General features: G+C 36.2%; 4 protein-coding genes across 5 annotated transcripts; all 4 read right to left on the bottom strand.

Moving 5' to 3' along the window:
- Positions 1-19,625: 19,625 nt before the first annotated feature.
- LOC132171401 (uncharacterized) lies at positions 19,626-24,397 on the bottom strand. The gene is made up of 6 exons (XM_088518450.1): positions 24,230-24,397; positions 23,613-23,797; positions 21,937-22,419; positions 21,641-21,793; positions 20,355-20,794; positions 19,626-20,269 (listed from the first exon to the last, which is right to left on the bottom strand). The coding sequence occupies exons 2-6, from the start codon at positions 23,773-23,775 to the stop codon at positions 19,655-19,657; spliced, it is 1,854 nt and encodes a 617-aa protein (XP_088374576.1). The 5' UTR covers positions 23,776-23,797; positions 24,230-24,397; the 3' UTR covers positions 19,626-19,654.
- A 5,587-nt stretch (positions 24,398-29,984) lies between these two features.
- On the bottom strand, positions 29,985-33,854 carry LOC132169296 (uncharacterized). The gene is made up of 5 exons (XM_088517657.1): positions 33,719-33,854; positions 32,348-32,830; positions 31,801-31,971; positions 30,672-31,111; positions 29,985-30,599 (listed from the first exon to the last, which is right to left on the bottom strand). Exons 1-5 carry the CDS (start codon positions 33,765-33,767, stop codon positions 29,985-29,987), a joined length of 1,758 nt encoding a protein of 585 aa, XP_088373783.1. The 5' UTR covers positions 33,768-33,854.
- Positions 33,855-47,346: 13,492 nt separating this feature from the next.
- LOC132169283 (uncharacterized) lies at positions 47,347-50,332 on the bottom strand. Of its 2 annotated transcripts, none has more exons than XM_088517660.1 (4): positions 49,873-50,332; positions 49,460-49,636; positions 48,060-48,490; positions 47,347-47,976 (listed from the first exon to the last, which is right to left on the bottom strand). In XM_088517660.1, the coding sequence occupies exons 3-4, from the start codon at positions 48,468-48,470 to the stop codon at positions 47,347-47,349; spliced, it is 1,041 nt and encodes a 346-aa protein (XP_088373786.1). In that variant the 5' UTR covers positions 48,471-48,490; positions 49,460-49,636; positions 49,873-50,332. The 2 variants fall into 2 exon arrangements, with proteins under 2 accessions (XP_088373786.1, XP_088373789.1); XM_088517663.1 differs by having other exon boundaries at positions 49,469-49,636; positions 49,873-50,227.
- On the bottom strand, positions 49,479-51,575 carry LOC148588011 (uncharacterized). The gene is made up of 3 exons (XM_088513805.1): positions 51,503-51,575; positions 49,873-50,352; positions 49,479-49,636 (listed from the first exon to the last, which is right to left on the bottom strand). Exons 1-3 carry the CDS (start codon positions 51,573-51,575, stop codon positions 49,479-49,481), a joined length of 711 nt encoding a protein of 236 aa, XP_088369931.1.
- Positions 51,576-72,089: the final 20,514 nt, after the last annotated feature.

Raw genomic sequence — 72,089 nt, 5'->3', positions numbered from 1 at the left:
ATTTACATATTGGAAAGATTTGGAAACCTCATAATTTTGTGCTAATTCACTTTACACTGTTTTCAAACTTGTGATATTTTAGCATGTCCTTTGTAAGTAATTGCACTTTGAGATTCCAATTTATTGTGAAGATGGAGTTCATCTTTTTAAGCTTGCTAATAAATAAAAAAATCATGATCTTGAAGTGATACTTTAATTTTTGGGATGACATGAACGGTGCATGATGTTTGTGGGTAATATTTCAGGAAAATCCTCACGAAACTTCACTCGTCCACTAGGGAATTCCTAATGGTTTAAAAGGCTTGTTGCATATGTTAAATGCAATCGTACATCCCACAAAAGGTGGATTTATCTTTTGTTTTCTGTTTTTTCATTCCTTGTTTTTGTTTTGTATTGCTAAGGGACTAGCAATATATAAGTTTGAGGGTATGATAAGTGCTAAAATATTCATATTTTCAGCCCTTATCTTTCATGTTTTAATCCTTTGGTTTTGGTTAATTAGGCAATTTTACTTCCTTTTTGTGTTTTTGATGTTTTTACAGGCTTTTGGAAGAAAGTGAAGTAAAACTGGCTGATTTAAACTCAAAAAGAGAATATAGAAAAATTGGAGCTCCTTGGTACTGCGATCAATTGAAGGGTACCTGCGATAGAGCGCAATACCAGAGGAGATGCTGCATGAGCCAGGCCAGGAGCGATCGAGCGCAGGCAAAAGAAGGATCGATCGCAGACTTGCGATCGAGTGTACACGGGCTGCAATCGAGCGCACCCATGCGCAGGAGGCAGTCTAGGTGGCGGCTACAATGTCCCTATTTCCATATTAGGGTTTTTCAAACTCCAAATTGTAATAGGTCTGAAACCCTGTGAAAACCCTAGGATTTACTACTTTTTCAAGGACTTCTAAAGCCTATAAATAGACTCCTAAGCCTTTAGAATAGGGAGGCTTGGAGAAGGGAGAAGAATAGGAGCTCTCAAGTTCAAGTCTCGGGTTTATTCTTTCTTTTCTTTATTTTCTTTTATGAAGATGTTTAACATCAACTCTATGTGCAGCCAATTTACTTAGTAGGGCTAGATTGAAGCCCTAGTTATGTTAAATTAATATTTCAATATTGGCGCCTTGTGATGATTATGATGTGCTATTTAACTTGATTAATACATGCTTGCATGAATTCCTCATATATGTATGCCTGATCAACATGTGCATGTGGTATGGACTTGTTAGTTAGATCAATTTGGATGGCCGAGTCTTGGGTTTAACATAAGTAACAAAAGATATCCATGCCGGATTCTTAGGTTAATCAACATGGGGAACCGGGAGTAGACATGTCCTAGGTCCTGTGTGTTTGTCGATTTCCATAGAACATATGCTTTTCTAAAGAACAACTTAGTATATACCATGCTAAATCCTTTAGGAAAGAAAAGAGTTAGAGTATGTACTCATGCCTAACTCGTTACTTAGGAAAATCAATAGCTTAAGGCGTTAGAGTTTAACCCTTAGGTTGGCAAACATTAAATATACATAACTTGATCAAAGCATTGGCATATTGAAATACTAGTTTAATATAATTAGTGGTGGATATCAAAGCCCTACCCTTTGTTATCATCACATCAGCAATTAATCTTTATTTTGCTTTTGCTTAAGGAATTTATTTTTAAACATAAATTCAGCAATCCTCGTGGAAATGATCTTGTACTTGCACCCTATACTACCATGTTCACCTTATGCACTTGCAGGTAAAACGTACAATTATTTACCTATTAATTTAGGTAGATTTTTGCACAACAGGAGTAAGGAGATCGAGACGACATTGTTGGAGGATCCGAGTTATTCTGAGTGATTGTCATCTTTTGTGGAGAGTCTGGCTGAAGACTTTAAACTTAGCGCTTGTGGGAGATAACCCTACTTCTTTCCCTTACCATTTTATCTTGTTTGTTTGTTTCTGTTGTGTTTTTCAAGGCAAGTGTCTGCCATTCAAGTTTGGGGGAGCGTTTTCCTACGTTACACCCGACTTGCGCTGCTCATCTGGTATTGTATCTCTGGACCCATTGGGGACAATGTGTCATTTTAGTTTGGGGGTGGGGTAGACATTTCTCTATCTTTTTCTTTGATTATTTGTGTTGTTTTGTTAAAAAAAAAAAAAAAAAAAAAAAAAAAAAAAAAAAAAAAAATTGCTATGTTATTGATTAAGCAAGGGTAACACCTATTCTGTGGTTTGCATGTCATTGGTCTGTTTAGCATTTTGAACACAACATAAAATTAGGAATCTGAGTCTTTTGACTCATTGTTGGATTAGAGAGATTTCACATGTTTGAATTTATCACCACGAGCACACTAGCATAGAATCGGTGAGGTATAAGATTCGACTTGATTAGGGTGTATTTCGAGATTGGTAGGATGAAGTGTGATGAAACCTTGGCTTGAAAATAAAAAAAAATTAAAAAAAAATAAATAAAAAAAATCAGTTTGAGCTTCTCATTGAGTAACCGGACCTCATGCCTCACAAAGCATTAAGTGTTCACGTAAAAAGATGAGAAACCTAACATGGTCAGTTGTATGGCCAGTTTGGCTTCGTAGCCTAGTTGACTTGAATAATTAAGCCCTTAGGGATGTTTCTAAATCTAGTGCCCTAAAACTATTTGGTTTGGGAGTCTCTGGCCCAACACTCGTTACATAGGTCAATTAGAAAGCTTAAGGAAGCTAAGCATTGCACATCCTACACAAAAAAAAAGAAAAAAAAAAATTAAGCCTTGGTTATTTCATTTGAGCGAATTCCTATCACTTCTAAGGTACACCCAAGTTTGAGAATAAATTGAAGCCTCATGATTATATGTTAGTCTCACATTGCACTTATTGGAACATGTGTTGTCTCAAATTTCCATCTTTGAGTTGAATGATTTGTGGTTGTCTTGATGATGTGATTGTAGTGTTCATTGTGATAAACCTGCTCATGATATTAAAAACCATGTGTTTGTGTGGAAGTCCTTGTTTGTCAAGTAACATAGTGCATAAATGTTTGTGGGTATCATTCCTGTTAAACCCTCACGAGACTTCACTCGTCCTCTAGGGATACCTATGGGTTTAAAAGGCTTGTTGCATATGCTAAATGCAATCGTCTCTCCCATGATAGCGGACTTATGTTTCTTGCTTTCAATTTATTTTTCATTTTGTTTTGTTAAGGGACTAGCAAAATGTAAGTTTAGGGGTATTTGATGAGTGCCAAATATGCAATATTTGGACCCCTTAATTTGCATTTGCTAAGCCTTTAGCTTTAGTATTTTCTGATTTTTTTTGTTAGTTTTGGTGTTTTGATGTGTTGCAGGTCATTAAGAGAAAACTGTGGTTTGAGGGTGGAAATAAGCAAAATAATTGAAGATCCCTGGAAGTGCGATCGAGCGCACAAAGCGACGATCGAGCACACCTGCGCTAGAGCGCAAGCACGACACGCTCAAGCGCACAACCATGTTAGCCCTAGTACATATCGCTTAAGTGCAGCGCCGCAGGAGCCTTGAAAGAAAAACCGAGTGCGCTTGAGCGCACCTTGGGTGCGATCGAGCGCACTCACCCTATGGATCGACCTTGCACTTGCACACACACTTTACTGCACACGACTCGTGCGCTTGCGAGTACAATTAAATTTGTACATCACCTGGGGTTGCGTGGCTTGTTAACTAGGTGAGGTGTTCTGAGCAGTCATGGCTTTCTTTCCACAATAGCCATTTGATTTGGAGGTCCACCACTCAGGTTCACTTCATACATGCCCTTGCTCTTTACTCCTTGCCTTCCTTTGGATGAGAATTGTTGGGAGTGTTCACTCAATGTCTCAAAGAGCTCTATGGCTTCCTCACTGCTCTTTTCCATCAGCACACCTCCACAAGCTGAATCAACAATACCCTTGTTAATATCATTTAGACCTTCATAAAAAGCTTGTACCTGATCATCTTGAAGCATGTTGTGATGTGGACACTTAAGAAATAGCGTATTGAAGTGGTCCCACGCTTCAAAGAAAAGATCTCCATCTCCTTGTTGAAACGATTGAAGCTCCCTTCTAAGCTGTCTTGTCTTTTGAGTGGGGACGAACTTCTTTAGGAACTTGCTGGACAACTCTTCCCAAGTATGAATGGATTCTGTAGGCAAAGAATTATGCCACAACTTAGTATTGTCTTTCAAGGAAAAGGGGAATCAGACTAACCTGAGTCTCTCTGGAGTTAGGCCTTGAACATACTGAAGCTTACAGAGATCAAAGAACTCCCTAAGGTGCATGTAACATCCCCAACCCGTTAAGGCTGAGTTTGCCACTTTTCTTCTTTTACAACAAAAGTTCTTGCAAAGATCTATAAGGTCTATCAGAGTACTTGATTTTAAAGGATACGATAAATGTATAAAACATTATTCAAGAGATTTTATTACAAGCGAAATTAGAAAACATTAAACTTTAGTTGCGGAATATCATATTATTACAATAATTAATATGAAAAGACTTTGAAAGTTAATAGTTATTCCCACCCCCATTTCGGCCTTCTATTCTAGCGTCCTTTCTACCTGAAAACAAGAAATAAAACTAAATGAGCCCAAAGGGGGCCCAGCAAGTAAAATCCACAACCATAAATAGTTTTGCTCATTGTTCTCAGTTTTGATAATTGTTTTTACAAATAAATATACATCCAACCATAATAATAATACATGTATGTACGGTTGCATCTTCCGTAGCATATACGTACTATTACATCTATTATTAGATCATCGTCATAAATCATCTTTATGAATCATCATCATAATGCATTGCTATAAATCTTCATTGTAAATCATCATAGTATATCATCGTTGAAAATCATCATAGTATATCATCGTTGAAATTATATTATAATTTTCTCATATTAGGGCCCATGTACACTATTACCCCTGTGTACGAGGGTTGCGGGTCCTTGTGACCATGGCACTGAACTGTGGCCTCAGCCATGCCCGACCGTCAATTAACTCTTTTCTTGGTGCACTCAACGGTCATGTAAATGGAATACTACCTTCTGGCATAGCCTCCTTCAGTGGTTTCGCCTCCATCCGAGTATCGGTACCGAACTCCTCTCATCTTTACTTATCTTGGGGCCAAAAATACTCTCCTCCATACATGTGCCCTCATTTCATAAACATTTATCTCATCTTTTGTACTTTTTTTTTACTTCTTTTGATGCATCTTAGGGCAACATGTAGGAGGGTTTATCATCATTTTTCTTTCTTATAATCATCATCATTTCTCAACTTTCTTTTCTCAAAATGGAAACCTTTTCAAATATAAACTTGTTGTACTTAGAAAGCGTTTAAAGAAATAGAAAATTTCTAGATAATTCTTTTAGAAATGCTTCATGCATGCAACATATATCCATGACAGGTAAATAAAATAATCATTTACAGTTTGATACAAGAATAAATAAATAGCATGACATGAAGTAATTTTAGAAGGGGTAGTGAATTTACTTACATCTAGACTGAAGCTAAAAAGTGGTCTGAATGATCTAATTGCTCCAATCTGACTAACACCACTAGTATATCTTTCAAACTAATTTCTCAAGTCCGTTCTCTCTCGTGTTCTTTCTTTCTTGCAATGCTTTGTCTCGCCCTTTCTCTCTCTGTTTCATATAAACACTTTTAGAAAGAAGAAAGACCGAGTAGAAAACGGAAGAAGGAAGAATATGTGGAAGAAAGGATATGAGTGGTGAAAATTGTGAAGGGGAAGAGCTTTATTTATAGGAAAAAAACCAAATACTATTCCGCCTTTCATTTACAATTCTACCCTTCATTTACTATTTCACCTACCAAATACTATTATACCTACCATTTACTATTCTACCTACCAATCTCCAGTTACCATTCATACAATATCATAAATTCCTCAAGAATTAACATCATCGCCTAATATGAATATTAATATAATCATAGCATCAAATTAATATCTCTAAAATAAGACTTTCAAAATCTGAGGTGCTATAGTGCAAGTTTGGATCCTCCGTTGATGTGCCTCTGAAGTGAGTCAAGGCATTGAGTATTTGCGGGGATATATAGTAATGGTCTTCTACCTCCAGTTGATAGGCTATGCATGATGGCTAGTTGAGGTTTCTGGGGATGAAAGACTGCTTCATGGGCCTTTGCATTGGCTGCAGGTTTTCTAGCAGCTCTTCCATCGTATGCTTAACTTCTATTTCTTCTTATGTGTCAGAGTTGTCTTTATGCCCTTGTCCAATGGTCTGCTCAATTTTTGGATCAAGTGGAAAGATGGTTGAGGCTTGAGATTGACGATCTCGCAAAAGAACATTTTTCCCTTGTAGTCACAACAACTTTAGTACTGCTATTCGGATGTACTCTGGAAATGCACTCAATCGCAGGTTAGTACGCTCGATCACACTTGGTCTCTACTCGATCATAGGCCTATTTATAGGCCTTTAGAAGTCCTTGTTACATTAGTAAACCTAGAAAATTCGTAGGGTTTAGTCCTATTACAAGTAGGACTTGGAATACCCTAATATGGAAGGAAAGGGCATTCTGGCCGTAGCTCATTGTTCTCCAACGCACTCGTGCACTCGATCGTAGCTTGGGTGAGCTCGATCACAAGACTGCGATCAATCTCTAATGTTGGGCGCTCGATCGTAGGTACGATCGAAGATGTTGCTTGTGCGCACGAGCACATGCCTTGCACTTGTCTGATCCATTTTGCTTATAGTGTGCTCAATCACAGGTCTCCTGTGATCGATCGCACTACCAGAGCCTTCAGCTTTTCCCAAATTTGCTCTTTAAGCCCAATACTTCTAGATTTTCTTCCTTTTCTGCTAAAGGCCTACAAAGACACAGAAAATACAAAAAAAAAAAAAAATGAATAAAATGGCATAAACTAACAACACTAAGGAATTAACACATACAAGTTTAAGGGCTAAAATATGAATATTTTGGCACTTAACATGGGCTGCAGTGAAGAACAATATAAGCAGTGGATAAATACTTCTAGATCTTGATTCTATCAAAGGATCTAAGAAATTTTCTTGAAAAACTAGATACTCTCTAGGTTTTGAAGGAAAATAAAGAAGAAACTCAACTCTGAGTAATTCTTATTAAGCAAACTCATATATAATCCAAATCTGCATTTCTGGAGGCTATAAGCATGTATTTATAGACCTCCAAACCCTAATCCTAATAAAAATACGAATTAAAGTTGGAATTATAAATCTAAGAAGGGTGTCCGGATGGGACATACCCTCTATCCAAACAGGTAAACAAATGCAAGCGTAAAATAATGTAAAGGCAGGCGTGTCCGGACATGAAGAAGTCATGTCCGGACATGACTTCCAAGGAGCTCTTTGCAGCCCATTTTGACCTATTAAACATCAGTATTTTCCAAATCTCATGAAACATGAATGTGTAGATCTTTTGATTAGCTTTCTAACACCACCAAGCTTGCTCCAGTCTAAGCTCTGAAACTCAAGATACGGTCTTTTTAGTAGGACTCATCAGGTGCGAATCGTTGCTCTATTTCATGAAATCCCAAACATCCCAATGTACATTATCCTCCCCAGGTTGGAGAGAATTCATCTTCGAATTGCGAATTCGGACTGTCCTTTCCACGGTCCTTCGGGTGCCCTATCAACTCGTTTCATTCTCCCTTCTTCAATATCAAGACAAGGCAACACCCACAACAAACGTAATGCTCTTAATCATCGGTAGATTATGATGGTTATTTTGCAGGCCCCATAATTCACCAAGCAATACTTCGGGCTTGCTGTGTTTCCCTCATGCCTTTTTGCTTCCACATGCCATGAAGATACTCAAGAATGGGTCAGTCGTTGCATCCCTTGCGAACATGTAATTCTCCTCATTCGCATAAAACTCATCACAATCATTGTTATGAGAATCTGACAAGATATCGTCTACACCAAGAAAATCGACATAACCTAATTCTTCATCATTAAAATTAGGCACTTCACCTGGAAGGTCTTCATCAACCTCTTCATAATCTATGATGTAATTCGTGGGTTCTTCCTCTTCCAATGGGTCATCTTTTTCGGGGTAGAGGCTGCCAAACATGGGAGAAGGCTCATCTTCTTTGTATTCTTCCTCTAGGTTGGATGGCAAAGTTCTTTCATTTAGATCTACCTCACTGACATCGTCATCATAGGTTGATGGAGAATTCCAATCCACGAATCCTTATGAAGGATCTTCATGCTTGAACTCTTCATTAAGGAACTCATATTCCTGTGACTCCACATCAATGGGTTCACCTTCCCCCTCCACATAGAGATTGGGTAGATGGAGTTGAGGTTGGCGAGTAAGGGTCAAATTGGCCTGTTGCGAAATCTCCTCCTCAATCCATGCCTTCCTCCTTGGAGTTAGTTACTGGCGACAAATGTTAGGACCACCCATTTTGGCTAATTGGTTAGTGAGATTGTCTATTTGTCCCTATAGGGTCTCCATCCGATCTTCCATACTGCGTCGCCAATGGATCTCCGTTTGAGTCCTACTTTTTGTTGACTCTCTAGGCCCCCTTCTTTTTGTCAGCATTTTTTACCTTTTCTTTTTAGGAGTCGAGCTTGACACCTACATCCCGTGATACAGCATGGGCTTGTGCCATTGGAAATTCCTTCCGCAATTCGCTCCTCACATAAGGATTGACAGGTTCACTCTTCACGAAAAATTTGTCTCTCGCCCCCATGTACCGCGGTCTTGGTTGATGACGACGAAGGCATGGACTATCCATGTCAGCCAAGTGATTGGTAGGGACCCTGTGTTGGGTGTGCACACTCTTCTTCTTCCGCACGATTATACCAACAAACCTCTCCTCCATGTGCCGAAAATGAATCGCTGGTTGCTTCTTACGTGCTACCTCCGTGCACACGTACACTTCGTTCATGTCTGCCAGATGGTTGCCCCTCCCCATTCATGGAAAGTAACCTGGGCTCTGATACCAACTGATGCAGCTTGACTTAGTGAGTTGCAGCGAAGAACAACATAAGCAGCGGATAAATACTTCTAAATCTTGATTCTATCAAAGGATCTAAGAAATCCTCTTGAAATAATAGATACTCTCTAGGTTTTGAAGGACAATAAAGAAGAAACTCAACTATGAGGAATTCTTATTAAACAAACTCATATATAATCCAAATTTGCATTTCTGGAGGCTATAAGCATGTATTTATAGCCCCCCAAACCCTAAACCTAATAAAAATATGAATTAAAGTTGAAATTATAAATCTACGAAGGGTGTCCAGACGAAACACACCCCCTGTCTCGATAGGTAAACAAAAGCCAGCGTAAAATAACATAGAGGAAGGCGTGTCTGGACATGAAGAAGTCCTATCCAGACATGACTTTCAAAGAGCTTTTGCATCTCGTTTTCACCTAGTAAACATTGGAATCAGCCAGGCCTCATGAAACATAACTTTATAGATCTTTGAATTAGCTTTTCAACGCCACCAAGTTTGCTCCAATTTGAGCTCCGAAACTTGATATATGGTCTTTTTAGTAGGACTCGTCATGTGCAAATCATCACTTTATTTCATGAAATCTCGAGCCTTCTGATCTACATCACATGGACACCACATCACACCATGTCTTATCTCTTTACTTGTTTCCAATGAAACAATACCTAACCCAGGGAGTCACCAGCAACTAAAGGCAGCCATAGTTCTTAGAGGTCCTATTCCTGTACTACCAATGGCACTTGAGCCAAATTCTGTAGAGCTCAAATGCAGCTCTTCACACTAGAAACATTACAGTCACAAGTAGACGTGTTTGAGCAGTCCAGAAACTCAAGCGCATCTACTCAAAACAGTGGTACTAAGGCCACTGAAGGCGGTACATTTTTTTTCCCATCTTGTTTTCTTCATATTACTTTCTTTACTTTACATGTGTCTCACTTATCCTGTGTGTTTTTTTTTTTATTGTTGTCCATAATGCATTTAAAAAAAAAAAAAAAAAAAAGTTTTGACATTCTGTTATTGCAATTGATCACAACAAGTATGCGATCGAGCCCAGTAACCAAATGATGGCCTTAAACATTCTGTTAGTGCGATCGAATGAACCTTGGGTCCGATCGAGCACATGTCAACCATACACGCACATCCTTGGCCGAATGCGATCGAGCGCACCATGTGTGCGATTGAGCGCACTTGGACAACACATCACGTGATCTACTTTAGGTCATTCTCCCCCTTACCCCACATCTTTCTCTTCCCAGTGCCATACAAGCTTTTCACACACCCACCTCTGGCAACCTCTTACTCCGTCCATTTTTCTATTGTTTTTCACCAATTCCACCACACAACCACCACACGGGTCACCTCTCCGGCCACCGTACCACCACTTTTCCACCACATTTCCCCACAACCCCTTCACCATTCCCATTAACACCCTATCTTCGAACACTCACCCAACCTCCAATTCTCTCTTATTTTCTTCCAACTGTGGGTGTTCATCCACCCACATTGCCTCTGTGTTGGATATTTTTTGTATTTGCAGGGGTTTTGGGCATCTTTTGCTGTATTTTGCTACTGTGGTCATCAGAAGTGCGCTCCACCTATTCGACAAAAGTCGCTAATCAAGCTCAACATGCCTAGAACCCGTGCTTCATTCTCCCGGGGGTCCGATACTCAAGCTATTTCTTCCCCACCCACTTTTGAGGAGCGGGAGCTGCTGTTTGAGACAACGTTTGCCATGCGAGAGGATTTTCAAAACCTTGAAGCAACTCAATGGGCGGTTGTCGAATTCAAGCATCGGGGGCTCAAATAGCTTTTCAAGTCGGTCACCACCACGGCCTACCGAAAGCTGGTGATCGAATTTTATGCCAACCTCTCCTATGACTGCAACGATTTGGCCCCTCTCTCTTCAAGGGTGCAAGGCCAATCTATTGATGTCACTAGGGCCGACATTGCCGCAGACCTTCAATGCAATAATGAACATCCTCCAAACGCCGTGCATCTTGCCGAGCAACCGCCCCGTTTCTACGTGGCGAAAATCATTGAGGATATGTGTCAAGGGCAATATGCCGATTACCACCATAATGCCGGCAACTGATCCAAACTACTTCAAAGGCTTTGGTTTGTTGACTCAATACTACACCGCAATGCCTTCCCCTTGGGTCACAAAACTCAAAGGCGTGATCAATTTCTCCATACTCTCTACGCCTTCCACAAGGATGCTTGGTACTCCATTCCCGACATCATTTGGAACCAAATCTATAAATTTTGGAATGGAGTGCACATTGGGGGAGTAGAGTCCACATACTCATAGGGGTTGCCTTTCCCATACTTGATCACCTACATTCTTCGAAAAAAGGGCATTAAGGGCACTGCAGCTGACAAGCCGGTCACTACTACTCCTATATTTGGCATTCGCCAATGGAACAAGAGCTACGCACATATGCCTCGGGTACTTCCAGCACCGACAGCTGGTGAAGATGAAAATGAGGCCAAGCCAATGGCCGAACATGAACCGGCAGCTAAGCCGGCAATAGTAGAGGAGGAGGAGGAGGCCCCGATCATTTTTTTAGCCACACAATACCGCTCCCTTAGTGAAGAGATGGCGGGCCTTCGGAGAGAGCTAGCTGATCAAAGAAGGGAGGCTCGGGAAGATAAAGCATTGATGGATCAACGATTAGCTGTCTTAGAAGAATTGATGCAATCCATCCTTAGCCGTTTGCCACTACCATCTGGAGCATCAACTTCTGGACAACACTGAGATGGGCCACCGTCTAGCTGAAGATGTAACTTAGCGCTCATGGGAGGCACTCCATAGTTTATCCTTTTATTTTGTTTTGTTTAAATATGTTTTCAGTTCATCTTTTCATCCTTAGTTTTGTTTTTTTTTTTTTTTTTTAACTAGTTTTTGTGATTTCTTATTTTGCAGGGACAAGTGTGCTTCAATTCAAGTTTGGGGGTGTGCTATGAGCCATGCTTTCCAAAATGATGTCATCCTCTTCCCAGGTACATTCTTTCCTTTACTTAGACACATTGGGGACAAAGTGTCATTTAAGTTTGGGGGTATGGGCACACATGATTGTCCCAAGTTCATATTAGTTGTTGTTTGGTGTGTTTGTTTATTCAAAAAATTAAAAAAAATAAATAAAAATAAAAATTGTACATGTTCATGTTTGCTTTAAAATTTTAAGTTGATCTAGAAATAATTGTGGTTTGACTTCATCAGTGAACTTAAAATTTTGAACACATGATCTGATGAGTGAATCTGTTAGTTTGTTTACTTGTTGAGGACAGTTGAAAAATCATATGTTTGATCTGATTACACAAGCACATTAGCACATAATTTGTGAGGTATGACATGAGGTTTGATATGTGTGTTTCTGTATCTTGGATGAAATTGGATGACATATTAGATGGACACTCTGGCATATATATATATATATGAAAAAAAAATTAATAGAAAAAAAAAAACAGAGATAAAAATAAAAGATCATTGATAAGCTTTTCACTAAGTAATTGGACATCTTGCCTCAAAGCAATGAGTGTTCATGTCAAAAGGTGAAAAATTTGGATTTGATTAATATCAGGGTTAGTTTGGTTTTGTAGCCTTTTTTACTCGAGTTAGTACGTCCTTTGGGGTGTCTCTACACCTAATGCCCTAAAACCATCTGGTTTTGGAGTCATTGACTTAACACTCGCTACAAGGGTTAATTAGAAAGATTAAGGGAACCAAACATTGCACAACCTGACAAACAAAAAAAATATGCCATGGCTGTTCATTCAAATAGGGATTTCAATAAATTTTGAGATCTGGAGACATTACACATTGGAATGAATTGGAACCCTCATAATTTTGTGTTAGTTCACTTTACACTGTTTTCAAACTTGTAATGTTTTAGCATGTCCTTTATAAGTAATTGCACTTTGAGATTCCAATTCATTGTGAAGATGGAGTTCATCTTTTTAAGCTTGCTAATAAATGAAAATCATGATCTTGAAATGATGCTTTGCTTTTTGGATAGCATGAACTGTGCATGATGTTTGTGGGTAACATCTCTGGAAAACCCTCACGAGACTTCACTCGTCCTCTAGGGAATCCCTAGAGGTTTAAAAGGCTTATTGCATATGCTAAATGCAATCGTACATCCCACGAAAGATGGATTTATCTTTTTGTTTTCTGTTTTTCCATTCTTGTTTTTAGTTTTGTATTGCTAAGGGACTAGCAATATGTAAGTTTGGGGGTGTGTTAAATGCTAAAATATTCATTTTTTTAGCCCTTAACTTACATGTTTTAATCCTTTAGTTTTAGTTAATTTATGTCATTTTATCTCTTTTATGTGTTTTCCTTGCTTTTGTAGGCTTTTGGAAGAAAATGAAGTAAATCTGGAAGATTTGGGTTCAAAGAGAGAATTTTGAAAAAATTGGAGTTTCTTGTAGTGTGATCGATCGTAGGAGACTTGGGATCGATCCTACTGTGATCGATCGCACCTGTGCGCTGGAGAATTCTAGAAGCTGGGGACAAACTCCCTTTCCTTCCATATTAGGGTTTTCTAACTCCCAATTGTAATAGGATTAAAACCCTACGAAATTCCTAGGTTCACTAGTTTGTCAAGGACTTCTAAAGCCTATAAATAGACCTCTAAACCTTAAGAATAATCATCCTTAGAAGAGGCACAACTTGGGGAGAGGAATTTGGAGGCTACTTCTAGGAGCAGTTTTCGGTTCTTTCTTTCCCTTCTCTTTTCTTTTTATTTTAATTATGTGTAACTAACTCTTAAGGAGGACTAGATTGAAGCCCTAATTATGCTTATTTAATATTTCAATATTAGCGCATTTGTGATGATCAAGTTATGATATTTAACTTGATTAATTCCTATTTTTATGAATTCCTCATATGTATGTGACTGGCTATTATATGCATATGGTATAAACTAGTTAGTTAAATCAATTTGGATGACCAAGTCATGGGTTTAACATAAGTAACAAAAGTAATCCACATCGGGTTCTTAGGTTAATCAACATGGGGAACCGGGAGTATAAATCAATTTGGATGACCAAGTCATGGGTTTAACATAATTATTAAAAGTAATCCACACCAGGTTCTTAGGTTAATCAACATGGGGAACCGGGAGTATACACTTGCCCTGGGCCTCATGCGTTTGTCGATTTTCATAGAATATATGCTTCCCTAAATAACAACTTAGTATACACCTATGCTAAATCCTTTAGGAAAGAAAAGAGTTATAGTATACACCCATGCCTAACTCGTTGCTTAGGAAAATCTATAGGTTAAGGAGTATACACTCATGCCCTTAGGTTGACAAACATTAGATATACATAACATGATCAAAACATTGGCATATTGGCATATTATCTAAATATAATTAATGGTGGATATCAAAGCCCTGCCTTTACCTTTACTTTATCTTTATATCTTTTTATTTTTCTTAATATCAAATCTGTGACAATTTGATATTTTAATTAATTCTAAACAAAATCACAATCTCCATGGGTTCAACTTCGTACTTGCTGCACTAAACTATTGTTTTGATCTTGTGCACATGCGACTTAAAATGCACTAAATATTATCTATTAATTTAGGTAGTATTTGGCACAACAAGACCTTATCTGGACGACATTTCTCGAAACTCCGAGATCACATCCTTATCCAGCTAGCTAGAGGCCTTGTCTGGACGCCAACTCCAAAAACTCTAAGATCGCCACCTTGTTCGGACACCAATTCCAGAAACTCGGAATTACTCCCCGTGTTCGGACATGGATGTCATGTCTGGATCTTGTGATCGTGTTTTGACTCTTTAGGGTCCCTTCACACTCATATCTGCCCTAGTCTTCCTCATAAAGTCCCAAGCACTCTGATCTGCATCACTATCCTTCCATCAATTTGTGACAAAGAAGGGGGAATGGATTAAAACTACTTATACTAGCTTGCTTTTGCTGCAATTGTGTTGAATATTTTATTATTTATGTTATTATATGCGTTACTTGGGTATTTTCTTATATCTGTAATATTGATTGTAAAACTTATAATAGCAGCTAGTAGCTAGCTTTATTTGATAAAAAAATTTATATGTTTTTTTTTTCAAAAAAAAAAAAAATCTGGCAGTTTTGACACGACCCGCGAACCCAACACGAACATGACACGAAGTTAACTGGTTTTGAGTTTGACCTAAACGGGTTCGAGTCATAATTGGGTCCCCCTTTATGACTCGACTATTTTTCGTGTCTAGCGAGTCAACCCGCGGGTTAAGCGGGTGACCCGCTAGACCTGTTTTAAAAAAAATATATAAAAATAAAAAATCCTAAACTAACCTGACCGGCCCTAACCCTAAAGCTCTCTCTTCACTTTCACTCTATCAGCCTTTAGTCGTGCTTCTCTCTCTCTCTCTCTCTCTCTCTCTCATCTCTGAATCTCTGTGCCTCTTTCTCCCTGAGTCCCTCTGTAACGCCCCGATACTTGAGCTTGAAAATATCGAAGGTGTGACGTTGCAATTTTAGAAAATACAATCTTACAACGGAGTATGTATATATATTTTTTTTTCTTTTTCTATGACCTAGGAATAACTTACACAACACAATTGAGCTGACTGAAATACCTCGAGGTGATATTTTATTTAATAAAAATATAAATGTGGTTTTCATTACAACAATCTACACACTAGGTGTACCGAATTTATTAAGTTCACACACATCACCATACGTAATAAAAACGATTAACATAAATGAGAATTGCTTCATAGAGTAAGCATCAATCCTACAGCAAATTGTCTATCAACCATCAAAACCAGTAAAAGGACCATCGTCCTCACTTTCTATTCCTACATCAAGGTTTGTGTAAATATGACGTTATCATATTTACATAGGCAAACAAGTGAGTAATCTATTTTCCTAGGATAAAGACTAAAAAGACTAGTTTGAACAAGTAAGATTAAAGACTAAAATATATAATAATGAATGAGTTGTGAATGCAGCATAATGACAAATTAGTTTGTGTTTTATGATAATCTTTCTTCAGACCTCTCGTCATGAGCTCTCAGCCCGCTTACGTCCGTTATGTTCCGCACACTTTAGAGGTTTACCTGTTTGGTGCTGGCAACTACACTGCCCTAGCTTAGTTATATATTAGGCCTGTTGGACGGTTATATACCCCCATCCATTTAGATACCAACAGTTCCTCACGGCAATCCACCCAGCTTATTCTTAAGGTGGCTATCTTATTAGCCCATTTTATTAGACATATTATGCAGCAGTTGTATTGCAAAATTATATTAAGAAGACAAAATAAGAATTCCTATAACAATAAAAAAAAAAAAAACTAATACTCAGTAAGTATATCCATACTTGCACTCCTTAGTATAGAATTCTACTCCACTTCTACATATAAATACATACATACAAACAATATTTACATATTAGTTCATTCTCCAATAATATTATTGTTTAAAGACCCTCATCTTTTTATATTTATTTATTGTCCGTCACTTCATCTTTACTTACTCATTTTATCATATTAATCTAAGATAGTCACTTATAGCTATCTTTATGCTTGAATTCATTTTTGGTGACAAGGCTAATGGCCAGTATCACTAAATACAAACTAGTATTATAAATAATATATATAAAGCATGACTCATATTTCGGAGATGAGACTAATGGTTTGTACCTACCAAAGTATGAATCAAAATGTAAATGACAATAAAAGAAATGATTGAATGTAGATACTGAATTCATATTTCAGGGATGAGACCAATGATCCGTACCACCAAAAATATGAATTAAAATTTAAATGACAATAAAAGAAATGACTGAATGTAAAAGCTATAAAGTAAATAATATATAGATAATATCATAAGTCCTTAATTGATTTTGTCTACTAACTCATTATTATTAATTCACTTGTATCCATTACTCTATTTTATGTCATACGCTTATTGGGTCTTAAACAATTAAATGAGAACAAGTGATACAAGTAATAAATCATGATATTTATACAAGAAACACTTACCCAATAATCCTTAGAAGTAAAACTCCACCAAATCTTCTCTAGGTAGCTAGTTTAGAAAAATAAGAACAATTGAATACTACAAGTAAGATCTAGGCTATATGGTATTTGACTTAGAACTAAGAAATAAAATGAAAGGAGGAGCAAGAAATCTTTACTTTGTTCTAAGATTGTAAATGAAAAGTTTAAGTGAAAATGAATTAACTTAGGCTTCTATTTATAAGAGAATGAATGGCTAGGATTTATTTTTACAGTTTTGATCTAAGGGTTGAGATGTATTTTACCAAAAGGATGAACCTAGTCCATATTTCATGATCTATACCAATTAGCATTTTCGTCCAAAATGGGGGCAGTATACCCTGATCCATTTTTCAATGTCCAAACTCACTCCAATTGACATGAAATTTTGAGCGTAGATAGAGGACTCTGAGACAAACATTTTATATTTTTGGTTCAACTTCATCCATGTTCGTTTGACTCTGTTTTTGGCCTATACAAAGTTTCTAATTCAATTTGGACTTTAACTACTTGCATTCTCACTTGACCACTTGCCTTATTAAATGATTATTATCATAATATTTCTCATAACCATCATTACTAGAAGACTTTAAGCTTTCTACAAAAGTGGCTAGCCTTGGTATTTTTCTTTAGCAGTTTTAATCTCATTAGACAGTATGAAAATCAAGACACTGTTTTTTAGGCTAAAAACTGAAAAAGCTTCAAATTAATTCATGACTTCACTAAACACCAATATAAATAATTTATTTACTAGATTGAGTTTAATTATGCCCATAAACATATTAGTGAAGCAAAATTTTAGAATTGAAGTAATATACAAAAGATGTCAAAAATCAATGTAATATACCTTTAACGCTAAATAGTTATTTAATATCATTAATCCAATGATATTATTTATTTATTCTTTTAATCTATTTAATATTATTTAAATGAGAGTTTTAAAATCTAGGTCGTTACACCCTCTGGTGGTCATCTTAACCCAGCAGTCATGCTTGGCCTTCTCGTCGGCGATGAAACAATTGCTGCAGAAGACACCGCCCAATCGGGCACTATAGACGGGGGTGAAATAATTGCTGCCTCATCCGAAGATTCCACTTCCTTAGGGGCTCCCTTGCATCTCCAACAGCCTCTTGTGAGCCTCCATTCTCTTCGCCTGCAATTCCTTGAGCCTAAAATGCCCTTATTGTCTCCCCATTAGCAGCGGGCAAGATCTCGTCAAGGAAAGAAAGATTCCCGGCGGAGCCGAGTTGGAGTCATCGGCGATTCCTGGCAAGGCCGAATCATAATCGTGTCGGGTCGTGTCAACTCGATATGACCCGGTTATTTTAAACGGGTCGTGTCGGATTACACAACTATTTTCCGTGACGTGTTCGTGTTTGAAAGTTCAACCTAAACGGGTTGTGTTCATGTTTAGGTTAATCGGGTTACGGGTCATAATCGTATCAACCTGCCAACCCATTTTGCCACTCCTAGTTGAAAGTGTTTTAATGTGACATAAATGAGAAACTTGTTTTAATTATTTTATAACTATTTTGTTTTTGAAGCTGTTTGTTAATATTTTTGCTTTTTAAAAAAAAAAAAAAAAACAAAAAAATGTTGTCAACGAGGCAGATATTTGACCTCTCGTATTTCAAAGAATTTATTATGTTACAGAGACCTGTGTTGATAAGTTGTTTTTAGATATGCTACTTTTATTTATTTAGTTTAACTCTAATGTAAGTTATCATTCTTTTATTAACAGTACTGTCAAAAAAATGATGTGAATCTAACAACCACTTATTCTGTTGACTCTCATTCCTGAAAGAGTGAGTCTAAATTCAAATGTAAAGTGAAAGCACTTCAATAGATTTAGAAGTATCATTGTGAGAACACAATTGCTCCAGAAAGAATCCAAATTATTTGCAACCCACCTTTTTCTCTCAATTTCTATTCTTTAGTCTTCCTCGTCACTTGGACTATAGGGCCGGCCCACACTCCATTTTCCTTTCATTTTCACGTAAGAGCAATGGGCTGTTATGGGTCTGAATTTTTGAAGCCGTTTCTCCCTCAGTTTCACGTTGCCAAGGCTGCAATGGGCTTCATTTCATTACTCCCTCATTTGTTCTTCACGCCAGCACTCTTATTTCTCATCAAATCTCTCTCCATAGCTGAGCCGTGAACCTCCATTTTCACACTCACTTCTCTTCCTCTCTTCATGTGAATCACGGGTCTAAGCAGCTGGATTTTGTGAGCCCCTCATCCTCACGCCTAGCTCATCTTCACACGAATCACACCCTCTCTTTCTCACGTGTTGGGTTTGAGCGTGGGTTTTGGATCAAAGCTTGGTCCTCCACCATTTTCAAGCTATGGGTGGTGATTGTCGACGATAGCACTTCCATTTCACCGAAAAATTTGAGGTAATTTTGTAATCCCTAGATTTTTCCTTAAACTTAATTGGTTAATTTTGAGTGTGAAGCTACATTCTTAATTTTCTATTGTTAATATTCTAGAACTTTTTGCAAAAATATTGTTAAAATTATATTACAATGAAAAAGAAGCTAGTATATATAAACTTATTTGCGATCTGATTCATTCTTTTCTTGGCCTTTCTTGTACAAAGTCTAGTGAACCTCCGACAACTTTCCTTAATTCCTATCTGTTGATCAATTCCTCAATCTGCATCTTTCACTAAAAAAGTCTATGTTTATATGGCTGAAAAATAAATCTAGACTTGTATGTCGAGAGGAATGTATCAACCCAAAGTTTAAAATGTAGCAAAACAAATGAAGTAAATGGGATACTAGCCAAAGCGACTACAACAACCCGAGCCCATGCCCTTGTGCTTGTATACACCAAAAAGAAAGTTGCACTAAAGGCTACCATCATGCCCGCCATGGAAATAAAGAGTGTGGCAAGTCCCAACATCAACTTTGTAGGTAATGACTTTAAGAAATCATCTTCTGTATAACGAGACGTGAGAATTGACAAGAAAATTATTGTTGAAGTCAAAGAGGAACACAGTGCTACAGCATCTGATATGAAGAATATCATAAACCAGTTGCTTCTCACAAGAATAGGAGTTCCTGTTTCTTGATTGTTGTCACCTGGTACAGTGAAGGCTGCAGCAAAAATCACAGTGGCAATCAATGTTGTCACAAGCATGCAATAGTTTGCTGTGTCCTTCATCCACTTTTCACCATTTTTTTGCAAATTTTTATGTGTACGTATGAATATCTCGTGAGGTGTTCGGCCTTTAAGATTCTTCTTGTTCACATACGACCGCGGCACAATCTTTTCTATCTCCTACAATTGACCAAGTATAAATTGACAGGTAACAATTGAACCATTATATATGCAACTAGAAGATAATAATAATAATATCACTCACCTTAAACCACAATAATTCCCGCTGCATTTGAAGGGCTGCTCCTGATACAATATTTAGTCGATCTGAAGGAGCTAATTTTCCAGCTAAATGCAACATGTTCTCTTTGGTTTTTGAATTAGTATAGGTTGCAAGGGTACCCTTGTCAGCGCCTATCTCATATATTAAATTGAACACACTCTCATGCCGATATAAAATAGCAGTGTGAAATATACTCATGTTATTTTCATCTAACTGCGATATAAGGTCAGGATAAGAGCGCAGAAGGATAATTAGAAATTCAACATTTCCAACTTTTGCAGCTTCAAAAATTAAAGTCATATGATTGTGAACCAAGTTTGATGAGAGCTGCTTCTCTTGAATTTCAACCATTTTCCAAATTTCTTGAACTAATTGATGGGCCAAAGTCTTCATCAAAGCTTTGTTATATATCCCTTTGAACCCTAAGATTGAGAAAAGAAACTTTTCAAAAATTAGAGATGGTTTGGTAATAAAGAAACATTAAATGTATATAATTATTTTGCCAATATCCATAACAAGAAATTATATTGAAAGCTTTATAAAATAAAAATGCTAAGATAACTAAAGCATTAGATGTGGCTACAAAAAAAAAAAAAAAAAAGGCAATTTTATGCCTTTTTTTTTTAATTTTTTTTAAATGTCATTTCACTCAAACGGCACAAAACCATAGTTTTTATGCCGTTTATTATGCAAGTGGCATAAATTTAAAATATTTTGCACTGTTTACTGTACAAACGGCATAATATTTTATGCCGTTTACCATGCAAACAGTACAAATGTCAGTAATTTATGTCATTTGTATAGTAAATGGTGTAAATATTATTGTCGTTTAATGTATTACCGGAGTAAATTAAGACAAATTTTTATTTTGTGCCGGTTGAATAATAAACGGCATAATTTTTTAATAACGTTTATTGTGCAAACGGCATAAATTACTAACTTCTTAAGATAAGTTTTGTGTTTGCATAACGTGGGCACTTTAAATCTCTTCTATCTTTTGAATTTAAGTAATACAAGAAAAAAAAAATGCTAGCTTTTGCAAACAAAAGAAAAACACTACTCCCCATGTTCTTGTGTGCGTATAAAACTAACAGTTACAAGTATTACAAAAGATTGAGACATATATATAATAGAAAATGACTTATCTCATAGAATTTTCCCATATTGCTAAGGTAATTTTGTGTAAAATTGTCATCAAGTTGTGATTAATGTAATAAAAGAACTATTTGGGAAATGCATAAATAAGTTTGGGTTGGAGACAAACTAACAGGAATACTTTAAGCGACTTTTCCAGAATGATAGCTGACTTTTGCTGCCAATTGCAAATGGTTTATTGACCAAGATTTGCAATGCTTCCCACCAGCATTCAGCGTTGGGAGTTGCTATCTTTGGCTCCGTTTCCACAATTTTCAGTGCTGTATCTGTCCATAAAAAGGCAACATTACTTAAGAAATGCTTATAATATGATTGCGAATGTTGAAATAAAAGTGATAATTCCATCCAACTTGTGTAAGTACTGCCTCAAATTCATCAAACAAAAGTTATAGTCAAATGTTGGGCTTACCATACATATCATTGTAAATAGTAAGATGAAGGAGCTCAATGCGTTTTTCATCAGTCAACTGTTGAAAAGCAGTACTACTCTGAGAGAATAGATACGAGACCATATTTGCATGTCCTAGATACGCTGCAACAATGAGTGGTATGTCTACCCTGTCACTAGGGTTCAATAGCAGTTTACTGTTTTTTCTCAACAGCTGCTTAGCAATACTAACGTTTCCTGATTGAGCAGCAGAGTGAACGGCCGTAAATCCATATTTGGTTTCCAATTCTAAGTCCTTCGGCTCCATCAATTTCAACAATTCTTCTACAAAAGTAGTGTGTTGTGCAGCCGCCGCAATGTGAAGTGCTGTTGCGTTCTCTTTATTAATGGGAGCTTGAAGACAGTCAGAGTTATTATCCTTAAGAAAAGCGTTAGCAGCCGCCCAATCACCTTTTAAGGCAGCTCGAAGGAGGGGAGCACACCATCTGAGTTCTTCTAGATTTCCTTTTTAAAAAGAAAAAAGAAACAAAACAAGAGCAAACGTATTAATTAATTACAACTTTTGGTGAAAAATCATGACGCTTGGATGCATACTAAGTTGTTGTAAGAACTAATTTATCTAATGACCTTACGTATTTGCAGCAAATGAAATTTTGTCTTCTGCTTCATTTTTCCTTTGTGTGTGAGCATTCATGTTTGCAATTGTTCTTTTGTTTCATTATTTGTTATTATGTATCATTATCGTGCACAATAATGATAAATAATACGGAATTGAAAAAAAGAGAGTAAAAGAAAATTGAGACACAAATTTATGTGATTCGATAATATGCTTGCAGACATATTTCACTATTTAATGATTTATAGTTACAAGATAACATATTGAAGAAATTTGAGGGCCTTCCTTATAAATATACCCAAAGTTTTGTCCACAAGCAATGTAAGATTATTTCTCAACACCCTCCCTCACGTGTAGGCCGGTATTTTTCTTAATCCTTGTTACGGGATAAGTAGTGTGGGTCACATTCGTCATATGGTATGCTTTGATATCATAAAGAAATTCATGGGCCTAACTCATCTTATAAAACCAGTTCAATAAGAGAGGGTTGACTAATCCTTATAAACATGCCCAAGGTCTTGTCTATAGGCAATGTAAGATTATTTCTCAACACTCTCCCTCACGTGCAAGCTGATATTTTTTCTGGTCCTTGTCAGGAAGTAAGTAGTGTGAGCCTCATTCGTCCTGTGGTAGGACCAGATACCATGAAAAAATTCGTGGGCCTAACTCATCTCATAAAACCAGTTCAATAAAAGAGGGTTGTACATTCCTTATAAACATGTCCAAATCTTGTCCACATGCAATGTGAGATTATTTCTCAACACATATATATAGGAAAATCCTAATTATACTGGTATATTTTGGAAAACTCCAAAATACCCTATACCACACCTCCACTAAGTTCACTTCACTCACGCTCCGTTCACTCCACTCCGACAACTGGCCCATTATACTAATATTACAGAGCGAATATGAGTCACTTGTTCTAACATTATGGTTTTGGCCAGCAGAAAGTGCTTAATAGAACATTCGCAATGCAGTTTTTGCAAGATAGAATATTGGAAAGGATAACTCGGTTAGCTGTGACTTAGTGACTGCATATATGCAGTCACAGACGAGAGAGAAAGAGAGAGGCACTTACTCCCACTAGTTTGATTTTGATCAGATTCTCCTTCCAATTTCCCAGAACTTGGCTCCTCAGATATGATCGAGCGACGACTAGTATCTCCGGCATCATCACCTACTTTTTCCTTTCCCTTCTGTCTTCCATTATTATGAGGCATGTTGATAGTATGTTCTGTCATTTCTGGTTTTATAAAAATAAATCTGATAGAAAATTGACATATGAAGCATTATCAGATACGTTAAAGATTTAGAGAGAGAGGGGAATGATTCAAGAGTAAATGCATTTTGTAATTTTTATTTTTTTTATTTTTTTCATTTTTCTTGCGCATTTCAAGTTTTCTTCCTTGAATTTTGGGACATAGTACTATTAATTTAAATTCAGACAAAAGTACCAAGGTTTTGATTTCCGGATTCCGAAGAAGAACCAAAAAAAAAATAAAAATAAAAAATAAAAATAAAAATAAGAAAAGAATATGATGCTTTGTTAGTGTTAGAAAATGAAACAATATAGTGATTCAAAGGTAAGAATAAAATAATCCTTTTCCTTTAGACCAAGTAAATTAACAAGGGCCACACAAAGATTAGAAACATAAATAAAAATGAACTTTGGACAAGGACATCCATGTTCCTTACCAGCTCATAAAACCAGGAAACCAAAGCAGTGAGAGTCACTCATCTGGGGAGGTTGTACTGCATGTCTATAAGCAGAAGGAAGTTCAATTTCATGCATTTAAAGGAACTCTCTGCTTTGCTTACACACCCACTGCCCCGTCTATTTTCGTTTAAAGTTCTCTCTCAATGGCTGAAAAAGCAAGATTTTGATCCACGGAGGGACCAGATACATTGGAATATACATAGTGGAGGGGACACCCCACTTTGGCATTGGTCAGAGAAAGCATTTTGTAACTTTTTCATTCTCCCTAGAACTTACACAATAACTCGATGCATTTTGGGATGACTCGCGTGGCAGTCAAATTTATTTATTGCATTTTCTTTTTACAAAGCATCGGCTAATTCAAAAGGTTAGTTTTACAGCAGCGTTATTTCAATTATATTGTAGTCGCATAGCAGTCTACTAAATCACGTTATCTAACAACAAATATGGACAAAATACTAGTAAATATTATGATTGTTAATTTTTTTTAAAAAAAAATAAGGGAAAACTTCACTTACCCCCCATGAACTTATGCACTTTTTACAAACACCCTTCCAATATTCAAAATCTCTCACTTTAGTGTATCGAACTTTCATTTCGTTCCAAATATTCCCCTACCGTTAAATATTGCAGTTAAATTAAACTGAAAAATGAGAAAAATGACTAAGGGTATTTTAGTAGCTTCACACCCCTCCGTTAGGATTTAACAGAAAATCCTAATCGAAGGAGAAAAGTGGAAGGAAATCAAAGTTCAATATACCAAAGTGAGAGATTTTGAATATTAGGAGGGTGTTTGCAAAAGACGCGTAAGTTCATGAGGGTAAGTGAAGTCTCCCCAAAAAATAAAAAGAAAGTGGTCCTTAATTATTTCTCTCACTTTGTGGTTCTTAGAAAATAATATGCACTCAGGATCAGGAGGATACCAAGAGAACACCAGCAGAGCCTAGCATTTCTCATTTCATAATGAATATAAATGTATTTTGATGAGCAAATAATAAGACGTACCTCTTACCCTAATTTAGGCAGGGTTGAATGTTTGTTTCCTTAATTTAAGTGAGGTAATACACATGTTGCCTTAATCGCTTTTTCTTAAGAAGAAGAAGATAATAAAAGATGCTAAGCACAATTGGTGCATGGAGTTAGGGAGACTCCGAATCCTACGTCCTATATCTTTATCTAATTTATAAGTTGCCTATATCTTTGCATGCTCTTTTATTGTGAAGCATCATGTACAACTGGCTCTTTGGTTGTTTTGACAATAAAACTTTGCATTTAATTGACTCTTGTTTTTCTTATAGGTCGGGTCATTTATTTGACTCATTCTTAGTAGGTTTTAGGATTGTTGTACTGATTTCCAGTTGTTTCATACTTTTGTTTGGGTTACCAACTCAATTTTTTTTTTCCATCTAATTTTCCCTTTCCACTTCCCTACTTCAAAAAAATAAATAAATAAAAATAAAAATAAAAAGTTAATTACCTATATCTTTCTACCGTAAACCTTGAACCGTGACTTCATATAACTATTTACCATTATATCTCTACTATCTTCCCAAAAAAAAAAAAAACAAAGCAACTCCATTATCTCGGACCCAAAAAAATATTCTACCATGCACCTCTACGGGATAGACCTCAACAGAAAACTGAAGAGATAAAAAGAGGATAAAAGTCCTAAATATAATATTACTGATTTATATTAATCCCTTTGAAAAAGATGATATATGATTATCTTAAAATTGTGATGACATGGTCGCGAAAATCAATTATTGGATAAATAAAAACTTATGAAAGAGAAAATCAATGACTGGTTTTTATTGGTACATCATTCAAATTATTTCACAGTTGTATAACAATCAACTAAACAACATTTCTCATTTTTTTTTAAAAAATGTCCATGTTGAAGAGCCTTAATGAGCATGATCCTCATCCAAACATGAGCTTCGCAAAATATGTAACAAGATTATCAAAGTTCCATCCCGAGTAATATATATACATTAAGTGAATTATTGTTACAAACCTTAGAATTCATCCTTAAAAATTTGGCCTACAAACCGTTTGTAATTAGTGAATCATTGTTAATTCTTTTCTTATAAATGAAAAATCGTTAAGTTTGTTTTTCTAAGGGAATCATTGCTACTCTTTTTTTTTTAATAAATAATTTTCACTTTTCAGAATGATTGTTGCCTTTGATCGATTTTTTTTTTTTTCTTTTCTAATTAGTGAATCATTGTTAATTTTTATTCTTATAAATGAAAAATCGTTACGTTTGTTTTTTCTACGGGAATCATTGCTACTTTTTTTTTAAAAAAAATAATGATAATAATAATAATTTTCACATTTCAGAATCATCAATGGCTGAAAAAGCAAGATTTTGATCAGCGGAGGGATCGACCAGATACATTGGAATATACATAGTGGAGGGGACACCCCACATTTTGCGGTTGTCAGAGAAAGCATTTTGTAACTTTTTCATTTTTCTTGCTCGTAATGCCTATCAAGTTTTCTCCCTAGAACTTACACAATAACTCAATGCATTTTGGGATGACTCGCGTGCATGGCAGTCAAATTTATTTATTGCATTTTCTTTTTACAAAGCCCCGGCTAATTCAAAGCTTAGTTTTATTGCCGCGTTATTTTAATTATATGGCAATCGCATACCAGTCTACTAAATTACGTTATCTAACAACAAATATGGACAAAACATTAGTAAATATTATGATATATTTTTTATTTAAAAAATAAAAAGAAATTGGTCCTTATTTTTCTCATTTGGTTCTTAGAAAATAATATGCACTTAGAGTCACCAAGAGAACACCAGGAGAGCCTAGCATTTCTCATTTTATAATGAATATGAATGTATTTTGATGAGCAAATAATAAGATGTACTTCTTACCCTAATTTAGGCAGGGTTGAATGTTTGTTGATTAATTTAAGTGAGGTAGAACACATGTTGCCTTAATCGCTTTTTCATGAGAAGAAGAAAGATAATAAAAGATGCTGAGTACAATTGGTGCTTGGTGTTAGGGAGACTCCGAATCCTACATCCTATGTCTTTATCTAATTTATAAGTTGCCTATATCTTTGCATGCTCTTTTGTTGTGGAGCATCACAACTGGCTCTTAATTTGGTTGTTTTGACAATAAAACTTTGCTTTTAATTACGATCTTTAGTGGTGCCTCTTGTTTTTTTAATAGGTCGGGTCATTTATTTGACTCATTCTTAGTAGTTTTTAAGATTGTTGTACTAATTTTTGGTTGTTTTGGACTTTTGTTTAGGTTACCAACTCTTTTTTTTTTTCATCTAATTTTCCCTTTCCTCGTCCCTACTTTGAATAATAATAAAAAAAAAATGTTACCTATATCTTTCTACCATATACCTTTAACCGTACCCTTTATATCTCCACATCTTCCCCCCCCTCCCCCCCCCCCCCCCCCCCAAAAAAAAAAGCAACTCCACTATCTTATACCCCCAGAAAAAGATTCTACCGTGCACCTCTACAGGATCTCCACAACCCCCCCGCCCCCCGAAAAATATTCTACCGTGCACCTCAATCGAAAACTAAAGAGATGAAAAGAAGATAAAAGTCCTAAATATAATATTTACTCATTTATATTAATTCCTTTGAAAAAGATGATATATGATTATCTTAGAATTATGATGGCATGCATGGTCGCGAAAATTAATTATTGGATGAATAAAAACTTATGAAAGAGAAAATCAATGATTGATTTTTATTGGCATATCATTCAAATTATTTTACAGTCGTATAACAATCAACTAAATAGCATTTCTCATTAAAAAAAAAAAAAAAAAATGTCGATGTTGAAAAGCTTTAATGAGCATGATCCTCATCCAAACATGAGCTTCGCAAAATATGTAACAAGGTTATCAAAGTTCCAACCCGAGTAATATACATATAAAGTGAATTATTGTTAGAAACCATAGAATTCATCCTTAAAAATTTCGCCTACAAACCGTTTGTTATTAGTGAATCATTGTTAATTTTTTTCTTACAAAGGAAAAATCGTTACGTTTGTTTTTTCTACGAGAATCATTGCTACTTTCTTTTTTTTTTTAAAAAAATAAATAAATAATTTTCACATTTCAGAATGATTGTTGCCATTGATCAATTATTTTCTTTTGTGAGCTGTCACTTTTGTCTTCCTCCTGCTTTTTGTAGCCTTCGCGTTTTGCTTTTTGCTTTTGCGGTAGTGCTTCTTGCTTTAAGACCATGACTTGCAAGCAACTTGTGTCGATTTGTTTGCTTTTTTAACGGCTTCAGTCCCAAAATAGAATAAGAGTACAAGGAAGAACTTGTGATTTAACAGCAGATTAACAAAATTACTAACAAATTAATTATGTTAGCTTACTTGAATGCACGTGTTAATCTAGTCAGCATCGTCAGTTAGGTAAGTTTGTTATTCTGTTGTTATGATGCTTAAGCTAAAAAAAATAAAAATAAAACTTGAGGTGTTATTTAACTCGTTGATTCTGAGATTTATCTTATATTTTTTCAGAAAATATTATCCGTCTATTATTGATTTGTTTATTAAATTTTAAGAATCGATTCGATCAATTTTGAACTTCAGGAATGAACAAATTCCGCTGACTTAAACAGTAATTTTCCCTTAGAATTATATTAGATTTCGTTCCCATTAGTCGCATATGTCTATACATGCAGAAACAAGAGCACTGAGATTTTGACTCCTTCGAGGGAGGAGTATTTTTGTTTATTTTTTTTGTTTTTTTTTTCTTTTGAAAAAAATGTAAAATCAGTCATTTATGGTTTACCTGATTTGTAATTCGCTCATTGTAGTATCAAAAGAAACTCAAAGGTCCTTGAGGTATGTCAAAAAAATAATAGTATCCCTACAGTCAAGTTATGTTTAATGACATATCAGATTTTGATAACGTGAAATGTTAGAACTAATAAAATTGTGACACTTGTTACATTTAAGTCAATTTGACACTTATCGCACTAGTGGACTGAAGTTGATTGTAGCAACTAAATTATTTTTTTGGCATATCTCATGAATCTTTAAGTTTATTTTGATACCACAGAGGGTTAATTGTAAATTAGGTACACTACAAAGACAAATTTTTGCATTTTTCCTTTTTTATTTTATTTAATGATGGGATGAAAGAATCTTTTTTTTTTAAAAAAAAACAAATCAAACTAACCTACTCCTAACACAAATCACAATAAAAAGACATCAACTTTTTCGGTCCGGTAGGTGAAAAATACATCTATCGTCACCGATTTAACTGATACCCAACTCAACTGTATACTATTCTTTTATTCTCATTTTATCCTCATAAATTTGATGTGGCTTTAAAAAATTATCATTAAATTTTGGATTGATCACTATTATTTGATCCAACAATAATTTTACAAGTCACATCAATTTTGAAGGAGAATAAATAGAGATGCAATGACATTACATGGGTTAAAATCCCCACAACAATCTTCCGCAAAAAGCTCATTAGCAAGTTTTTGAGGCCCACATTGCATGATAGTTCGTCGCATGACTAGAGAGCCAAGAAAAATCTCACATGATACAATTCGTAAGGGAGACTCACCCATGAGTGAAACATATTGTAAAAATTAAGCTTGACTACAGTCACACTAGACAAGTGGAAGAACTTACTAAACGAAAGTTTGACTACAATTAACAATAGTCTGGATCATTTACGAAGGAAAATAGGAAATATATATCATATTTTGTTTGACTTCCACTAGAAAGGTTTACGTCTATGTGGCCCAAAAAGAATACTTGACCAATATGTTGAGTGGATTGTATCAACCCAAATTCGAAAATGTCCCGTAACAAAAAGAGCTATTGGCAAAGTAGCCAAAGTAGTTATAACAATAGGAGCCCATGCTGTGTCGGTGTAATATACCAAAAAGCAAGTTGCACTGAATGCTGCTACCATCCCTGCTATAGAGACGAAGAGTACACCAAGTCCAAACAACAACAATAGAGGTATTATCTTGACAAAATCCTCCTCTCTATAACGTGACGTGAGAATTGACATGAACACTAGTATCGATGTTGAAGAGAAGACCATTGCTATCGCATCTGATATGAAGAATATCGTAAACCAATTACTTTTCAAAAAAATAGGTTTTCCTGTAATTTGATCGTTGCCACCTGGTACAGTGAAGGCTGCAGCAAAAACCACAGTAGCAATTAATGTTGCCACAAGAATGCAATTGTTTGCTGTTTGCTTCATCCACTTTTCACCTTTCTCTTGCAAATATTTATGTTCCCGTTCAAATATATCTAGAGGTGTTTCACCATTTGAATTCTTCATGTTCACATATGAAGGCGGCACAATCTTTTCTATTTTCTACAATAACGAAGGTATAAATGAACAAGTGAAAATAAATAAATAAATAGATTAAAGAATGTTAACACTTACGTTATACCACAACAACTCATGTTGCATTTGAACGGCTGCTATTGATAGGGTATTTAATTGATCGGAAGGACCCAATTTGGCAGCAAAGTGCAGCATGTTGTTACCATCTTTGTCAATATAGGTTGTAATATTTTCCTTCATGACACCTATCTCATATATTAGATTAAATACACTCTCTTGCCGATATGTAATGGCAATGTGAAATAGACTCCCGTAACTTTCATCTACTTGCCATAAGAGATCAGGAAAAGAGCGTACAAGTATAATAAGAAATTCAATATTTCCTACTTTCGCAGCTTCAACAAGTAAAGTCATATGATCATAAACTAGTTCTGATGAGAAAAGTTTTTGTGGCACTATATGAAACACTTTCCAGAGCTCTTCAACTAATTGATGGGCATATGTCCTCATCAAAGCATTGTTATAGATCCATTTGTGACCTAAGATTAGGAAACGAATATATTTCAAAGATCATTTTATAAAAAGAAATATTGAGATCTATACAATATTTTAACAAGAACCATAACAAGAGATGCTATTGAAAGTTTTATAAAACAAAAATGCAAACTAACGTAATGAATTTTATGTGATCATAGTCTCACGTACATGAGTGATTTTAATTTATTTGCAATAATTAATTTCAAGATCAAATATCAAAGCATAATGAGATTAACGGCTTGAAATTTAGGATTTGTTTTTATGTAATTAATTAGATGTCATGCTAATTTCATGACTAGCCTATTCTCAAATAACTAATAGAACAAAAAGAAGAATAGAAAGGTATATGCATTTGAATTTAGTAAGAAATACTGCTAGCTTCCACCAAACTATAAAAAAATTAAAAAAACGTAAAATAATTTTTTTTTTTTTAAAAAAACACACTACCCTCCAGATCGTAATTAAGTGTCTCTATAAAGGAAATATATAGTTAACAAATATCAAATAGAAAATATATGATCTTAATTATCCGAAGTTGTCATAGTTTGGGGAGTATATATATACCATCTAAAGATCTGTCGTTTTGAGTAAAATTGTCGTCAAATTATGATTAATGTGATAAAAGCAGCTACTTGGGCAATGTTGTCTATACGTATGCTGTTAAAGAAAATTGGATTGGAGGTAAACTAACACGAATTTAAGCTACTTTTCCAGAATGATAGCTGACTTTTGCTGCTAATTGCAAAAGGTTTTTTGGCCAACTGTTCCAAAGCTCGCCAACCACAAGAAGTGTCCACAGTGTGGGTAATGTCAACGGCAGTTGCTAAATTCGGATCCATTTTGAGAATGTCCAATGCTATATCTGTCCATAAAAAAAATCTCTCATCATTGCAAAAAGGAATTGGTTCGAAAATGCATAAAATATGGTCAACAATATTATTGCAATAGAAGTGGCAATGAGTAAGGCTAGAAGTCCCTCTTCTGTCATTCTTGTGTCACTCAAAAAATGAAGTAGTTTTTAAAATTACCATTGAGCTCGTTGATCATCATTGAATTTTGATCAAATTGTAATTTTAAAAACTACCTCATTTTTTAAATGACACAAGAAAAACATAAGTGAAATTTCTAGTATTAGTCAATGGTAAGAGATTAAGAATTTGATTATCTCAAACAAAGATAATGGCATGGTAAATTGATTATCTCAAACACTCAAATTGTAAAACATATATATGACATACCGTAAAAACCAGCAGAAATAATATCAAGAAGGAGATTAATGCGTTGACGAGTAGACAACTGTGGAAAAGGAGTCACAGAGAATAGATACTCGACCATCTTTCTTTTTCCTAGATGAGCTGCAATGTGAAGTGGTGTCCTTTCATGGCCATCATTGATGAATGGCAGTTTATTGTTCATTTTCATCATCTCCTTGGCAATTCTCACTGTTCCTGTTTGAGCAGCAACGTGAAGGGCCGTGACTCCATCTATTGTTGTCAATTCCAAGTCGTCTGGAGTGATCAATTTCAGCAGTTTTTCTACAAAAATGGTGCTTTTTGTAGCCGTTGCACTGTGAAGTACTGTCGCTTGCTGTTTCGTTATTGGAAGTCGAACACACTCTGGGTGTTTGTCAAGAAAAGCCTTAGCAGCAGGCCAATCACTTTTCATGGCAGCTCGAAGGAGAGGACCACAAAGAGCACGATATTCATATAATCTTCTTTTCTCTGGATTTATAATATAATTGTTTTAAAGCCAGACATATTAATTACAACATGTGGTGATAAAAATCATGTCATTAAGCTAATGAGCATATATATTGAAAAGACTAGGTAAATTGTTGATATTAGTTAATATTTTTTGTGCGTGCTACAGTAAATATGTTAAAGTTTGTTGGGCATCACCTATTAAGATAGAGTTTGACCCCACACATGAAGGGAGTGTTAAAGTAAGAAGTGATTAAATTTATCTCTTTCTATAAGCTTAAACTTTTGGGATAACTAGTAATTTAACAAAATAACTATTTCTAACTATTCATTACATAAATAAAATAAAAAATTCTGAAAAAATAATATTTAAATAAAATAAAAAATATGTTGAGTATATATAAAAAAGGGCGTAACTAAAATAGAAATTTCCACTTCTAGACCAAGTATTTTAGTTACCATCGTTGGAAATGCTGTTAGTTATTTGGAATAACTAATTTATGTTATTGGGAATCTTCTAACCTTAAAGGAATTTTTCTCTTCTTTCGTGGAAAAAATACTTTATATTCAAAAACTGTGTCACATGTCTGCAGACAGGGAGCAGGGGGACTGCTATAGGCCATGTCCTCCTCCCCCAAAATTCCTAAGAATAAAAAAAATCTAAGGTAAAAAAAAGAAATTATAAGTAATTTTATTTATTTATTTTTTTCAAGCCAACCGGCCTTAAAATATTTTTGATTCTTAGCCTCTAACCATAATAGTTTCTAGCTCCTTCTCTGTACGTAGTGCAGATAATAAAATCGCAATTATATTTAATTATACAGAAAATTGTACTTAGATGAGATACATATAACCCTAACTACTATATTTACAACGCCATATGATGATAGAAAAGGAGAGAGCACTTACCCTCGTTAGTTTCGCTTGAGCTTGGCCCCTCTATATCCATCTCCTTCATTTCAACAAATCTTGGACCCTGTGCTAGCTTAGCTATGTTCCAGTTGCCCAAATCTTGTTGAAGATCGCTCAACTAGGGCTGAATTTTGACGAAATGAGACTCCTCGATCTTAAAATATAAACTATTAAATTAATTCATTTTAATTAACTTAAATGTTTGGAATAAGTGTTGATTTAACATGATATTAGTTCAGAGATATTATTGTCTCTATCATTCAGCTCATATTTCAATTAAATATTCTACATTTCTACGTGTGATGCTTCACTTATTAAATAAAAGTTTAATTAACTCAAAATGTGAAAGGGAGGGTTAATTAGAATATAAGTTAAATAACTAAGATTATTTTTTATTTTTTAATCAGCTTTAAAGCTTTTGGTACGAGTAATTTAAAGAGAGACCATAAGTTGAGGATCAGCATCTTCTATGTTTTTCTTTCTTTCGCAAGAAGATAAAATAATCAGATAGAAATAAAGGAATTAATTAATGATTATAATGATATTATATTTGCATGAAGAGTGACTAATAGGAAAATAACAAAAGCAATCCAAACCTTGGTCAGTCAACCAAGTTACAATGCCTAATCAGAGAGCCCCAAGGCGAACACGACCGCACCACCATGCACGCGTACAAACCCCGAGCACTGCCACTGCAAACACTGAGAAGAAGATGGACCAAATTTATTGTGACTTTCCCATTTCCTTATTCATTTTAAAAGCGTACTTAACTGATTATCTACGCAAAGCCTTGTTGAAGTATTTGAGGAATTATTGATTTCTTGTCTACAAGGGGTTTCATCCTATTGACTTTCCCATCCTGGCTAGCAGCTCTTTGCTTTGGTTTGACACACTAAAAGCAAAGTATTTGAGGAATTATTCTTTTCTTGAAGCCCCCTTTAAATCCGATGCTTCTTGGATTTGGAAGGGAATCCTAATGCATAGGAAAGTGGTGATGGGTGTTGGCTGGATGTTCCAGCAAGACACTTCTCAATGGGTAGTAAATTAGAGAAGGGAAACACGAGAATAAGAAGAAAAACCTGCTGCAGAAATGAATAAAGGCAAGGGAAAAAACAGAGAAAAAACAGGGGAGCAATTTTTCTGAAGAAAGCTGCTAGATATCTCTCGGTTCTCTTCTCATTTTTCTGCATATTCTCACTCTTTTCATCTGCTGCCCAATACAAAAGTCAAGCACACATTATTAGAAAAGTAGATTCTAGAACCACACACACGTACGGCTTAACAATACATACATCACCTACTACAAACTAGAGTTTAATAAAATACAACCAAAATAAACATTTAATTGGAATGGCACACTAATTTGTAACAATGGGGCTTGTTGGGCTATCGCGTCTGGTGTTGACCTTAATGTTATGTCCTCTCTTTGGATCCCATCCATGCCCAATTTTGAACCTATTCCAAATCCAGCCCTTAACTTTCCTCCTAATAGTATCATTTCTGACCTTATTTTACCCTCTTCCCGTAGCTGGAATATCCCTCTCTTGCATCACCTGTTTGATGCCTCTTCGGTGCAAAGGTTTTGAACATACACCTCCCGAGCAGATCTGCCCCTGATACATCGATTTGGGCTCCTTCTGCTTCCCAATAGATCATCATTCAAAATAATTCTTTGAGGCCTACCCCTTTAAGCCATGCTAATTGGGATAGTGATGCAGCGTGACTTAGTGAGCTGTAATGAAGAACATCAATAAGCAGCGAATAAATACTTCTAGATCTTGATTCTATCAATGATCTTAAAAATCTTCTTAACAAAAGTAGATATTCTCTAGGTTTTGAAGAAAAATAGAGGAATAAACTCAACTCTAAGTAATTCTCATTAATAAAAATCAATAATCAAGGGGGTGGCCGAACCACCCCCAATGGTGGTTTGGGGGTGGTTTCGGCCACCCCCAGTGAGTATTGGGGGTGGCTGTAGTTTTTTTCTTTTTTCTTTTTATTTTTTTGAATATATATATATTAAAAAATAAAAAATAAAAAATTTAATTAGGTGGCCACATTATCACTGATGACGTGGCCACTTATGCCAAGTGTCGAATTTTAATTAGTCCACGTATCAGTGACGTGAACTTTCATTAAGTCAACTAATGGTCAATGGATGGAAGGACCAATTTGGTCTTTATCAAAACCACAGGTACCTCCTATGATACAAATCAAAACCTAAGGGGGAAAAAATAAAGTGTCCAAACCTTAGGGAGTTTTTAGTATTTAACCCTTAATAAAAATCAATAATCAACATCAACTAATCTTCTATGGAGGCTATAAGCATATATATATATAGCCCAAAGCCCAAAACCTAATAAAATATGACATAAATACTCTCAAAACCCTAAACTTAATAAAATAACGAAATAAAGACTCCCAAAACCCTAACCCTAATGAAATAACAACATAAAGTCAGCAAGAAAATAAAACAAACTGACGACGCCTGTCCGGACGGCCACAACACTTAAACGACAAAAACATGAAATAACATATGGATTCGAACTACACTCCGATCTACATCACTCTCCCCAGGTTGGAGAGAATTCGTCCTCGAATTCGAACGGTTCTTCCTGCGGTCTTTTGGGTGCCTTGTCAACTTGTTCCATTCACCCTTCTTCAAGATCAAGACACAGCAACGGCCCACAATACACATGATGGGCCTAATCATCAGGAGACGGTGATGATAATCTTGAATGCCTCGCTCATCACTTGCCAAATGTCAAGCTTGTCGTGCTCTTCTCTCGTCTCTCTCCCGCCATACAGATCTCATTACAAATTTAGTTAGAAGAATTTGACAAAATAGCATCTACCCAGATGAAATCAAGATAGTTAATTGGCGCTATACTCAAATCAAAGACTTTATCTTCGAGGCTCTTATCAAGCACATGATGTGTATCTGAGAGATTTACCTTTTTCTAACAACTCCTCTTCATTGGGATAGATGTCATAGATTGGTGGAAAGGCCCAATCTATCGAGCAATATTCTTCAATAAAGCCATCTTTCTCCTCCTTGACCAATTGACTCCTAATCTCTACCGCCTCTCTAGGAACCTTTCTTTTGTAGATTTTTTCTATTTTTTTCTGTCACAGGGAGCTCTTTGGGCTGCAAGCAACCTTGGAATGCTGGTATTTCAAGTTTGAATCTACTCACCCGCCGGGCCACCGATTGGCATGAGCTTGTGCAAGGTGCTAACATTCGTGCGTTCGGCGCTCTGCAAACGGGTTTCTAGATCCGTTCCCATGTTGACCACATAAGTTGGATAATTGGGCAGTAAGGTCTTCAATTTGATCCCTCATAGCTCTGAATCTATCCTCCGTGTGTTGCCAATGTTCAGCAATAGATTTGCCTTCCGTCATTGTGAATCACGGTCTTAGTTGGCGATGACAACTATTCAGCCCACAACTCATGTGCCACAAGCGAATTGCCGGTTGCTCCTTACGTGTTGTTTCCGTGAGCACATACACTCGTTCATGTCTACAAAGCGATTGCTCCTCCCCATTCATGGAAAGTAATTGAGCCTTGATACCCACTGATGCAGCGTGACTTAGTGGGTTGCAGCGAAGAATACTATTAAGTAGCGGATAAATACTTCTAGATCTTGATTCTATCAATGATCTTAAAAATCTTCTTAACAAAAGTAGATATTCTCTAGGTTTTGAAGGAAAATAGAGGAATAAACTCGACTCTGAGTAATTCTCATTAATAAAAATCAATAATCAACATCAACTGATCTTTTATGGAAGCTATAAGCATATATTTATAGCCCAAAATCCTAATACTAATAAAATATGACATAAATACCTCCAAAACTGTAAACCTAATAAAATAACGAACTAAAGACTCCCAAAACCCTAACCCTAATAAAATAACAACATAAAGTCAGCTAGAAAATAAAACAAACTGATGGCGCCCATCCGGACAGCCACGACACTTAAACAACAAAAAACATGAAATAACATATGGGTTCGGACTACACTCTGGTCTACATGTGATAGTCTATGGAGTTTAAAGCACTTACTTTGGAAGATTTCTTGGAATGCTTTGCTTACAGTATCTAATATTGGTAGATTTGTTTCCAATGCCTCTTTGATTAGTTGGAATTGCCCTATGTGCAAGGGGCCATCTGAAACTATCAAACACCTCATGTTGGATTGCTCTATTGCTAAGATAATCTAGTGGATTTCCAAGTGGCCTCTTGGATTAGTTGATGTTGGTACTCCTAACATTTCTCATTAATAAAATGCAATCAACCAAAGGCACAACATCTTGTACTTTTATCTTTTATTTTTCTTTTCAAATCTTATATGTTAGTTCTTGTGTTGGCTTAATTCAGTTCCAAAATGCAGAGGCTACTGTTCACGAGCTCAAACACTGATATAGAATGCTCAGAATCCAATCTCCACCGTTCATAATATAGATTCATGTGTTATGAACGTCCCTGCAAAATTTCAGCTCAATCGGACCACAAACGCCCATCGATCGGGGCTGTTGATCAAGACTGGACAGCATTTCCAGAATGCTGTTTCACCCATGTCCGGACATGCCTTCCTCGGGTCCGGACCTCATTTCCAGAAACTCAAATTTTGCTCCGCAAAGCCGTGTCCGGACAGCCCATTAACATGTCCGGACACCCCATAAGTTTGAGGCCCAAAAACGTGATTTTAAGTGGTTTAAGTCTAGGGTTTTGTCGGGGGTATATATACATCATTATAAAAGATAGAAGTACGAATTTTCACCCCCAGAGAGTTCGTCGGAGGCTGTGCTAAGAGAGATCATATGTGGTGAGCGTTAAATTGAATCTCTTAGAGTTTTAGTTATTCCTTTGATAAATCTACGGTTAAGAAGTCTATCGGAAGGGTCCGGTAAAGGAGAATCACGTTGAAGAAGATTGTGAGCAAGGAGACGAGTTGTAGGCTTGTCGATCTTACAGAGCCAAGGTCTTGCAAAGGGTTGTAAGTGTTCCTAGTGTCTGTAATCTCTGGATAATCTTTTGATAGTGATTTCCTGGGTTTGGCTGCCCCGGAGAGGTTTTACTTTTAGATCGGTTTCTAAAAGGTTTCCTCTTCGTCACCAAAATCTTTGTGTGTGATTGTTCATATTTTGGTGATTGTTTGCTTTGATAAATATCCGTTAATTCCGCATAAAATTGTGATATTTATCTGTTTAGCGTTTTTCAATTGGTATCAGAGCGGGTTCACTCTGTTTGGATTAAATTCTTGAGTGAGATCTGTTAACTCCTGTTTGCTATGAATACTTCTCAAGGGGAATATGATCTTATAAACTCCTTCAACAATTTGTTGGAAAAATTCACTCTTTTGAGACATCAATACACAAATTGTTTGGGGGAGTTTCAAGATCTTAAACATGTGAATGAATCTATTGTTACTAAATTGTCTGAATCACATGCTTTAATTGATTCTTTAAAATCTGAAAATTCTGTTTTAGGTTCTAAAGTTGATTTGTTAGAGAATAAATTAAAAGAGTCAGAAACTCAATTGGAAAAATTCTCTAGCAATTCCCTTGAGAATATGTTACATACTCAGAATTCTGATTGTGATAAATCTGAGTTAAGTTTTGATTGTCATGTTGCTTTGTCTTCTAACAATGATTCTACTTCCGAGATAATTTTTGTTAAATCAGAAAAAGTAGAAGACTCTGTGGTTAAAAGAAAAACAGAAGCTGCCTCGACCTCACAAGGTAAGAAAGTTAAGAAAATTCATATTGAACCTTATGTATCTTACCCCAAATATAGAGTCGTCCATCCTCCTAGGAATCTACCTCCTAAAAGGTTTATCCCTACTTGTCATCATTGTGGAAAAGTTGGTCACATTCGACCCAACTGTTTTAAATTGAAACCTCATGTGCATAAAAATAAAAATTCTGTTTCTAGGAAAGATTATGAGGGTTTGGTAATGATGATGGGAGGTATGTCTAGAGTAGACAAGTTTGAAAAGGTTCACGTCTCTACACCTTTATTCAAGAAGGTTTGGGTTAGGAAGGATTATACCATTCACCCAATGAGGGGGAGTGGTAGTGATCTCACCTAAAGTTAGGTGAGTCAATAACATGCCTAGGATTAATTGTTTTGCTTATTTTTGAATATCCTAGAGCGTGTTATTTTTCATTGCTTTGTATTTTTTTTAGTTTTTGCTTTATTGTTTATGCACTGCATTGTTTTTGTTGTTACACTTTCTGTATGAAGAGTATATACATGATTGTTTTGAGATTCATGTTTTGAGGCATATTCATAAAGGATTTTTCAAGAAATTCATATATCATGATCTTTGAAAAGCTTATAGATGAGATATTGTGTGCGGACCACCAAGATTTTTGTCTACTTGCTAATCAAATGTTCAGGAATGTGTAATGTCTTGTGAAGACCTAGAAGTAGTTATTAAACCAAATCATTATTTTGTAGTGGGACCTATAAGATGTGATGAAAGTTTAATGCTAAAGGACATTCATGTCTTGCCTGTTGTAATCTCAATTCAAGCATGTTGTTTTGTTTTGCATTGCATTTTTCTTTGTTTTGCATTTGTTTTCTTTTGTGAAAAATTTCAAAAAGACAAAAATATGTTATTTTGATTGTTTCCTTTTCTTTCTTTTGTCTTATGCACCTAGATAGTCCATTAATTTCTCATGTTGCTTTTTATGGATTTAATTCCTTACGTCTTGGAATGTTCTTAATATGCATGAGATGAAAATTTGTGTCAATGGACTTGTTTTTGTGGTTACCTAAAGCCTGAGCATATGTGGTACATTTTGCCTATGCTTTATCTTTTGTGCACATTTAAGCTTAAATTGAGGTTTTGTTTCACTTTATTTGTGAGGTCTGTTAGGTAACCATATGAGGTTTTTGACTAGTCATATTTTTCAAATTGACCATATGCTAGTTGAACCTAGGGCTTAAAAATTCCTGCTTTCTCTTTTGTGATAAGCACCAAAAGTTTAAGGACACTTTCTCAAAGAGAAAAATAAACAAAATAGTGAAACAAATAAAATCAAAAGATCATATTCCAAAAGGAATTTATTTCACTGTGTCAAACTTGTGCAAAATATTTTACAAAGAGAAATGTATAGGATGAGAGTGGCTAGGCCCTAGTATGATAAGGTTTGACTTTTGATTTGATATACTTGTCAAAACCTCATGGTGGTGAAACTTTCTCCTCATTTTGTAAGTTGAAAATTTTTCTCTTTGGATGGCTTACCCACACACCACACAAGCATGGGTTGAATGAAACATTTTCTTGGCTTAGGTTAAGCAATATGAGTTTCTAGCCATTTCTAGTATCATGTATGTTTTGCATATTTGGAGCATGTTTGGGATATTCATTGTGCAATACATGAGTCATTAATGTGTTATCATTTGTGTTCATTTGACTTTTGAGGGGGAGAAACATGTTTCGCATTTTTTAGCTTCTTGTTGATTATTGAGTCATATGTTGAGGGGGAGTTTTTGGTGATGTGTGTTCATGATCTTGCATTCTACGTCATTTTTTTGTGATCATGAGTTTTATTTCTGTATTCCTGTTCCACATATGCCTTAATATATTTTGTGAAGTGTTTCAGGAAATATGAAGACCTTTTGTCATTCTGTGACAAAAAGGGGGAGTAAATATGGAGAGATGATGGGATTGGCTCGACATTTTGGTTTTGTCACTGAATTGCCAAAGGGGGAGTTTGTTAGTTCTTGTGTTGTCTTAATTCAGTTCCAAAATGCAGAGGCTACTGTTCACGAGCTCAAACACTGATATAGAGTGCTCAGAATCCAATCTCCACCGTTCATAATATAGATTCATGTGTTATGAACGTCCCTGCAAAATTTCAGCTCAATCGGACCACAAACGCCCATCGATCGGGGCTGTTGATCAAGACTGGACAGCATTTCCAGAATGCTGTTTCACCCATGTCCGGACATGCCTTCCTCGGGTCCGGACCTCATTTCCAGAAACTCAAATTTTGCTCCGCAAAGCCGTGTCTGGACAGCCCATTAACATGTCCGGACACCCCGTAAGTTTGAGGCCCAAAAACGTGATTTTAAGTGGTTTAAGTCTAGGGTTTTGTCGGGGGTATATATACATCATTATAAAAGATAGAAGTACGAATTTTCACCCCCAGAGAGTTCGTCGGAGGCTGTGCTAAGAGAGATTATATGTGGTGAGCGTTAAATTGAATCTCTTAGAGTTTTAGTTATTCCTTTGATAAATCTACGGTTAAGAAGTCTATCGGAAGGGTCCGGTAAAGGAGAATCACGTTGAAGAAGATTGTGAGCAAGGAGACGAGTTGTAGGCTTGTCGATCTTACAGAGCCAAGGTCTTGCAAAGGGTTGTAAGTGTTCCTAGTGTCTGTAATCTCTGGATAATCTTTTGATAGTGATTTCCTGGGTTTGGCTGCCCCGGAGAGGTTTTACTTTTAGATCGGTTTCTAAAAGGTTTCCTCTTCGTCACCAAAATCTTTGTGTGTGATTGTTCATATTTTGGTGATTGTTTGCTTTGATAAATATCCGTTAATTCCGCATAAAATTGTGATATTTATCTGTTTAGCGTTTTTCATTATATATACTACAGAACAAACAATTTTCTTGGTAGCTTTATAGCCACATTAATAAGTTTAACAATAACTTTGGGAGATAACTTAAAAGTTCAGGAAAATAAAGTAGAAGGAAGAAAAGAAGTTGAGGGAAAGTCACATGTCTGGCTATCTGGCATGTAGAAGACACGAATCTTTCTGTTTATAAAAGATTTTTAAGTGAAGTTTTACTTAGTTTATTTGGAGTTGCTCACCTTAGGCCACACATGAGAGGGCGTCCTGTGGCCATTGCGTTCAATAATATATTCTGATAAGTGTCAAATATTGCATACTTGGACCCCTTTATTTACATTAGTTAATCCTTTAGCTGTGTTGTTATTTAATATTTTCTGTTAGTTTTGTGTTTTTAGTATTTTGTAGGTCATTAAAAAAAAACTACAGCTTTAAAGGGAAAAATGCAAAGTTTGGAAGAAAGCATACTTTGAGAAAACCTCGATGATGTGGTTAAGTTTAACCAAATATAAGAAAAGGTTAAATCGGATTAAAGATCAGATTGGATTAAAGTTCAGATTGGATAAAATTTTGGATTTGATTCAAATTCAGATTCTGTACATATCTCAGTATTTTGACCATAACTTTCCGCTCAAATATCGGATTGAAGTGATTCAAGCAGAATTGGAAAGCTAACTCAAAATACTACAATTCGTTGTCAAATATTTGTTTCCTAATTCAGAAGGTTACTATGCCAAAATCACCCCGCAATAAAAGGACCCAAATATGGACGAATCCTATTCTGATTTCTGACTTCTATTTTGATTGGGAGACAGACCTCCGAATTATCAAGGTTTAATAGGGCTTCTATGAATTCGCTAAGCCTATAAATAGACTTCTTTGCATTCAAGAAAATATATAGAATTCCATATAGCAAAATTCTACAGTTTTTCTCTTTTTAATTTAGGTTTTCTTTAGATTTAGGTTTTATGTGGAGCTAAATTCCCAACTAAGGTTGGGGATGAAGCATCACCGATAAAGAATCAATACTTTCATGTAAGTCTTTATTTATCTGATTTTATTGGGTTTAATATTTTAATTGTTTTACTTCTTTTCAATATGTGGCATGATTCTTTGATATTTTGTTATGATTCAAGGATACACTTGATGATTTAAGATAATTTCACATAATTGATTGCTTGATTTTATTTACCTAAATAATTGGATATCCCTTGTGATTTGGCCTACGGATACATTTGGTGTTTCAATTAAGATTAGATATCTTTTGTGATTTATGGATACATTTGATGATTTAATTGATATTGGATTCCTCTTGTGATTTGTGCAATTAATAGATATATGGGATGATTTGATTAATTGTTTGAAGCATAGTAAAACATATCTAAGATTTTAATTGTGAAAACTTCAAATCAATATTGATAAACATGGAAGTAAGTTGTTATGATTCGGTGAGTGTGAATTCTCAAACCTTAGTATTTTATCTCTTTGTTTACTTTAATTAGTTTATGTTTGTCTTTTAATTTGAAAAATCAAAATTTTAAACCTTTTTGGAACTAGGTTAGGATTTAATTAGTTTAGATTTCAATTGTTTTTTTCAAAAATACAATTTTCTGTGGGTTCAACCTCACACTTGCAATCCATTAAACTACAATTAATTCGTGCACTTGCGAGTTAAATAAATTTGCACAACATATTCTATGAAGTAAATTTTATATTCTCAGACACCTAGATAAATAAGTATGTATCATGATATATTTAGGAGTTTCGAACTATTATGGTTTATCAAATCAGTGTATGATATATATTTTATATTGTGTGAATTAAGACATTCTTATAATTAAATAAATAACATTGCAGCACATAGCCTTTCCAAATGGAGCTCATCTTTTCCAAATTTCCAGTTGTATTGTCACAAAAGCTTAAGTTTCTTAAGTCATAAACTTATAAAGTTACTTTTTCCTGTGTGAAACACCTCGGTATTTTACATATTAGCAAGTTATTTGGACTATTGGGATGAACTTTTAGTTGGGATGTGATGTAGCGTGACTTAGTGTGTTGCAACGAAAAACAACAATAAAGTAGTGGATAACTAATTCTAGATCTTGAGTCTATCAATGATCTAAGAATTCTTCTAAAAGCAATAGATACTCTCTAAAGTTTAAAGGAAAAGAGGAATAAACTCAACTCTGAATATTCTCATTAATCAAAATCAATAATAATCAATAATTGTCTTTCTCTGGAGTCTATAAGCATGTATTTATAGCCAAAAACCTTAAACCTTGACATAAATACCCCCAAAACCCTAAACCTAATAAAATAATAAAATAAAGACTCTTAAAACCCTAACCCTAATAAAATAACAGCATAAAGTCGGTTTAGAAAATAAAACAAACTGACGGCTACGTAATCTGCATCATTCTCCCCTTGTTGGAGAGAATTTGTCTTCGAATTCGGTCGGTTCTTTCCACGGTCCTTCGGATGCCCTATCAACTCGTTTCACTCTCCCTTCCTCAAGATTAAGGCAAGGCAACACCTCAAAATAATTGTAATGCTTCTCATCATCGAAATACCTTAATGGTTATCATGAAAGCACCACACACCACTTGGCAATACTTCAGATTTGCCGTTCTTCTCTCGTTCCTTCTCCCTTTCAGTATAATCAACCCCTTCATCATTATAATTAGACACTTCACCTGAAAAGTCTTCATCAACCTCTTCATAATTGTCGATGTCACCTATGGGCTCTTCCTCTTCCAATTGATCATCTTCGGGATAGAGGCCGCCAAATATAGGAGAAAGACCATCTTCTTTGTACTCTCCCTCTTGGTCATCTTCATAGGGGTAGAGGCCGCCAAATATAGGAGAAAAATCATCTTCCTTGTACTCTCCCTCTTGGTCATCTTCATCGGGGTAGAGGCGGCCAAGCGTGGGTCGGATGCCACTGATCCTTCAATCAGTTCTTCCTCATTGACATTGTCATTATAGGTTGGTGGGGAATCCCAATCCACAAATCCTTGCGAAGGATCTATAACATCTTCATGTCTAAACTCTTCATCAATGAATATAGATTCTTGAAACTCTTCACCCATAGATTCTTTTTCCTCCTCCACAGAATATGGATTCAGTTTATGGATTTGTGGTTGGCAAGTAGGGGTCCAATTGGCCTGTCGTGGACTCTTCGCCTCACTCCATGTTTCCCTACATACCTCTTTTTTGTAGGAACTTTCTATTTTTTTTGTCACAGCCATAGACCATTTTCTCCAATTTTGTGACTTTTGACCCATAGTATAACTATGCGGTAAGAAAGCGACTTAATATATTTCAATAGTTTATCCCAACTATCGATCTTCAATTTGCCTTCCCGCTTCCTAGTTTTCTTCAGTTGTTGCCACCATACACCAACTCTTCTCCAGAATGTATGTACCACCAAAGAGACTTGTTGTTCATCGGGCACCCCGTTGAATTCAAAAACCTCTTCAACGGCCAACACCCAATCCAAAAATTTGTCGAGTTCTAGATCCCCATCAAATTTCAAAATTTTGAGTTCGAATCTATTTACCCGCCGATTGGCATGAGCTTGCGCAAGGTGCTGATGTCCGTGCGTTTGGCGCTCCGCAAATGGGTTTCTAGATCCGTTCCCATGTTGACCACACAAGTTGGATAATTGGGTAGTAAGGTCTTCAATTTGATCCCTCATAGCCCTAAATTGATCCTTCGTGTGTTGCCAATGTTCAGCGATAGATTTGCCTTCCATCTCCGTGAATCGCGATCTTGGTTGGCGACGACAACCGTTCGGCTCACTACTCATGTGTCGCAAGCGAATTGCTGGTTGCTCCTTACATGCTGTTTCCATGCGAACGTGCACCTTGTTCATGTCTGCAAAATACTCCCTCCTCCCTATTCATGGAAAGTAACTGAGATCTGATACCAACTGATACAGCATGACTTTGTGGGTTGTAGCGAAGAACAACAATAAAGCAGCGGATAATTAATTCTAGATTTCGAGTCTATCAATGATATGAGAATTCTTCTAAAAACAATAGATACTCTCTAAAGTGTAAAGGAAAAGATGAATAAACTCAACTCTGAGTATTTTCATTAATCAAAATCAATAATATTCAACAACTGTCTTTCTCTGGAGGCTATAAGCATATATTTATAGCAAAAAACCCTAAACTTAATAAAATATGATATAAATACCCCCAAAACCCTAAACCTAATAAAATAACGAAATAAAACTCTTAAAACCTAAACCCTAATCAAATAACAATATAAAATCGGTTTAGAAAATAAAACAAACTGATGGCTACGTAATCTGCATCAAGATTTCATTAGAGCGTGTTAAGTAATGAAACCTTGTGGACATTAAGCAATTGTCTCTTTCTTGGGTTATGAATTCTAGTTTCATATAATTTTACCTCTGTGTAAATTGAGTTTATCTCAATAAATCCACAGTTCTATTGTATGCAAGAACTAATTTTAAGGAGTACCCCAAATGAACCATTTTACAAACGATCATTTTTCTTTCATACTAGTGAAATATTAGAAGTGTAATTCTTGATGCCTCATAGATGTAGACAATCTCCTCGAAAGATATTCAATTCTCTGTGATTTAATTATTGAATTTTCTTACACCTTTATTTTCTTTTGTATGCGTTAATATTAAAAGGCAGGGATATATAGTAGGAATCAATTGATAATTGGAAGTGATGAAAGGACATGCAAAGGAACACAACAGAAGATAAAGATAAATCCACTTTGAAGACAGTCTTACCTATCAGCTCATTGTGAGTTTAGATAGGAAAGTATAATGCAAAATAAAAATATAAATGATAGTAGTTCTAATCAATACAGAACAAGTTGAAGTCTTGATGCATGGAAATGATTCATAAAAACATCAATTCAAAGTCTTCCTTTGCTCAATTCTTTCTTCAACCTTCCTTGTTTAAAACCTCTTGACTCCCTCTTAACGTCTTCCTCTTTGCTTGACTTCAATTTCAGATTTCCTGCAGATCACTTGCTGAACCAACATATTCTGCTAAAATAGCTTACGCTTATTTGGCTGAAAAAGAAACCTAGACCAATATGTTGAGCGGATAATATCAACCCAAAGTTGATAATGTAGCTTAACAAATAAAGTAACCGGGACACCAGCTGAAACAATTATAACAATTGGAAGCCATGCCGTTTCGCTGTAATAAACCAAAAAACATGTTGCACTAAAAGCTACAACCATGCTTGCTATAGAGATGAAGAGTGTTGTAAGTCCAAACAATAACCTTGCTGGTAATAACTCAAGGAAATCCTCTTCCGCATAACGTGAAGTGAGAATTGACAAAAATATTAGTATCGAAGTCGAAGAGGAGACCAGTGCAATTGCATCTGATATAAAGAACACCAAAAACCACTTACTTTTCAAAAAAATAGGTGATCCTATTTCTTGGTTGTTGCCACCTGGCACAGTAAAAGCTGCAGCAAAGACCACTGTGGCAATCAATGCCGCCACAAGCATGCAATAGTTTGCAGTGTCTTTCATCCATTTTTCACCTTGTTCTTTTAACTTTTCATGTTCCTTTATGAATAATTGCCAAGGTGTATCTGCAGGTTTACCTCTTCTATCTTTATTCAACAGCTTTTTGTATGAAGGAGGCACAATCTTTTCTATCTCCTACAATGATCGAGACATAAATCATTGACAAGTGAAAGTGCAATCAAAAGAAAAATAAATTTAAATCATATAATTACACCCACCTTAAACCACAATAACTCCCGTTGCATTTGAAGGGCTGCTCCTGATATGATATTTAGTCGCTCTAAAGGAGCCAATCGCCCAGCTAAGTGAAGCATGTTGTTATCGCCTGTGTCAGTATATTGTGCAATGATACCCTTGATAGCACCTATCTCATATATTAGATTGAACACATTTTCTTGCCGAAGTTTAACAGCAACATGAAATATACTTCGGTTTTTCTCATCTACTTTCCATATGAGATCAGGATAAGCACGTATAAGTATAATTAGATAATCAACATTCCCTAATTCTGCAGCTTCAAAAAGTAAAGTTGAATGCTTGACAAGTAGGTCTGAGAACTGGTCGTTTGGCAATACTAGAACCTCACTCCAAAGAAGTTTAACCAATTCATCGTGAGCTAACGTTTGCATCAAAGCTTTGTTAGATATCCCTTTGAACCCTGAAAAAAAAAAAAAACCCTGTTGAAATATCATTTGGTAAGAAAGTTATTTCAATTTTATAGTTAATAAAGATGAGGACCTAGCTAAGTGATTATTTTACCAAAATTCCAAGAAAGACATTATATATATTTAAACTTGAGGAAATTATGTCACCATTCGTTTGTACTTTTTCACATGCTGATCACTCTTCAAGTTGATAAATTGAAGACGCGCGTGTTACCAGCATTTGTAAATCGAGACCTTCGCTAACTTTCACGTCTATATATAAAGCTATAATTATGTCCTTTTTTAAAAAAATTTCAAAAAACATTTAGAAAAAGAGTTGACGTCCACCTCAACCTTGAGTGGACATGTATGCTTTACCCTCCATGAGGAGTTTTGGTCACAGAGGCCCAGTGAGAAATGAGTCGCTTGTCTCAAATTTGTAATTTGTTAGATTACAAATTTATCAAAAATTATAAAAGCATGAGGGTGGTGACATCATTTCCCTTAAAGTTATAAAAGAAAAAGAAAAACAAAGATTTTGCTGTGAACTTGTTGGTCCCGAATACGTTTTGATGCATATCAAATGCCACAAGCTCCATTCTTAATGCTAATGATCTAGCATTTCATGCTGATATAGGTTTGAGTAACAGAAATATATATAGGTATGTATGTTTTTTTAAAAAAACGTTACTTACAATGCACTTTATGTGTATATAGGAAAGAGTTACAAAATTAATATTATAATAGATCGAGACATATCAAATGTAAAATGATTTATTTCATTAGAGTTTCCCATAGCTTAGGAAATAAATATCTATCACCTAAGGTCTGATGTGATTAAGTAAGACTACTTTCTCATTTAAGTGGATTTGAGTAAAATTGTCACGATGCGATTAGTGCATGTAATAATTATGAAAATAACTAGTTGGGAATGTTATATATATATATATATATATATATGAGCAAGTGATGACAGTTTGTGCTGGAGGCAAACTAACAAGAGTTTGAGCATCTTTCCCATAGAGAAAGCTGACTTCTGTCGTCGCCGAGTGCAAAAGGTTTTCTGGCCAACTCTTGCAACGCTATCTCCTTGAACCTATCCTCCATGGTTGCTAATGTAAGATCCTTTTTCAGAATTTTCAATGCTACATCTGTCAATTCAAAAAATAAAAAAATAAATAAATTGAGGTCAGTAATAATATTGCACTAGAAAGTAGAAACCACTCTATCCAAGTTGTCTAACTTCCTAACACTCACTGTCAAAGTATATAGGACGTAAAATGATGAACGATATATATGCGTTTCGTGTCCAATTGAAATTTCAATAAATAGATTAAATTATAAACTAATTGGCTCAAACTCCCAATTGGTGAGAAGTAGGACATACCATACATATCAATAGAAATAGTGGCGACAAGGATATCAATGCGATCATCAGCAGTCAAGTCATCAAAAGGAGTCACGTCGTATAGATACAACACCATGTTTCTATGTCCGTTCAATGCTGCCATGTAAAGTGGTGTCTTTCCAAGGCTACCACGGACTAATGGCAGTTTCTTGTTCACTTCCACCATCTCCTTTGCAATTAACACGATTCCTGATAAAGCAGCAAAGCAAAGGGCTGTGTTTCCAGCTTTATTTGGTAATGCTATTTCGTCCGGAGTCATACATTTGACTAGTTCTTTCACAAAAGTGTCACGTTCTGCTGCCACTGCAATGTGAAGAGCTATCTCATTCCCTTCTGTTATGGGACGACCAAAGACATCTGGATATTTCTCAACTAGTGTCTTAGCAACTTGCCAATCGCCTTTTAGGGCAGCTTGATAGAGGGGAACGGAAGTGTTAAGGTATTGAAATCTTATTGTCCCTGAAAATTTTGAAGCAGTAGAGGTATATGAACTATACTATTTTGGTGATTGATCATACCATTTAGATACTAGAAGATAAAAATATCTAATTATAAGGCGGAAAATGAAATGTTTCTTCTTCTTTTTTTCTCCATGTTTCTTCTTCTTTTGTGTGTGCGTCATTCTTTCTTTTTTTTTTTTTTTTTTCTTGTTTTTTTTTTGGCGGTTTCTCTTGGCCTATGTATAAAAAAAATTAATAATAATAATAATAATAATAACCTAGGAGTACTAAGAACCCGTTTGATTTGCAGAATAAACCCTTAGAATTGAATGACTATTCTATAGGAATAGCCATTCTTTTGTTTGGTATCAGTTTATTCTTGAGAATAGTTATTCACATGGAAATGACTAATCACATACATATAGGATTAACTATTCCTCTAAAAAATTAGAAGAATAGTTATTCCTTATAGAATGGAATAGATTTTTCAAAAAAAACCCCTTATAATTTTTTTATTTTATTTTAAACTTAATATATATTATATATACATGGAAATTAAAGGGGGTGGCCAGCCACCCCCACAAAAGAGGCGGGGGTGGTGCGACTACCCCCAGCCAATTCTGTGGGTGGCCGACCACCCCCCTATTTTTTAGGTTTTTTAAATTATTATTTTTTTCTAGTATGAATTGAAAAAATAAAATAAAATAATGTGGGGTTTTTAGTAATTTTGATTCAATTTCAATTAGACCATATGTATTATTACCAAACTAATTAAAAAATTGGAATAATTATTCAATTCCAACCTCTTCTATTCCGAGTAATACCTATTCCTTTTCCTAATGGAATACCTATTCTGCAAACCAAACGGGGCCTAAATCTTTTACTAAGAGATATATACTAAGATAATGTGGAGTTTATTCATTGAAAATGATTAAAACAATTAATAAAGAAAAATGCTATGGCTATCAATGAATAAGCTTCACATCATCTTGATACTTATCTCTTAATAAAAAAATTAGTAAGATTAAAAATGCTTACAGAACATTTTAGCAAAATTCACACTGCAGTGTTTGCCAGATGGAATGGAATGCATACCATAAAACAAAGAAATTCATAACACTTGTCCCTAAGACTAAGATATTGACAACAAAGAATGAGAGAGCACTCACTCGCATCAGGTGCGTTTACAACTTGATGGATATTTTGTCCACTAGGACTAGAAACCCTTTGAGGACTACTCATGTCTCACTCCTTGCAATTGTCACCTTTGAGTACTGCTGGTCTTCTTTCTTGAGGTTCTTTACTTGAAAGCGCCCTCTTGGACTTTTAAGTTCTTCTTTTGTAAGAAATAAAACAGATAGAAAACATATGATCAATACATAATTAATATGGTACTGTGTACGTGTATAGAATATTTATATAAATGAGTAGATGACCACGAGCAGCTATTAACATAAATAAGTTATTCATTTGGAAATCATTTAAGTTTATGGGTAATGATAATTTATCATGGTTGTATACTTGTATTAAAATATCAAAGACCTGCAAAATGAAGGCCCAAGAGCTTGGTGTTTTAATTAGAGAGATATCTATAACAACAAAAATATTTATATTTGTGGAAAAAAGTGACATACCAACACCTTTAGGCTTTAGATATGTTTAGTTAGATATGCTTAATTAGAGAGAGAGCATAACTTTTTCACGTGGGAGGAGGAAGAGTATCCAGCAAAAGGAATCCCTCTTCACATGGGCTCTGACTCATACATGAGATTAGGGATGTCAAAAATTACTAGAAAATCGGAAACCAAGAAATCGGGGTCCCAGTTTTGGCTCCAGTTTGAAAAAATCCAAAAACCAGGTACCCCGATTCCGGTACCCAGTTTCCATTTTATTTAATAATATATATATATATATATATATATATATATATATATATATACACACACTTAGGTTTAGGTTTAGGGTATTTTAAAAAATTAAATTTTTTATTTCTAAGGCCCAAATAGGCAAAAACATTGATTTTTTAGGATTTTTGGACTTTTTTAGGTTTATTTTTTAATTATTTGGAACAATCACAACAAAGTCCCTTTAATTTAGACAAAAAGACTAATAAATTTTTTTAAAAATGGGCCGACTTATGAAAAAAAAAAAAAAAAAAAAGGCTTTATTTTAATCCCAATACCTAAAATAAGCCAAAAAGCCCAATACCTAAAATAAGCCCAAAAACCAATTTTTTTTTTAAAAAAAGGGGTTACCGGACCGGGTAAAACCGGAACCGGGACCGGGGTCCCGGTTCCAGTTCTGGTTTCTCAAAACCGAGAACCCGGTTCTGGTTCTCGGTTTTGGCCAAAAACTGAGAAACCGGACCGGATTGACACCCTTACGTGAGATATTGCAAAAATTAAAGAAAAAATGGTTACTTTTGCTCCACCCCTTCTGTTTGATAACTGCTGGGACTACTGCCTGATGTCGGCCAAAGGTACATACAGCGACTTGTTTGAGCGAGAGTTTCTTCCCTGGTTTATGAATGTCCGGGCGACACCTCCACCATCAGAGAGAGCTTTTTATTTAAGAACAAAGGGAATCAAAGAGAGGCGAGGAAGAAAAACAAAGGCAAGGGATCTGGAGGAAGATAAATCAACGGTAAGCAAGATAAATGATGATGATTATTATTATTATTATTTTTCGATAATAACCGCTCTTGTAGAGCTTCCTCAAGGCACTGCCAGTGTGGGCTGTGGGCTAAGCCCACACTGACGGTGCTGCCACCAAAAGAAGGGAAAACCAAGTTTAGAATAAAGGCGTCACCCAATTTTCTCCGATAACAGGTAAAGGTTTAGATCATCTCTGTTTTGGTTACATTTCCTAGAGCATAGTGGTTCTTATATTTATAACCACAAGAGCTAGAATAATCTCTATACAAGAGATTCGCGAGAATTACCTAGGCAGAGAAACACTTCAAGAAAGTTACATGTGGAATTGACAGGACTTCTATCTTGGGCTGTCATAGAACACGGCTGTGCATAGCTGTAATTGTTACTGAATGGAGTCTATGGAGAGGCAACTGAGTTGCTGCTGTGCGAAGCAGGAAAGGATCCACAAAAGCTGGAAGACGTGCGACTGTTCAAAGAAAACATGGAGACTTGTTTTCTGTGAATGGGTGAGCATTCAATCATGGAAGTAGCTTGAATCATGGGAGTTGGGCTGCTGTTGAGGGGTAAATTATGGAGCTGTTGTCTTCTATATGGTTAATGAGATTAGCAGCGTTTGGATCGAGGGAGAGACTGTGACTTTGATCCTACTGAGAACAAGCTTGTCTTTAGAGTATTCTGGTTTGGGAATTCCATTGGGAAGCTTGTCTTTAGAGTATTCTGGTTTGGGAATTCCATTGGGAAGCTTGTCTTTAGATGGAGGAGGAGTGCAGCCCATAGAAACAACGTCCTCAAGGATGTCTTCAAACTGTGATTTCCAACCTAAATAGATGCTGCGATCCATAGGGTTGTTGAAGAGGTGTGAAATATTAAATGAGATGGGAAGGGTAGTGGAAGTAGAAGAAGACGAAGCAGAAACAGAGGACATTTGAATTTTTGTTGGGTTGACCGTATTTTGGAGAGAAGGTTGATTTGGTTGAGACAGACGGTCCAGCTTGTGTGCTGTAGCACACATGCTGGTAAAATATTTAACGGCCCAGATGCTGTAAAATATTTAACAGTCCAGATGTAACCAAAGCGAACTTTGTTAGGTTTAACTTCACTTTAAATCTTAGACAAGCCCAAAAAGCGATAGGGAATGGAGAGTGAATGAGAGGAGGCTATCCAACTGGTGAAGACCGGCGGTAGGGACGGTGGAGATGAGTAATACGACGGATCTATACCCTCAAGTATTCTCTTAAGAGTCTGTCCTTGTTTTTGTGTACAAAACAGAAAGGTATCATGAATTCACCTCGTTGATCAAGCTCTTTAAGAAAGAATTCGTACATATTACACAATTTAGAGGATGATCTATACTTTTATTTCAATTTTCTCCCACCAACGATTTCTCATGGGGTTTAGATCCACCAGACCCCGGAGGCTACCAGACTTTCTCTAGAGCGTGAATCTGTCTGTCTGTCTAATTCCAGTATAGAGCACAACGCTTTGGGTTAAAAAATAATAATAATAATAAATAAAAATAAAAAAATAAAAAAATTTCTCTAGTTACATCTGCGCTGTTAAATATTTTTACACCATCTGGGCCATTAAATATTTTACTACAGCACACAAGCCGGACCACAGGCAGAATGTGTCTTTGTGCAGAAGAGAAGGAATGAAGGTCTCAAGTGTTTGATGAAAGGTTACAGAGATGCAGTGTGTATAAAACAGAGAGGCCACGTTGGTCTTTCAAGCTCTGATACTATGTAAGAAAAAAACAAAAAAAAGAGAAAGGCTGAAAACCTACATGGGGTGTATCGAATATTCCATTATTTATAGATAAATTACAACATCAAACTTAATACAAAAGATCTTAAGAAAATATGTATCATAATTGATACATATTTTCGAGAGGATTATCGGATTGTAATTGAGGAGAGGATTATGGGATTGGGATTTATGATTATGGTTTTGGAGAAAATTTGGTGATTATGTTTTATTCCCTTCATTTAGCTGGACACTGGCACTGCACTAAGCCATCCCTCACACAAATTATCAATTTTTTTTTTTCATAAAGTTTTCTTAATGAAATTTGTGAAGCAGTAAATTAGTGTATAGGAACCACCATGACAAAAATACAAAGCTTATGTTTTATGAATTGAAAAAAAATAAATAAAAAAAAATCCCAAATTGCTTCTTTTTTTTTAATTGAAAAAAAAAAAAAGAAAAAAAGAAAAAAAAAAAAAGGCCCATAGATACAAAGCTCATGAGTAAGAGCACTTGCCTTTGACATTATGCAACAACGATTATGAAGAAGATATATATTGTAGGAAGTTGACAACACTTACTTTCAGAATTCTAGGGCCGTTGCAATTATGCTTCAGAGTCTGCTGGGCAGTCAAAAGAAACGGAGTTTTTGATACTACACCTTGCTGGCTACAATGTCCACCAGATTTATAAAACAATCTTCACCATTATGTAGTGAGAAACATAAATAAAAGACTTAAAAGTTAGTCAAGTTCTAAATGGACGTCGTTGTATGGCGGAAACGTTTTTAAGTCTTCCACTAGTACTGAAGTGGTCTCTTTTGTCAGCTGCCTCCTTTGTTGTCTTGCGGATCATTGTCGGATGCTAGCTAGATTCTCACACTTATATATATATATTTTGTAGGTTGCCAGCTAGATTCCCACACTTATATAAATATATATATATATATATAAACGTACGACTGATTGTAGAGGCTACAATTAGAAAGATAAACGTACAACTCAGAACACAAGAGATGAACTGAAATAGTAAAAAATTAAAAATGCACGAAAATTCAGACAACAATAGATATAGGCCAATAGGTGGAATTGTGAATGCAGCTAAAAGCACACATTTTTGTTTTGGATCCAAATCCGATTCGAAATTAGCTGAGAATATCAAAAAATATCCCAGCTCAGCACGGTCAAGAGGTTTGAAGAGAGACAAATCTCGGAAGGCCCTTCGATCCTTTTTGAAACCCTACAGTAAAAAGACCCACCCCCCACCCCCCCCCCCCCCACCGCATGATCTAGAAGACAAAAACACACCAGTGTATAGAAAGGCCCAACTTTGCTTCTTGGAGCCTCCAAACATCATAGGAAAACACCATGAGACATGAGTGGTGATCCGTGTTAGAATATTATGAATCCTCTCTTTGCTTGGTCCTTACTCTTGACTTGGTTGCTAAGTTAATTTCCTTCTAGAGATTGTTTTCTTGCAAGTTACTTTCCTCATTATTGTAAATATGCCGATTTTATATTATTTTGTAATTGTTGTATTTCCTTTCTTTTAGGACCTCATTCAACTATAAATAGGTCATTTCATTGTACAATTGAAAACACATCAGAAATACAAATTTCTTCTCTACAATTATCTTTCTGTTGTCCTTTTTTACATGGTATCAGAGCCACCTTTTTCTTGGTGCCTCTTTTAAGCCTCTCTTCCCCGTCCATACAATTTTCTTTTTCCGTTTGAGCATTCTTTTTGGTGTGTCTTTTTGTTTCAACAACACACCAAATGCTTGTTGCAGTTGTTTTTGTACGTGACGGAAATTTTAGAGGTCGTATTGTGCAAAATCATAAAGTCTGTGAAGAAACGAAGCCATCACGCGCCTCCACCGCCCTGCACGCGCAACCACGCGCCGGATATTCTCTCTGCGCGTGAGATTCACGCGCCACACACTCCCACTCTCTCCACGCGCTGCACGCGCTAGATCCACTCTGCCTCATAGTCACGCGTCACACTGGATCCATGCCCGCAGGTCTATAGTTGCTGCTGTGTACCGCGTCGCACTGGATCATTGCTCGCGGGTGCACCATAGCTGCTGTGCGTGCGCCACGCCAGATCACTCCCTGAGGTTGTACCTGCACCTCCACCACACCGGATTACTGCCCTCAGGTTTATTTATTTAATATTTTCTATTTTCCAAAAAAAAAAAAGTCTACCAATCTTGATAATATTGTCCGTCGCATTGACAATATTTTAGATGGTTCCAATTATATGTTGCGGGCTCAAAATATGGAAGTTTTTTTTAGAAGGATGAGATTATGGCGTTATGTTTGTGGAGAAACTATTGCACCCACACAAAAAGACGGTGAGTCAGCCGACAAATTTGCCACTCGATTTGAAGATTGGGATAATGTAAATTATAGAATTATTTATTGGTTTATCAATACTTCAGTTCCTTCCATCCACAGTTTGCTCCCCAAGCTTGGGAATGCAAAGGCTGCCTGAGAGTTTTTGGCAAAACGATACAATTGTACTTATGATGCCTCCCTAGAGTTTTAGATTGAAACTAAACTCTATTAGACACATCAGGAGGCAGGTCAGTCTATTGTTGATTTTTATTCTCAAACTAACAGTCTTTGGGAGCAATTATCCGCTGCAAATCCTCAACTGAAGCATCCTGAAGGTGTGGAAATATTTGCAAAGTATCGAGATCTTCGGAAATTTATGCATTTCATGATGGCTCTTCGTGCGGATTTTGAACCCACTTGGGCTTCTCTCTTACACCGCAATCCTCTTCCCACATTGGAAGCTGCTGTAACAGAACTTATTTCTGAAGAGACTCGAAGGTCCACTATGCACTTGCAATCTCCAGATATGGTTGTTGCTGCTACACCTCCGAGTGTTCCTAAATTTCCTCCTAGACGATCCACACCACAATCTTCCTCCATGAAGATAATTTGCAACTATTGCAAGCAGCCTGGTCACTCTATTGCTAATTGCTACAACCTCCAAAACAAACGTCAGTCATGAGCTCCTTTCCAACAAACGGCCGTAGTTGTTTCTTCTGGTTCCTCTGCCCCTGCATTTTACACTAAGAACCCATCTCAATCCTCTGCTCTCACTGCATTTGACATTGAGGCATTAAGTCATCAGGTTCTATCTCGTTCCTCTACTACCTTGTCCGTCACATCAGGTAAAAATTCATGGTTCATCGACTCTGCTTGCTGTAATCATATGACCCCTGACCCCACTTTATTTTCTCAAAAGTTTGCCTTTCTCCCAATCCTGTCATTTATACTGCTGATGGTTCTAGGTTACCTGTTAGTCATAGTGGATCTATTTCTTCACCTAATTTGTCTATTGATAACACATATCTTGTTCCTCAATTGTCATTAAATCTTCTTTCAGTTGGCCAACTTTGTGAACTAGGTTTGGAGTTGACATTTTCTAACAGGGGTGTTGATGTGCAGGATCCACAGGCAGGTCAACTAATTGGGACCGGCTGTAAGATTGGACGTCTTTTTGAGCTTTCATTCTTGCAAACTCCTACTAACTTAGCAGCTGCTGTCACAACACTCACTGCCTCTTCCAACTTATAACATGCATGTTTGGGTCATGCCTCTCTACCACGTATCCAACTTCTTGCATCTCAAGGTCATATAGGATCCATAGATGTAAAATCTTTTGATTGTGTTTCCTGTCATCTTGGAAAACAAACATATTTATCTTTTAATAAAAGTGAGTCTTCATCTTCTGCACCATTTGATTTGGTTCATTCTGATATTTGGGGCCCTGCCCCTGTTCCTACTGAGGGGGGATCTCGTTATTTTGTTATTTTTCTTGATGATTATTCTCGTTATACTTGGATATATTTATTACAGCATCGCTTTGAACTCACTCAAGTTTATCAAAATTTTCATCAAATGGTACAAACCTAATTTTCTCGTACCATCAAAATTTTTCGTTCAGATAATGCTATGGAGTATAATGAAAAATCTTTTTAAAATTTTTTAAAACAAAATGGGACCCTCTCTCATCGTTCTTGTCCTTATACTTCTCAGCAAAATGGGCGTGTAGAACGCAAACATCGTCATATCTTAGACACTGTAAGAGCTCTTCTCATCTCTGCTTTACTTCCTGAACGCTTTTGGGGTGAGGCTGCTTTCACTGCTATTTACACGATTAATCGTGTGCCTTCCCCAACTATTCACAACCAAACTCTTTATGAGCGCTTGTATAGTAGCACACCTAACTATTCTTTGCTTCGCGTCTTTGGTTGTATTTGTTTTGTCACTCTTCCTCCACATGAGCGTACTAAACTTGAACCCCGCTCTCGCTTGTGTTGCTTCCTTGGTTATGGCATCACTCAAAAAGGTTATCGCTGCTATGACCCCATTGCCCGACGACTTAGGATCTCTCGCCATGTGGAGTTCTGGGAACATAAAATGTTCACTAGTCAAATGCCTTTTCCGCATTCCTCCTCCGCATATTCTCCTGTCTTCACTGACCCCTTTATTGTCTTATTTCCTGGATCATCTGCAAAAAACTCAAGCTCATTGGACGAACCTTCTATAGCTGCTTCTAATTTGCTTGATTCGACTACGGATTCTCCTGCTGCATCACACACTCCCGAGCCTTCTCATGAACTTCGTCGCTCCGATAGGGTAAGAGCACCACCTGCTCATCTCCATGATTATCATTGTTTTTCTGTTCTTGCTACTCTTCACGAACCTCACTCTTATCGTGAGGCTAGTGTTGACCCTCTTTGGCAGAAAGCTATGTCTGATGAACTAGATGCCCTTTCTAAAACCCATACATGGGAGTTGGTGGATTTGCCCCCTGGGAAGTTTGCAATGAGATGTAAGTGGGTTTATAAAATTAAAACTCGTGTAGATGGATCTGTGGAATGCTATAAGGCTCATCTTGTTGCGAAAGGATTTGCTCAGGAGTATGGTATTGACTATGAGGAGACTTTTGCTCCTGTTGCTAGACTGACCTCTGTTAGATCCTTACTTGCAATTGCTGTTGTTCGTTGTTGGCAGTTATTTTAGATGGATGTTAAAAATGCATTCCTCAATGGTGATCTTACACAAGAAGTCTATATGCACCCTCCACCTGGCTATCACCATTCGCCACACAAATTTTGCAGACTCCGTCGAGCACTTTATGGTCTCAAGCAGGCTCCTCGTGCTTGGTTTGCCAAGTTCAGTTCTGTGGTTGCTCAACAAGGCTTTGTTTCTAGTTCTTATGACTTAGCTCTCTTTCTTCGGACTACTGATAATGGTACTATCCTTATCCTTCTTTATGTAGATGATATGATTATTACTGGTGATGACATTTCAGGCATCCGTGCTCTTCAATCCTTCCTTAGCCAAAATTTTAAAATGAAGGACTTGGGGACACTCATCTACTTCCTTGGTCTTGAGGTTACCTCGAGTAATGATGGTTATTATCTCTCTCAAGCCAAATATGCATCTGATCTACTTTCCCGAGCAGGTCTAACAGACGGTAAAACAGCGAGCAGCCCCCTTGAGACCAATGTCAAACTTCTAGCCGCAGATGGTGAGCCTTGATCAGATGCTACTCTCTACAGGCAACTAGTAGTAGTCTCATTTATCTTACTATTACACGGCCTGATATTGCCTATGCTGTTCATTTGGTGAGTCAATTTATGAGTGCATCTCGATCAACTCATTATGCTGTTGTTCTTCGCATTTTGCGCTATGTCAAGGGCATTATGTTTCATGGTATTCATTTCTCTTCTCATTCATCTCTTGAGCTCCGAACCTACTCTGATGCTGATTGGGCTGGTGATCCTACTGATCGTCGCTCTACCACTGGATATTGTTTCCTACTTGGAACTTCTCTAATTTCATGGCGCAGTAAGAAACAATCTGTTGTTGCTTGATCGAATACAGAAGCTGAGTATCGTGCTCTTGCTGACACTACATATGAACTTCTCTGGTTATAATAGCTTTTGTCCGACATGGGTGTTTCTCAGTCCACTAGTTCTCCTATTTATTGTGACAATCGAAGTGCCATACAGATTGCTCATAATGATGTTTTCCATGAGCGCACAAAACATATCGAGATTGATTATCATTTCATCCGCCATCATCTTTAACAAGGTATTTTACATCTTCATTCCGTCACCTCTGCAAATCAATTGGCTGACATCTTTACCAAATCTCATCCACCGGGACGACTCACTGATCTTATCTCCAAACTCAAGTTGGCTTCGCCCCCTAGAATTTGAGGGGGGATGTTAGAATATTATGAATCCTCTCTTTGCTTGGTCCCTACTCTTGGCTTGGTTGCTAAGTTAATTTCCTTCTAGAGATTGTTTTCTTGCAAGTTACTTTCCTCATTATTGTAAATATGCCGATTTTATATTATTTTGTAATTATTGTATTTCCTTTCTTTTAGGGCCCCATTCAACTATAAATAGGTCATTTCATTGTACAATTGAAAACACATCAGAAATACAAATTTATTCTCTACAATTATCTTTCTGTTGTCCTTTTCTACAATCTGGTTGTGAAATGCTGGAGGAGGTGGAGATTTGCCCAAAAAACAACAAAAGAAGATGACGGTGCATGTGTGCCCACTACCCAATGATGAGTGGGAGCACATGCAACAGCAAGAAAACTGACGATTGAGTAGTGGAAGAGGAAGTGATGAAAGAGGTGGTGGGATGCATGGGTGGAGGATATGACGCTACCCAAAAAAAAAAACCCAATTAGTGACGCTTGTCAAACATCACAAAACACGGGGTCGAGATTCTAGAAAAGTGACGTTTATGGTTAAAATGTCTCTAATTGAAGGCTTTTTTGTTCAAGCAATATCTCATCAAAGGTGATGTCACTGTTCAAGCATCACCTTAAAAAAAAGTGACGTTTCATGTTCAAACGTCATTTCTCTTTTATAAAACTAAAAAAATAATAATTTATACCAAAAGGCCACCCCCACCTCAAGGGTGGCCCACGAGCGATCCCAGATCTATTTGGGAGTGTCCTTGTGACCCACCCTCAGCCCATGGGGGTGGCATGTGGCCACCCTCGGACACCTTTGGGGGTGGCTCCCGTTCTCGATATTTTTTTCGGCTATTAAAAAATATAATTTTAAGTGTGTGTGGATGAGAGAAAGAAATTTTGAGTGCCAAATTTTCAAAAATTATTTAGTGTCATTTGAACAATGTGATATTCAAATGACACCTTCTGACTCATAAATAGTGTCTTTTGAACAGTAACATGGTTCAAACGACACCTTTCAATGTGTAAATAGTGTCGTCTGAATAGTGTAGTGTAAGGAAGAGTGGTAGATCTGAGTTCTACCAAAACAAATGAGCAAAAAAAAAAAAAAAAATGGTGAAATTGAGATGCAAAGAAGATGGTAAGAGAGGGCTTAGGGAAGAGACTACAAAAAAAAGAAAAAATAGAGGTTTAGTGATGGCTTTTTGGTGATGGTTTGGGGCTAAAAACCATTACTACAAAAGTAGTAACGGCTTTGTAGTGACGGTTCCAAAGGGTAGCTAAACAAGGGTAGGACCATAGGGAAATGGGAACTGGTGTCGGTTTAGGCAAAACTGACACCTTTTAATTAGTGATGGTTTTAAAAAAACCATCACTAATTTATTAAATTGTAATATATATATAAAAAAAAAAAAAAAAAATTTCCACTTATTTATTGATTTCTTTTTTCATTTTTTACATTTCATTTTTATTTTTAATTTTAATTTAATTTTCATTTTAATGTCGATCAGATCCAGATCTCCTTCTTCTTCTTCTTTTTCTTCTTCTTCTTCCTCTCTTTTCTCGATCTCTCTGTTGAGGCCGGCATCGATCTCTCTGTTGGGCTTCTTCTTCGTGTGATTTTGGCTCTTGCGGCTTGCAATCCAAAAATGGCACACACAAAATCAACCATGGATTCCAAGGAGGTGGCACAAAACTTCACTTCTAGAATGGGCTTAAATTCACTAACATCTAGTGTCCTCTTGATTGCATTGGCTTGGGAAAAATGTTGAGGAACCACCAAATGAATGGCCGCCTATAGAAAAATGCAAGAAAAAAAAGATCATCAGTAGATCCAGTTAGAAAAATTAAAAAAAAAAAAAAAAAAAAAAAAGAGAGAGGAAGAAACGTGAAATGGAATATTGATAGTGTGTTAAACTTTTAAACCCAAAAAATGATTCAAATTATAAAGGAGGGTTGAATCTGTGTTCAAAATTCAAAATTTGAAATTGGTGTCGGTTGAACAACCAGCCAACACCAATTTTAGTGTCAGTTTTTGCTCAACCGACACCAAATTAAAAATGGTGTCGGTTGAACAGTAACCGACACTATTATTAGTGCCAGTTACTGTTCAACCGATGCCATTTTTAATTTGGTGTCGGTTGAACAGAAACCGACACATTATAGTGTCGGTTTCTTAAACCAACACAATCCAAACCGTCACTAAAACCGGTTTTTTTTGGTAGTGAGACTAGTTATGCTCTTCCCCCCTCCCTTACGGAGATCTAATGGGATATCTTTAGTTTAGAGTGGCACGAGAGAGAGAGAGTGATGGCCAAAGTTTCCAAGAGTTATTTATCCCAAAATCAACCATTACACTTAAGTCTAAAAAACCCTTTTTTGTAAACCCCAAGGGTGTGCCTTAATCTTAAACCAAGCCTTCACTTGAATTTAGCCCTAAAAACTCGAATCAAGCTCTTTGGCCAAACGTTCGATAGGGAAACACACCAAATGTTTTATCATGTCCTTCGTGCGAATGTTCAGCAGGGGACCACAAGCGAAAGTTTGTTGACCAAAGTTTGACTTATTGGGTATTGATCGAACGTTCCACCTACAACCCTAAAACCACTATGTAATAGTACACCGAACGTTCGCCAATAGTACCGAACGTTCAGTGATAGTCTGAAAAGCATTTTTAACTCATCCTCCACCTTTGTATGAGGGAGGCATGCCTTCTCACCCCTATAAATACCCCCCTTCGTCCCTCAGCCTTTACACTAAAAACCCTAGCCCTAAAGTGAGATGATAGTTTCTAGTGATGAAGAAGAAGGTTTTGGGGGAAGTTTTACCATCTTCAAGGTAATCCTTTGTAATACCCCTATAAAAAAACCCTTGCCTTAATAGATTAATGACTCAATACGACAAAACAGTTGATGACTTCATAAAACATAGTTTTAAACCAAAAGGCCTAAACCCCTTAAGAATAACCCACCTTCTAGAAGTTTCCAAGCCTAACTAAGAAAAACCCACTTTCTGACCAAACGTTCGCTAGGGACCACACGAATGTTCATTGACTAGTCTTTGACCCAGTGGGCAATACCTCAGAACATACGCCTGAAACCTTTTATTCAACATGTAATAGTACCCGAACGTTTGCCACATAATACCAAACATTTACTACCAACTCTGAAAAGCATTTTTAACCTATTCTCCACTTTTCCAATGTAAGACACGCCCCAAACCCCTATATATGGCTCCCATTCGATCTTCAGTCTCCCCTGGACTCAAGAAACCCTAAAAACTTAGTGTTAGGAGTAATTTTATGAAGGAATGAGGAGATTGGAGGAGTTGGCCATCTTCTAAGGTAACTTCAAGCCCTTTTCCATAACTTTCATCTTGTTCTTACTGCCTTCCTAATGTTATAAAGTTTTAAAGATGCTATGACAAGCCTTGTACCCATTTTCTTACAAAACTAAAAAACGTTTTCAAAAGAATTTAAAGCGCCTCTTTGAAAGATTTACCTCTTCCAACGGTTGCTCTTCTTCATGAAAAATTGCAATACACTCTTGAAGATGTATCTCTTCCACTTACCGCCTCAATCTGTCATGCTCTTTAGGACTCTTGTTGTAGTGCGGATGATTAGGAAGGTTAGAACCTCGCACCAAAGCAAGTTGAGGTTGAACACCTTGCAACGGGGGCATCTATTTTGGTAATTTTGCTAAGAACACGTTGACAAATTCCTCTAACACCTTCTTTACTGGTTCTGGTACCACCCCCTTGACGCTACTTCCCGTACCCGTCAACTTTCACTTTGGCACAAAGGATTGACCACCCCCTTGTGAAGGTTTTGGCTCCGCCTCTTAGCTAGGTAGCAACATCAATTTGATTTTACCAACCATGAAGCAGTACCTATTCTTTGTTTCATCGTGAATTGCAGCCTGCTCATGATGCCACAGCTTTCCCAACATAGGTGACATGTATCCATGGCGATCACGTCACACCACACATCATCCCGATATTTAGCTCCAATGGAAAAGGACACAAGACAACGTTTAAAAACATTTGCCTCAGTTCCTCTTGTGAGCCTTTCTACCCAATAGGGAGTAGGATGCCTCTTGATTTGAAGCCCCAATTTTCGAACCGCTTCCTCCGAGAATACATTCTCACAACTCTTTGGATCGATGACAAGCTTGGCCACCTTGCCTCCCATGGTGCATGTAGTCTGAAATTGTTGACACATTCCTCCAATGCATCGGGACACCGATTGATACTTGACCTATGTCGCCTCCCTAGGCACCTTCTTTTTGTTGGACTTTTCTATTTTTTCTTTCACAAATATAGACCATTATCTCCTATTCTGTGACTTTGGCACATGGTATAACTTATGGGTAAGAAAACAACTTGCATGTGTTTCAATAGTTTCTCCCAACTATTGATATTCAATTTACCTTGCCGCACCCTAGTTTGTTTTAGTTGCCGCCACCACGCCGCAACTCTTCCTCTGAATATGTTTACCACTAAAGAGACTCGTCGTTCATTGGGTACCCCTTTGAAGTCAAGAACCTCTTCAACAATAACCACCCAATCAAGGAACTCTTCGGGTTGCAAGCAACCTTGGAATTTTGGGATGTCGAGCTTGACGGCTGCTTCCCATAGAATAGCATGAGCTTGATCTGTAGGAAACTTCCTCTGCACTCCGCACCTCACAAAAAGATTGACATGTTCATTATCGACGATAAATTTGCCTTCCACCACCACGTATTGCGGCCTTCATTGGCGACGACAACCATTCGAAACACCACCCATGGGCGCCGCAAACGAATCCCCGGTTTCTCCTTACATGCTATCTATGTGCACACGTGCACTTTGTTCATGTCTGCACAACGATTTTCCATCCCCATTCATGAAAAGTAACTTGGGCTCTAGTACCAGCTGATGTAGTGTGACTTAGTGCGCTGTAGCGAATAACAACAATAAAGAACGGATAGGTATTTCTAGATCTTGATTATATCAAAGGATCTAGGAAATCTACTCTAAAACGCTAGATACTCTCTAGGTTTTGAAGGAAAAACAGAAGGACGCTCAACTCTGAGGCTTCTTATTGAACAAAACTTACATATAATCAAAAGCAACATTTTAGGGTCTATAAAACATGTATTTATAGGCCCCCAAACCCTGAACCTAATAATAATATGAAATAGAGTCGGTTTCAGCAAAACTGTGCGGCGCGTCTGCAATCTCATCCGAATGGGGTTGCGGATGAGCCTGTCTGTTGCTCCTCGGCTGCAATCTCGTCTGAACGAGATTGCACACAAACAATTATGCCTAACTTTCTAGCCTTCTATTTATGGCCCATTTTGACCTAGTAAACATTTGAATTAGATAAACCTCGTGAAACATGATTTTGTAGATATTTGAATGAGCTTTCCAACACTACCAAGGTTGCTCCAATCCAAGGTCTGAAACTCCAGATATGGTCTTTTTACTAGAACTCGTCAGGTGCAAGTTTTCCCCTACATCATCACTCTTCTTTATGGAATCCTTAGCTTTCTGATCTACATCACTGCACTAACCCTAAATAGAATGGTTTGGTTTAACAAAACTTTAAGGTAGTAGTTGAATAATAGACGTATGAAATAACTCAATGAAAACTCTGGCTTCAAGTAACTGTTGTTCGTGTTACAATGTGCCAAATGATCTCCTTTTTCCCTTTTTCCCATGGAAAAAAGAAAAGAAAAAGAGTGCCAAATGAGCAATGGCACCACATATCCCTCAACAGGGAGAGAATAGAGGTGCATAATGGATTATGCAGTGTGGCAAATGATTAATTTTATTTACTTTTTACCAAATGATCAATAGCACCAATACGCACTACAAGAAATTTGCTCATTAGCGGCGACCCAAAGTCGCCTCTAATGAGCAAAAAGTCGCCACTATTGATAAATAGCGGCGACCCTTGGCCGCTATTTAGTTGGCGGTATTAATCCGACACTGATGCTCAATAGCGGCGACATTTGGGGTTGTCGCTAATGGCCCATCATTAGCGGTGACTTAATTACATTTTTTTTGTTGCCACAAAAAAGGTTGAAATGGGCCGTATGTCGCCGCTGATGATGATCAATAGCAGTGACAAAAATGTCGCCACTATTGATGTTTCTAAATAGCGGCAACAAAAGTCGCTGCTATTGACCATTCTTGGTCACCGCTATTGATGGACAATAGCGGCAACAAAAAAGTCACCGCTATTGATGGTCAGTAGCGACGACCATAATGTCGCCGCTATTGACCATCAGCCGCTATTGATGGTCAATAGCGGCGACATTATGGTTGCTGCTATTTAATCGTAACAATAAAAAAATCATTAGCGGCGACCTCAATGTCGCCGCTAATGATTAAAAAATAAAAAACCCTGTTTATAATAGATGTTATATAGCAGTTATGGGAATTACATCAAGCCTATTTATAGTCAAATCGCTAGAGATAGCTAAAGTTAATTGGTGCAAGCATTGGATATGAAAGGACAAGTGGATTCAAGAATTCACTTATTATCATGGAACAAAAAGTGAAAGAAGGAAACAATAACACAAAATAATGACATGTTGGGGACGTCTGAACAATAAGGTTATAATCAAAAGTAAACTCATGCCAAGTTAATCAAACTAAACCACCCAATCCAAGGCTTGCCTTTGAATTGTGGACCTTAAGAACAACAAACCTTACATATATTGAAGGATGTGAGTGCTCACCTATGGGCACAAACTATGTCCAAAGAAAAATAAAGGACTTCATCTCATCAAGCAAAGGCCTAACACTATCTTTTATTCAAATGCTTCTAGTATTTTCTATTTACATGCATGCAAATTCTTATAAAGAGAAGAGCAACTCACATAACGGTGAAACATCTCTACAACCTCCACAAAAGTTGAGAGAAATCTTTGGCAGAGAAAGAAAGACAAAAGGGAATCTAATATACATGTAAAAAAAACAAGTAAAAGGCTCATAAAAGACAGACACCTCATACTAGTCTTCATCACAAAGCTAGCAAACAAACAACACACAATCGCTTCAAAGAAACTCCACAAAAATTACCCACACTACCACCAACTAAAGCCACAAGACCAAAATATTAAAATTAAATGAAAAAGGTTGCAATACAACAATTTCATTACATATCATTATGAAGATGTCTTTCAACTTTTTTAATCTTCTTTTTTCATTTCCTTTCTTTTCACTCCAATACTTTTAGTCTTATACTATGGACAAAAAACATACTTGAAGCAACTATGGGCCAGAAGCAAATAAATTACAATAATAACCCCTGTAGGATCACGTTGTGCTAATTACAATTGACATTAGTGCTCATGACATAAATCATAATCATACTGATTTTTGTGTGCGTATGTTTATTAAACCCAATAGAGCACAAATAGGCAACATTTCTTTATACATATATTGTTGAAAATTATGACCAAGAACTAGAAAAAGTAATGGAGTTAGTCAATGTTTGCTGATTCCAACAATCACCCACGAAAAATTTTGTTGAATGAAAACTAACTAGTGAAATCATCACTGCAAGTTTAAATTGGATAAATCCGGAGAAATTCACAAAAACTGAAATATCATTTAATAAAAAACAAATGTTGAAAACAAAATTGAAGAAAACAGACAAAAATTTAAAAAAAGACCATCCAAATGAGACCTTCTTGGGGTGTCAAACTAGTTCTTAGATCTAACTGCAAGCTGGGTCTAGCTCACTGATCTGAAACAAATAATCACATGAACAAACTAAAACCAAAATAAAAAAAAAATAAAAAAAAAAAAAAAAAAAAAAAAGAATAACTAAGACTAAAAGCAATTCTTTTTTCCTGAAACAAATAACTTAAGACAAAAAAAAAAAGATCCTTGACCTTAATTACCACAATCAAACACAAACACAAACTTATATGATTAATGAGGTCACAAACGCAAACCAACAAATAAATATAATCAAAAACCGAACACTCCAATTCACATTCTACTCATCCTTATAACTCCATGCAAGCCTCCCGCTCGCTACATTTCACAGTACTTCCACCAACAAGTGAGTGACAATAGGTATGAAATAACTTACCATCAATTGAGTCCTTTAGTGCAACAATTTCTTGCCTATCTTTCTCTCCTGCCATTCTACATACACTAAAAAAAGAAAATAGTCTTATATACTTGTATTAAATGGAATTAACTTCCACCAACAAGTGAATAACAATGGGATTGAAATATCTTACCCATTGTTATTTGAGTCCTTTAGCGCCACAACTCCTTGCACATCTTCTACTCATGACATCCTGTATACACTTAAAAATGAAATATTGTTATATAATATTACTCTCTTGCATTGTTTACTCAACTTGATAAACATGTCAAGAGAGGTTCACTAACTCAAAGTTCTTAAACAAAAAAACTGTTTGAAGTTCTGACCTTCTAGCACAAACCAAATTTGTTATAATCTTTGTAATATTAAAACTTCTTCAACAAAGTACAACTAAAGTACCCTTCAAGTTCTTAAACATTCAAACTATTTAAAGTTCTTACCCTCTAATACAAACCAAATTTGTGACAAATCTTAATAATATGTTAAAACAAAGTCATAAACAAAATACAACAAAAGCTCTTTCAAACGTTGCTTCCGCTTGCTTGAGATCCATAAGAACTCCCTCCAATCCTAAGAATAATAGAATTCATATCATAATCAATAATCTTTCTAACAATTACTTGATATGTGCGTGAAATAAATAAATAAGTGATAGGCAAGATTCTTTTACCCTCCTATATGTTTTAGCAGCATTTTCATTTGTGCTTGCATAGCAGCTTGAGATGCTTTTCACTCTATAATATGGAACTATTCAACTTGGAACTATTTACCAACATCTAAGATACATAAGGGTTATGACATTAAAGAGGCGTGCTGAAGATGTCTTTTTGGAAGTCATGTCTTTATTCTTTTGGGATTAGAGTCAATAATTGATTAATTTGAAGCTGCCTCTTACAGATGGCAATGAAGGGCCTTAGTGGACTATGGACATTGGACTTTAATCCCAGGAGTGGCAATTACAAGGTTGGTGATGTACGTCACCAAATATACATCACCAACTCTTTGTAGCAAGCAAATGACATACCTTTGACCCCATGTGCCAGTTAATCACTAAAACCTCAGAAAATATCATAAAATCAGGCCCCACCCAAAGTAGAACAAAAGAATTCTTTATATGCAGAATAAAATTCTGTTTACTTTTATTTTATTTTTTGGTTGATTGATTAAAATAATGCTTAGTGGAATATTTAAGATATTTATTAGAATGCTGTTATTGAACACGCTTTTGGGATATAGGCTATACCATCATATTGGAGTATTAAAATATTAAATGATAAAATATCTTGTTAATCATCTAAATATCATTAGAAACCTTTTGGATATATATTGGGTAGAGCGATGTTGTAATAATGCTTTAAAGGAGCATTGCCTGTTAATGTTTTATGGAGGTATTTTTTTAATTTTTGGTTTGCAAAAGTGTTTTGTATTTGAGTTATTCGTAAATGTTTCCGGTTTGAGAAGAGAAAACAAAAACATTCAAAAGATTGCAAACAAATGAACTTCCTTAGCAATGTTCTCCATCAAATCCGGCACCTCTCATCAAGTAACAAAGCAAGGGCTCTTTGCAGAATTGAAACAGGCTATAGAGGAATTAGATATATGCACATCAGAAACCAGTTGGCTATTCTATCATCATATGGGTATATAGACAACCCATGGCCATATGGCCTAAATGGATCAGAGATATGACTAATTAAACTCAGTATAATCATGCACAAAGTCAAAACCTTAGTCGCTAGGCTTTAATTCAATTAATTTCTCAATACCATTTCCATAATGCTTTTAACCAGAAAAGAAAATCATCAAAACCAAAAAAAAAAAAAAGGGTAATAATAATAGGAAGGGAATCTGAAAGGCAAAAATTAGTAGTAATGGTTACAAAGGGCAATGCCTGAAAATGCAAATCCATAAACCTCTAGAAATAAATCAGCTAGCACGCCACACAATATAATAGATTTGATGCATCTTTATCATCCAACTAGACCTAATTGAAAACTTGAAAGAATGGGCATAAAACCAAAGTTTGAAACTTTGAGCTATCAGATCTCACACTCACAGCATTGCAAATTTTGTTTTTTTTGTTTTTTTTTAAATCTAAATTGGTGGCTTATTAGTTGCTCTCTCATATGTATATGCTTTTCCTCCTATGTATAAGCAACCAGTGACAGATTTGAACTTTGTCAATTTTGTTACTCTTTTCTATGAACATTCTCAATGAAGTTGGATATTTTTTCCTCATTCAAAGTTTGACTTGTTTAATTGATTCACAGTTAAACATAATTAAAACAAAAAGGGGTACCAATTGTTTCTTTTTGAATCCTTATATTATCCTAAATTTTTGACATGCCTATCGATTGGCAATTGGCAATCAGAAAGTATTTATCTTACTCTTGACTGTTAGCATACATTAGCTTCATATTCGATTATGTGATTAGTTGATGCTGATTTTGGTTGAAATCCACGTATTGCTTCTACAAAATGTTGCATACTATGTTTGGTAGGAGGGAAGGGAAAAAAGAGTTAGTCAATAAACATTATGGCTATGGGCTTTGCTTTTAACACGATTCATGTCTAACCATGAAAAAGAAAAGAAAATACATTATCCTCGTAGAAAATAATGTGTCTATATATATATATAAAGAAATAAGAGAAAAGACTACAAAAAAGAAAGAAATTAAAGAATTAAAGTGTGTACTCATGCAGGATCAAAAGTGGAAGAGCTTGGTTCCCTGTATTATATAACACTAATTATTAACATTATAATCCTGAACCCCCAACCCATTAACATTATTGAACACAAACTCACCTAGAGAAGCCCAATAGTTGAATGTCCATAGGTACTAACAAAATACATATTCACTAATTAATGGGACACAGTAGCAGCTCTTTTGCCCAAAGTAGTAATATCAAACATGTTGGAACAAATCTGTGAATCAGAGGTCCCACATGATGCTACTTGAACATTATCATCAGCTCTAGGTTCACTACTCCTACTTCCATATCAAAGAGA

This window comes from Corylus avellana, chromosome 1, assembly GCF_965113065.1.
Source record: "Corylus avellana chromosome 1, dhCorAvel1.hap1.2, whole genome shotgun sequence".
In the NCBI taxonomy this organism is placed as follows: Eukaryota; Viridiplantae; Streptophyta; class Magnoliopsida; order Fagales; family Betulaceae; genus Corylus; species Corylus avellana.
The sequence above is the reverse complement of the archived record's forward strand: the minus strand, read 5'-3'. Positions and strand labels throughout refer to the sequence as shown.

Coding starts and splice junctions, on each gene's coding strand:
- LOC132169296 (XM_088517657.1), bottom strand. CDS start 33,767: ATGAAGGAGATGGATATAGAGGGGCCAAGCTCAAGCGAAACTAACGAG. Junction 31,972..32,347: donor TATTTCTGCTGGTTTTTACG/GTATGTCATATA, acceptor TTTTATGGACAG/ATATAGCATTGGACATTCTC. Junction 31,112..31,800: donor GAAAAGTAGCTTAAATTCGT/GTTAGTTTACCT, acceptor TCCTAATCTTAG/GTCACAAATGGATCTATAAC.
- LOC148588011 (XM_088513805.1), bottom strand. CDS start 51,575: ATGAGTAGTCCTCAAAGGGTTTCTAGTCCTAGTGGACAAAATATCCAT. Junction 50,353..51,502: donor TGTAAACGCACCTGATGCGA/GTGAGTGCTCTC, acceptor CAAAATTTTCAG/GGACAATAAGATTTCAATAC. Junction 49,637..49,872: donor TATTTCTATTGATATGTATG/GTATGTCCTACT, acceptor TTGAATTGACAG/ATGTAGCATTGAAAATTCTG.
- LOC132169283 (XM_088517660.1), bottom strand. CDS start 48,470: ATGCAAACGTTAGCTCACGATGAATTGGTTAAACTTCTTTGGAGTGAG. Junction 47,977..48,059: donor GGGAGTTATTGTGGTTTAAG/GTGGGTGTAATT, acceptor CGATCATTGTAG/GAGATAGAAAAGATTGTGCC.
- LOC132171401 (XM_088518450.1), bottom strand. CDS start 23,775: ATGACAGAACATACTATCAACATGCCTCATAATAATGGAAGACAGAAG. Junction 21,794..21,936: donor TATTTACAATGATATGTATG/GTAAGCCCAACA, acceptor TTTTATGGACAG/ATACAGCACTGAAAATTGTG. Junction 20,795..21,640: donor AAGTCGCTTAAAGTATTCCT/GTTAGTTTGTCT, acceptor TCTCAATCTTAG/GGTTCAAAGGGATATATAAC.